This window comes from Lampris incognitus, chromosome 10 (genome assembly GCF_029633865.1).
Source record: "Lampris incognitus isolate fLamInc1 chromosome 10, fLamInc1.hap2, whole genome shotgun sequence".
NCBI lineage: Eukaryota > Metazoa > Chordata > Actinopteri > Lampriformes > Lampridae > Lampris > Lampris incognitus.
Genome location: NC_079220.1, coordinates 8,144,096 through 8,216,184, shown reverse-complemented (window position 1 = coordinate 8,216,184; position 72,089 = coordinate 8,144,096). Strand labels below are relative to the sequence as shown.

The following is a 72,089-nucleotide window of genomic DNA, read 5'->3' as shown; positions in this document are numbered from 1 at the left end:
CCCAGCATTAGTTAAGCCATAAAGACATTATCCCCAATAATAGGTTTGTTTGTTATAGCTGCAGTCTTAGGTTTCTGCTGCTGTTGGTTAATTGAAAAAAGAAAACAGTCCTTCCCCCTTTCATTTTGCTTTGTTCTGTTTGGATCTTGTGTTGCTCCCCACCGGCCCTGGGCTAACAATAGAGGTAATACTTCCTACCCTGCAAAGGAAAAGTGCAGGAATAAAGTGTAGGCTCTGAAATGCACCCAGAGAATCAAATGTTCAGGACTGACATTGAAAATGCTGCATTCATCTCATATTGTGTTGCTGTGACGCCAACAAGCAGTCAGACAACTTTTCTTGCACCATTTCCTGTCAAATCAAAGTTGAATCAGTTCATCTGGACACTGATTTTTCTTACCTGCATAATTGAGCATACGTTAAGACATTTTCTGTCAAAGATCGGATGAGCCAACCAGACTGTGGGGTTTGGTTTGGACCAACTCGGGTGTGTAATTTATTTTTAAGAAAACTCCCTTGACGATAAATATATCGACCCCTATTTTGTTGTCTTTGACGTTTCAGCCAGAACCAACTGGTGTACTTTCCTTGTCGACCCTGTGGTGCAGACAGCGGTTATGAATATTTATGACCAGCGTCTTTGCAGATAAAGAAATGTCCTTGCAGTGTGGCATGCAGAACTACGTACCAAACCACCTTTGGTTGGACTGTGCATCTTAAATGGTCCCCAAACCGCTGAACTCTGTCAATACAATATGAACTCTATTTATTGAATGAAGCAATGAACTTTATTTGCACAGTGCAACGTTCACAAAGCACTTTACAGAACATTAGAGTTACAGAGATGAAGCAGAAAAGAAGCTCTAACTGAAAGCTCCACCAAAACGGTACTTAAGTTTGAAACAAAGGCCTGTTTCAGTGCTCTGTCCACCACTGTACCATTTCATCTAAAGTATGAAGGAGGCAATGAGGGTGAATGGGGTTTCCAGCACATCTTCCATACCGCCTTCATCTGACGGTCTTCATCTGGCAACCTCATGTCACCGCGAAGGTGTGGAGGCCCAAAAGGTCAACCTTCTGTGACGTCCTTGCAAAACATTTCCGCCCCCCCTTTGACCAACCGTACGCCGCCTTGTGCCGCAAAAAGAAGTCATAATGCATTAATTCAGCTAATTAAATCTAGGATTTTTGGATGTGGTCTGGACATTCAATCAGGCTATTCTGCCGGAGGACGACGCCAGGATATTGGAGTGCAGATCAAATCGCCCTGCTGCGAACTGTAGACGTGGCGCGATAGGGAATGTTTTATGGACTTCAGGCCAAAATTACAAATTAATGAATTTGAAAGTAGCACTGAAACACAGCAAAGGGCCAAAAATTACAAAAAAAATGGTTAATTACTTTTCAGTAGTGACTGATGACGGTTCTTAATGGAGTCCTCAAAATTTTATTAAAAAAGAAAAAAAGAAAAGCATTACAGCAAAGTTGCTGGTCCCATAATACACATTGTATAGTATATAAGATATTCTGCTTCTTGTTCACCCAATAGTTGCATGTACTGAAGACTACTTTAAAGGACAAGGCTCAGCAAAGGCGACCCTAAATAACAATACTTATCTCAATTTGCAAATGCTGTTACCTAGCGGGGACAATATGTAAACGTCCTGAATTCTACTAAAATCTGAACTGTCAAACCCCCCCCCCCCCATGTTTTAATAATGGGTCCAAGCTAACATTAAAATTTTTTAAGATTTTATTTTGCACCATTGTCTCGTGTTTACATCCAGCAGGCTGTGCTAATTGCGCATTCATTAGACTTGCCAATAAATCACCTTGTGTTTCGGGGGCCCTTGGCAACAAGTCAGCCCAGAGTTTAACCTCGAGAAAGAGAATAAAGTGCCACTGAATGATGAAAGGGTCCTCCTGTCTGACTGATGGTGAATACTAATATGATGTAAGTCATAAAGTGCTGCAGAAACGGCCATTTTGACAATGATGTAAATGGAAGAAATGCGCGCACTAAGTATTCAATACCATAGAATACGTGACTGTGAAACGGAATCTAATTGGTCCCTATGCAAAACTATCAGAGTACTGAATTGAATAAAAAACGTGAGAAATAAAAACTATGAAATAAACTAAAAAAAAAGATTAGTCAATATCTAAAACTATTACATAGCACTGAATTGAATTAGGTCATACAAGTCTGTTTTGTCGTTGGGAACAGTGCTGTAAGTAACGCATTGTGTTTTCATACATTCTTAAGTTCATTTTGCAGCCTGCAGAGGGCGCTGTAACCTCATTTTAAAGCCCAGAGTGCTCAGCGGAAGGATTTAACATTTTTTGATGACCATAGGAGCGAACTGATGGTATAATGTTTGCCACGATGCATCTGACTTGGAAACGGATGATCCGCTGTGGCGACCCCTAACGGGAGCAGCCGAAAGTAGTAGTAGACGATGCATCTGACTATTAATCTATACAGTACTAAAATGTGAACTGACAATATGTTGAGCCATACAGATGGATAAAAAAAATACAATCATCATCCTAAGACAACTCCCTTTTTCCATTTTGTTAAGAGCCAAACCATTATGACCACCTCCCTGATAAGCTGTTGGTCCTCTGCGTGGCGCCAAAGCAGCTCTGACCCATAGGGGCATGGACTCCACAAGACCCCTGAAGATGTCTTCTGGTATCTGGCACCAAGAATTTCGCAGCAGATCCTTCAAGTCCTGTAAGTTGCGAGGTGGGGCCTCCGTGGATGGGACTTGCTGGTCCGGCATATCCCACAGATGCGCGATCGGATTGAGATCTGGAGAATTAGGAGGCCAGGGCGACACCTTGAACTCTTTGTCACGTTCCTCAAACTATTCCTGAACAATGTGCGCAGTGTGGCAGGACAAATGATCCTGCTGAGAGAGGCCGCTGCCGTCAGGGAATACCGTTGCCATGAAGGGATGTACCTGGTCTGCAACCATGTTTAGGTAGGTGGCATGTGTCAAAGTAACATGCACATGAATGCCAGGGCCCAAAGTTTCCCAGTAGAACATTGTCCAGAGCATCACACTGCCTCTGCTGGCTTACCTTCTTCCCATCTGGTGCCATCTCTTCCCCAGGTAAATGATGCACATGCACCCGACTGCCCACATGATGTAAAAGCAAATATGATTCATCAGACCGTGCCACTTTCTTCTATTGCTCCACGGTCCAGTTCCGACACTCCATTGTAGGCGCCTTCGGCGGTGGACAGGGGTCATCATGGGCCTTCTGACCGGTCTGCAGCTATGCAGCCTCATACACAGCAAGCTGTGGTGCACTGTGTATACTGACACATTCCCCCCTAACCATCATTAATATTTTCTGTGACTTGTGCCCAGTGCTTAATTTGTATATCAGGAGGCCCCAGAGCACAGAGAGGGTGAGATTCTGAGGGGTCAGGGGGAGAGAAAAAGTCCCGGAACGCATCAAAAAACATACAACACATTGGACAACACGCTAGCTGTTAAAACTAATCAAAACAGACCAGAACTGCCATCACAAATGTAACCCTGTCTTTCAGGCGGTGAGCCTCAGTACCGGGGCCAGGAAGACAGACAGGGAACAGGACTCCAGGTGGCAGTTGAAGCAGAACAGATTGCTCTCATTTATTTTCTTTAAAACACCAAACAAAACTAATCAGTTTCCAAAGCACTTATTGGCCCATGAATGAAATACAAAATACTGATTAGCCAGCCAACCCCCCCCCCCCTTTAGCCTTTTTAGCGATGTCCAGATAAGCTAGCTCGCCCATCCATCCATTATCCAAACCGCTTATCCTGCTGTCAGGGTCGCAGGGATGCTGGAGACTATCCCAGCAGTCACTGAGCGGCAGGCAGGGGAGACACCCTGGACGGGCCAGTAGGCCATTACAAGGCATATGCAAACATATATGTGAACAATAGCAACTTATACACTGTAAAACAGTACACCATGTGTAATATGCAAGGTACGGTCAGGTGGGTCACTAGATCAAGTCAGCCTAATCATAAGTCAGAGGGCTCAGTGGTGGTCTATGGAGGTCAAGGAGTCGGTCCTAGTCAGTCCTTATGCGGGGGACGGGGTCAAGGAGCTGGTCCTAACCAGTCCTTGTGTGTAGGGGACAGGGGGTCAAGGAGTCGGTCCTAGTCAGTCCTTATGCGGGGGTCAGGGGGTCAAGGAGCTGGTCCTAACCAGTCCTTGTGTGTAGGGGACAGGGGGTCAAGGAGCCGGTCCTAGTCAGTCCTTATGCAGGAGGCGGAGTTTGCGGACCAAAATACAACTATAAATATAATAATGTGCACACTAGAAGAATGTTTGCCCTTACAGTGGTTACACGTGTAATTGAAATCAGTAGTTAAAGCAAAAACGAAAATAATAAATAAGTGTAACCGGTTATTTTCTTGCAGGATTCGATACGGGGTGTATTGCACCACAAAGAGACATCGCTAACCGCTCGGCTAAAGGTTCAGACCCGTTAGCTAGGGGGCTAACGTGTCTTATTAGTAGTTTACATAAGTAAAACTACGTTAGGCCACTCACTCAACGCAGTCCTTCCACAAAAATACACAAGAATATACCAAATAACTATTTAATACCATGTAAACTACTAATAAGACATGTTAGCCCCTAGCTAACGGGGTCTGACCCTTTAGCCGAGCGGTTAGTGATGTCGCCTTGTGGGGCAGTACACGCCATATCGAATCCCGCACCGGGTAAGAAAATAAGCGGTTACAGCACAAACATCTTTTCCAACATTAAATTTACTAAAATGGTTCCATCCTGCACATAATCCCCTCTAGAACAGGCGTGCTGCACAAGGCTATAACATAGACAGTGATATTAACGATTTAAACTGAGTGTTTTCAGTCGTACAGTGCTCAGGGTACCGGCTTACCTCAAAAACGCCCAACAAAACTAATCTACGGTGGCTGCGGAGGACCAATCCCCCTCCCCAAACAAAAACAAAAACAAACAAAAAACAAAAACAAAACTCAAGACTACGGCAGAGCATAACAGAAACATAAAAAACAAAAACAAAACAAACACACACACGATCGCCATCTAGTGGCAAAGATATAACTCACTCCTTTACAAACAGCATTATTTATTTACCAGAGCATTCACAGTAATTACTCAAAATCAGCTGCTGGTGGTGGTGGGGAAGGGGTGGGGGCATTGAAACAGCTGTTTGCGGTTAGCATCTTTCGTTTTACCTCCTTGTCTTTTCCCTTCTGTCTGTGGATTGCTGCAATGGTGGGGGGTGAGGGGTGGAATTAGGGCCAAAAGTTCTATTACAACCACGAAAAGCAAGCAGGCTAGAAACTAAACTAGGTGACATGTTCTGTCTGTCTGTCTGCCTGTCTGTCTGTCTGTCTGTCTGTCCCCTCTGCTCCATTTCAGTACCATCGACAGCCCTATTATGTCCACCCTGTTTGTTGATCTGCCGAAACAACTTGGGCCTGTTCAGGCTGCGACTGACCTACTGGCTCTGAAGAAATTCAACAAATTCGATTCTTTTTGACATTTTACCAGTTTCCTCCTTGTTGCTGAGGAAATCCTAAATCAAATGGCAGTACCGTTAGCTTAGGTGAGGCACACAAAACCCAACACCCTCCAGGCGTCACTGAATGACCTGACGCCCCCCCCCCCGTTTTTTAAATAAGATTTAAAATACATCCAAAATTGACAAACAAGTGATCTATGAGTAACTTGAATGGGAAAGAAAAGAATGTCAAAACAGATAACATGTAATATTACACTAAATTATTTACAGATTTTGATAGTGACAAAGGAGTGGAGGTGATGAAGGCGTATGAGTTTAAATACTTGGGGTCAACTGTTTAAAGTAACAGGGAGTGCAGGAGAGGTGAAGAAGAGAGTGTAGGCAGGGTGGAGTGGGTGGAGAAGAGTGTCAGGAGTGATTTGTGACAGAAGGGTACCAGCAAGAGTTAAAGGGAAGGTTTACAAGATGGTAGTGAGACCAGCTATGTTATATGGTTTGGAGACAGTGGCACCGATGAAAAGACAGGAGGCGGAGCTGGAGGTGGCAGAGTTGAAGATGCTGAGATTTTCACTGGGAGTGATGAAGAAGGACAGGATTAGGAACGAGTATATTAGAGGGACAGCTCAGGTTGGACGGTTTGAAGACAAAGCCATCTGAGTGGTCTGAATGGTTCATATTGTAGCAGAAGATCAGAAATAAACGCGGCCCTAAACCATTCGGTGATTTATAAACCAAGAGCAGAGTTTTAAAATCAATTCTCTGATGGACAGGAAGCCAGCGTAGCGACCTCAGGACTGGAGTGATGTGATCCACTCTTGGGTCTTAGTAAGGACTCGAGCAGCAGCCTCCTGAATCAGCTGCAGCTGTTATCAAATTATCACTTCTATCATTAGATTCAGGGCGGGCGGCACAGTGGTTAGCACAGTTGCCTCACAGCAAGAAGGTCCTGGGTTCGAGCTCCGGGGGAGTCCAACCTTGGGGGTCGTCCCGGGTCGTCCTCTGTGTGTAGTTTGCATGTTCTTCCCGTGTCTGCGTGGGTTTCCGCCAGGGGCTCCAGTTTCCTTCCACAGTCCAAAGACATGTAGGTCAGGTGAATCAGCCATACTAAATTGTCCCTAGGTGTGTGTGTGTGTCGGCCCTGTGTGTGTGTGTGTGTGTGTGTGGGCCCTGTGATGGCTTGGTGGCCTGTCCAGGGTGTCTCCCCGCCTGCCGCCCAGTGACTGCTGGGATAGGCTCCAGCATCCCCGCGACCCTGAGTAAGGATAAGCGGTTTGGATAATGGATGGATGGATGGATCATTAAATTCACTTTGGAGGCACAGTGTGAGGACTATGGGAGAACCCCCTTACAAAAAAGTAGTTTATTCAAGTGTGCTATTAGTATACTTATTTTAAACTAAAAAAATCAGTGGGTATACTTTCAGTTTACTTTTTAAGTACTTATCAGTGATACCCTAAACAAAAGTATACTTACAAGCATACTACTACTAGTACTTATACTTGAACTTTACTTGAAGTTTATTTAACAAAATAAACCTCAACCACCATTCAGATCAGCTCCCCGGAAGTTGTTTTCACTGTTTCCGGGCACCGAACGTCCTGAGAAATACAGGGCTTGTTTTACGGCAAACATGTGAGTATAGCAATTCGACCCTCACCCCATGTGTGAACATCGCTCCTAGCTTTCACGGTAGACTTTTGAATTACGCTTGTAAAAAAGATAAATAAAATAAAATAAAATAAATGAAAACGCAAGTATCTGTTACGACGACGTGAAGAAACTGCGACAGCTGCCGTAAAGCGATGCTGCCGAAAACCAAAACACGAGCCGGTGCCGAGTTAAAGGAGATTGGCGGAACAGACTTTCCCGTGGCATCGTTCCTGCCACCACGACTGACGGCGACGCGTTCAAATCCCGTCTCAGAACCCATCTCTGCTCTTATGCACGTGAGTCCGTCTGATTTGCCTATGTGTGTGTGTGCAGGTGTGCGTGTTTGTGTTTGTGTGTTTGTTGGTGTGCATGCTGTGTCTCCGCCGGCCTGCTGCTTTATACCTGGTACCTCTGGCACGTTTCGAACTCCACTTTGCAATTTGTGCAATTTGTGCATTTTTTCGGTATTGCGCAACGCTTGAGTCAATTTTGGTTGCTTTGAAATTTGCTTAATACGTAAACTTACTCGACTCGTGATAGGCCTGCAACTTTATGGCCGGATTCCTCTGAAATCTGTTCAGCATCACAACCCCCCCCCAAAAAAAACCCAAAGACACATTGCACATTTTACAACATATAAACATAACCATCAAGCCGCTTTTATGCCTGTTCGGTATATTGCCTCATTTGGCCTCCTGCAACGCTGCCTGTGGAGAGGGGGTCTGTCTGCGGACTGCGAGAGAGGGGCGTAACTGGGCGACTAGTCGGCCGTGGTGCGGGAGACCCGGGTTCGCGTCCCGGCTGCGGCAGTTCCCGGCTGCCCCCCCCCCCCGAATTCACCACAATATCATGCGACAAACCTAATTTCGATGACTCCTACTACGGTGGTTTTGTGTCAACTCTTTTTTTTTTTAGATAAGACCGGACTATACTACTTTACAATATATGTTAGAACTAATTTGTTTGAATCACTAAACTTCACGAAAGCCAATGACAAGAACCGCGGGCGGCCATTTTGTTTATCGACATCTCGTGTGATCTGGACAACTTCAAGCCACGCCCACACCAGCCTCTAAGTTACGCCCCCCTCTTGCAGTCCGCAGACGGATACTGTTGCCTGTAGGTGGCGCTGTCGCTCTGAGGGTTGTTTCACGTTGGGCCTTTTCAGCAGAGGGATGATGGGTAGCAACGCTTGGTGTTCATGGGATATTGCAGGTGGAGAACCTCTTCTTCAAGTCGGTGTAAACAGGGACGACATGACCTGACGTCACAGTCCACGCCAAGCACTGTGCAGGAGATGTGGTTGTAGCTTTGTTAGGAGGGGGAGGGGGAGGGGGTGCAGAAAGAGGGAAAGACATGAAAACAGAGGCAGCCAATTGCTTTTCCAGAAGAAATCTAAGCCCAGTTGTCAGAAAGTGTCCTCTCTTTTTTTTTCCCCTCTGCTTTCATTTGCAGTTCAGTGAGCGCTGGTTTTCCAGAGTGAGTTATTATCGCTACTCTGTGGGGAGGTTTCTTGTATTGGCGCCGCACGAGCGACGATGGAGCGCCTTTTCTGAGCACTTCATACCTCCTGCCGGTTCATTTCTCATCGGCGTACAGCTTGATGGTGCAAAACCCGATGGATTTAGGTTGACATGTGGATATCAGTATCTTATCGTTCATTCTGAGATAAACCGCGTGTTGTTTGGATGTGGCCGGGAGGGTTTTCATCGAAACGTGTGAAGGAAATCTTTAATGCGGATGTGCACCCAGAGACTAGAATGTGAGGAGAATCCGAATCATCCAACAAAACGGGTGTAGAAGAACAAATGAAGCTTTTCCATACGCTAATTTGTTGAAATGATGACTACGTGTTATTCAGTCTAACGAACAAAGCCTGCGCCATCTCAAGCCTTGCTTCGACTATATGCATCTGTTGGTCTTATCTTTTATCACATATGAGCTCTGACTGCAGACCAGATCAGCCTCCTCTGCCAAAACTGACCAAAGATAAAAAGAAAAGACACACAAATCCAGAAAGAAACAGACTTACCAGATCTAAGAAAGAGATAAAGCTGTATATATATATATATATATATATATATATATATATATATATATATATCAACACGGATACAGGAAAAAAGATCCTGTATCCGTGTATCCATATTGATATTCCGCTCCTCATTAGTCGAGCACTCAACACCATTGACGGTTTTGGAAAAAAACCCGCTATATATATATATATATATATATGTATATATATATATATAATGTGGGGTTGCAGATCCAGTACATGTCCAGACAAATGTCCACTTTTACTTGCAAATGCAGACAATGAAGTTTTGAAACTGAAACTAAAATACATTTCATTGTTCCCGTGATGCCGTGTTGCCGCCTACACAGTACAAAACAACACGTTGCACACACAATAGTAAAACATAGAAACACAGAAACAACATCACATAATGCACTTATTGTACAAGCAACAATACTTCTGGCACCCTAGTACACAAGCCATCGTACCTTGGAGCTGTTCTACAACCTCAGTGGCCTCAAACAGATTTGTTTGGAGATTTTTTTTTAACTGACGTGACCGCAGATGGGGTTTTTTTTTTAAAGCGATCAAGTTTACAATGGTGGAATCTGCATCATCTGCCAGAGGGTCAAAGCTCCCAGTGTGGCATATGAGATGGGTCTGACACAATCTTCTGCGCTTGCCCGAGGAGAGACCGCATGTGCTTCTGTAGTTTATTATTCATTTTCTTGTGTGCAGCTCGTCTGTTGTGTCCAGGGTGTCTGCAGTCTGCATGTTTGACACCTTTAAGACCTTTCCAACGTAATTTCAATGGCAAACAGAATTCACCGCCAAATGTGCAGTGATGATGTACCCAAAGCAAAGCCCTTTGGGGGAAAAAACAAAACAGTTGTGGAGGAGGGAGGTTTTGTGGGAGTTTTATCTGTGCTTGGTGGTTTGTGCTTCGCCCCCGAGCTCCCGATTTGCACCTGCATAAACATTTGATAAGTAGGCAAAGGATTTCCCACGAACTGACAGAATGGGAATTGATTGTTCTCCAGTCCTGTTGGTTTCAAGTCAGCCGAGCTACAAACTGCATCTCTGTATTTATATCCATCCATTACCCAAACCGCTTATCCTGCTCTCAGGGTCGCGGGGATGCTGGAGCCTATCCCAGCAGTCACCGGGCGGCAGGCGGGGAGACACCCTGGACAGGCCGCCCGGCCGTCACAGAGCCGACGCATTCACGCCTAGGGACAATTTAGTAAGGGTGATTCACCTGACCTACATGTCTTTGGACTGTGGCAGGAAACCGGAGCCCCGGAGGAAACCCACGCAGACACGGGGAGAACATGCAAACTCCACACAGAGGACGACCCGGGACGACCCCCAAGGTTGGACTACCCCGGGGCTCGAACCCAGGACCTTCTTGCTGTGAGGCGACCGCGCTAACCACTGTTTTACCGTGCCGCATAAATTGATATCACGTGGCTTAAACATTTAAGATTTGCAAAATCAGATTTAAGACAGTTTAGTACATATTAAGATCTGTTATTTTTTTTTAGTAAGAATTTAATTTAAGACAAGTGAAGACTTTTTAAGGGCCGCTGGCACCTTGGTATTTTACTCAGCGATGACTCACACTGGTATCTGACTGTTCCTTCACCATCTTTTCTCCCTCTCTACTTACATAGACCCCCCACCAGACTTCTGATATCCTGGCTGGCTCTCCACCAGGACAGGCTTCCGAAGGGAGCCAGCCTTACCTCAGAACCACTGTCTACACACACACACACACACAAACACAAACACAAACCGGCGTGGAGCTTTGCCCCGTACACCTCCGTCTCCAGACGGGATTTCCTGTGTCTGAGGGCGGGGTGGTGTCTCTGGTAGATGGGACTGGTACGGAGGAGACCTGGGATAGCCATGACCGGTCTCTCTCTCTCACTGTCTTGGTGGGCCCATCTCACATGGTCACCGCTATGTTGTTTCCTGCCCTCATTGTTCAAGACGAGGAGGAAGGAACACCATCATCTTCCTGTCGTCATTCGGCCTCAGCATGGCTTGTATGAGGTGGCACCTCGCTGAAAAGGAATATTCCATTGCCATTAGGTCGCATTAGAAAGGGAAGGATAAGGATAAAAACATTGTCGTTGCGACTCTGCCGGGGGCAAAAAATAAATTCCAGTTCTATTCTAGTTCTAATGCCCCCTAAAACACGAGTTCAACTTTACTGTCCTACTAGGAATTGTTTTGGTGAGTTGGTCTAAGTACACAACATAGCAGCTGACATGACAAATGACATTCGCCGTTGACGAAGAGGTGATGAAGGCAAATTCAAATTCAAAATGAAAGGCAATATGAAAATGGCAAGACTTAGAAATAAATAACAGGCATAAATACAGTATACAGGTGAATAAGTTGGCATCCATCATACGTACACATGTTCAGATGTATATAACTAACATGTTTGAGGGTGTGCAAGGGAGTGCACAATGAGGTGTCTAATGGAGTGCACTGGCCTCCGAGGCAGCCATTTGCGGCGCCATCTTGTGTCATCTGTTTTCGCCCCGAGAGTGGAGAACAACAGGTTTACTGCTTCCGGTGTGGGAAGACGGCGGCACGAACTCACGTTTGCGGCGGCCTTGCCCAGCACCGACTATGTAGTGTCTTTGTCCACGTCTGCGTTTAAGTTTATGTCATCGTACGAAGTTTGTATTTTGATCGTCGATTTTTTTTTTCTCTTCCGTTTAATGGCCGGGAGAGCTGGCGCTGCATCGGCTCAGAGAGCTTGGTCTGCTGCGTCCTGTGGGCCCAGGGACCACGGCCCTGCCCGGAACTTGGCCCGAGACGAAACACCGGGGGCGGTCTGGCAGCGGCCTTGCCTAGCGTCGACTGTGTAGTGTCTGTGTTTGTGTTGTCGTGTGGAGTGCGGGGAGGTGTGTCGAAGGTGTCTGGCTGGGAGAGCTGGCGTTGGATCGGCTGAGGGAGCCTGGTCTGCTGCATCTGGTGGGCCCAGGGACCACGGCCCTGCCCGGAGCTGTACCTGAAGAGGAAACACCAAGGGCGGTCTGACAGGACGCGGAAGTGGGGCAGGCTAAGCTAACTGCTAGCCCACGTAGAACGGCAGTTCCGACAGTCATCCTGGCTGGCGTTCGTTCTCTGGACAGTGGTATTTTTGGACTGTGTTGCACTGAATGGACCGCGTTGTTGACTGTGGTTTTTTGTTGTAGCTTTGTTTCTCTGTTTTTATATGTTTTTGGTGGTGTTGTTATAGGAAATTTTGGACATGTGTTTTTATGTTTTGTGTTGCACTGCTGTGGCCTGGGAGAAACGACATTTTGTTTCTTTTGTGTACGCAAGTACATGATTGAAATGACAATAAATTGTTCCTGATTAATTATTACATCAATAGTGTATCTCTTCTAAACAAAGAGATCAAAGGTCAATTTCTGCCTCAACTGGACCAGGTATTACACAGGACAACCTGATGAAAACTAAGTCCTTAATGAGGGGTATTTTTCTACTTTTTTGACAAATTGGTCTAATGAAACAAACAAGGTCCAGGAAACAAGATTTTAAACATGGGCAGACTGGTAGAATGAGAGTTAATGTTCATCAGGCAGGCGTCTCCGTGGACTATGATGTTCACAGATAACATTGTGATCTGTAGGGAGCAGGTTGAGGAGAGCCTGGAGAGGTGGAGGTATGCACTGGAGAGAAGAGGAATGAAAGTCAGTAGGAGCAAGACGGAATACCTATGTGTGAATGAGAGGGAGGACAGTGGAATGGTGAGGATGTAAGGAGTGGAGGTGGCAAAAGTGTATGAGTTTAAATACTTGGGGTCAACTGTCCAAAGTAACGGGGAGTGCAGTAGAGGTGAAGAATAGAGTGCAGGCAGGGTGGAGCGGGTGGAGAAGAGTCTCAGGAGTGATTTGCTACAGAAGGGTACCAGCAAGAGTTAAAGGGGAAGGTTTACAAGATGGTTGTGAGACCAGCTATGTAATATGGTTTGGAGACAGTGGCATTGATGAAAAGACAGGAGGTGGAGCTGGAGGTGGCAGAGTTGAAGATGCTAAGATTTTCACTGGGAGTGATGAAGAAGAACAGGATGAGGAACGAGTTTATTAGAGGGACAGCTCAGGTTGGACAGGTTGGAGACAAAGCAAGAGAGGCAAGATTGAGAGGGTTTGGACATGTGTGGAGGAGAGATGCTGGGTATATTGGGAGAAGGATGCTGAATATGGAGCTGCCAGGGAAGAGGAGAAGAGGAAGGCCAAAGAGGAGGTTTATGGATGTGGTGAGGGAGGACATGCAGGTGGCTGGCGTGGCAGAGGAAGATGCAGAGGACAGGAAGAAATGGTAACGGATGATCCATTATGGCGACCCCTAACAGGAATAGCCGAAAGTAGTAGTAGATTAGCAGTAGCAATAGCATTAGCATGGTACGCTAGCATTAGCTAACTGTTGAATCATTTCAGCTTGCTGTAATATGCATATTAACGGTAATCACTGCCAGTTGTAAGAAATACCATCAAAAAATACAGTTTAACTCCAAGATAATTTATTGAAATATTCTTGGGTTACCAAGTTTGTCTGTTTTCATCCATCTGTTATCACCTTTATGCAGCATTTCCTGGGCTGTCAAACCGGAAATGGAAGAGTCTAAAGTCATTAGTAGAGGGGGGACTCAGCATGTATCCTATGTAAGTCAGTACAGAGGGGTGTTTCTATTCGTACTGCAGAAATGCTCTTTTAGGGGCCCTAAATAAGTATGCAGTCATGATATTTCTGTCAGGATAGACTGAGTGATGGGTTGCTGTGCATACAAGTTTTTTGTACATAAATATTGATTAGGCTGGTTGATTGATTTCAATTAACTGTGGTTTGTCTCATAGAAGGGGCTTCCAGTATAAAGCCAGGGTCCCACTAGAGCCCCTTTAGTCAGGGGCTTATTGTTGGTCGTTTTTCTTGTTTGTTTGATATGTTTCCTTATGATAATTTGAAGAGTTAATTTATTCTTTTAATATATTTTCACCCCCCCCCCATAATTCACATTTGCACAACTGCACTTGGCATTTGACTGGTGACAGTAATAAAACAAAGCTCCCTGGTGAAGATTTTGAGTCCAGGTCTCCTTCTTCCACCACTGGGCCAATTGCTACAGCAGGGAATGGGAAGGACAATGTACATGAATATTGAAATCTACTAAAGATATTAAAATGTCTCTCTCGCTCTTCTTTAAGCTCTGCTGGAAACAATTATAGTCTCTGGAAGAGTTCCTCACTTCAAACAATAGAAGCGGGGTTTTTTTTTTAATAGAAGTCTATTGTTGTTTTCCATTACAGATCTCGCTGCCTAGCTGAGCCCCTCCCGATAAATATAATCTCTGGTGGGGAAAAAGGGACTTCAAGGACATACTTAAGAATTAGCAAAATTCCACAGTGTGGTCTCACTGGATTGCTTGTGGGTCAGCATTGTGACTCGGACTGGTGATAATGCAAAGCTGCTGGCTCATTTCCTGAGCACCTCTTAAAAGGCTCCCCCACCTTTTCAATAGATAACCATGGCTGGCTCTGGGAGACAAAACCAGAGCAATTTTCCTTTTGTCCAATGGGCTACTGACATTGGGTAAACTGTGCTTTGGCTCTGAAGGAAACGTAAATCCTCCTTGATTCAAGCCCAGGAGGGGGATAATAGCTCAGTGGTGCAGACCCCTCCAGAGGTGACTCATGGGGGAGATAGCATCAGACTGTATTCATTAGATCTAAAGGAAGAAATTCCAGTGGGGTGTAAAACTTCCAAATGGTGCTGGAAAACGTTTCAGTGTCTCTCTGGCCTTTAAGTGTGCAGTCAGAGCTTTGAACCTAATCCACCGCATAAGAAACACTGAAAGGAAAATGAGTCACACCAAATTGCTGATGTAAATGACATTTTGTGCAGTGTTAGTGTGAGGGGAAGAATTTGCTTTTGGCAATACGTCTCACGTTGGATTGTTCCAATTAGGGTGGTAGGACTAGAAGAGATGGTGGAGCTGGGAATCCCGTGTCAACTGTTTTAGTCATACATGCCAGTTCAGTCTATCTATCTGTCTATCTGTCTGTCCATCTATTGTCTTTGTTTGTGCGCTTGTTAGATTGTATTCTGTCAACTGTCTTATCATCCTGTTTTGCCTATACTTTACAGTGAATGTTTTGTTGTTGTTTTTAATCAAAAGGAAAGAGCTCACCATCCCAGTTTTAGAAGAGAACATGAACAAAAATGCTGTTAAGATGTTCTGCTCAGATATCCTGAAAGAAACTATGGCGCCCAAATCACCCTGACACACAGATTTATTTTATTTTTATTTCTATTTAACCAGGAAAACACTAATTGAGATTTTTTTTTAAAAAACCCTCTTTTACAGGATTGTCCTGGCCAAGACAGACAGCAGCACAACTGACAGAGTTGCAGACATACAAACATGCAACAATTTACAGTAAAGAAAAAAAAATTACGGAATCATAAAATATCGGAATATTCATACAAGTCAGCAGCATCAGGGATCATACAGGGGCAATGTAAACCAGTCAAAACATCTGCAGCCAGATGTGCCTGCCTCCAAATCAGTAAGGATTAGTTTAAATGCGTCCAATGAGACCAACTCCCGAACAGTCAAGTCATTTTACGACTGATTCCAAGCAGAGGGCGCAGCAAACTTAAACGCCCCTCCCAGCTCAGCACGGGCTTTAGGGATAGATAATAAGAATAAGTCCTGGGAGCAGAGACAATAACTTCTCATGCTTTTCTGAAGGATGTAGATCCGTAGATAAGATGGAAGCAAACCAAGAATAGACTTACAAATAAAATATGCAAATGGTTAAGTCTACAGGTGTACAAGGCAGACGATCCAACCCGAGCATGCAAGGAGAAATTGTGAGTAAAATGTAATAAACAGTGCTCCATGGTAGACAGTATCCAGCGAATGTTGGCATTGTGAAGATGCATGCATGTATTTAACATCACCATAGTCCAGCACAGACATAAAAATGGCAACAAGTGTCTTTTTGGCCTCGAAGGAAAAGCAAGACTTGTTTCTAAAATAAAAACCCAATTTCAACATCAGTTTATTCATTATTTGCTGAATGTATGCCTTTAAAGAGAGGATTATTAATTATGATTCCTAGGTACAAACTCAGTCTCAGAGCCCTGAAAAGTGGTGATAGAGTGACGGTTCAGTGGCTTTGTCTTTACATTTGAAAACATCGTGAGTTTTGTTTTGTCAACATTCAAAACAAGTTTTAAATCATACAGGGTGAGTTGTACAGTATTAAAAGCAAGTTTTAGCTGACAAAGCCTGGTTAGGTGAAGACACAGAGCAGTTTATCACAGTGTCATCGGCATAAGAGTGGAAATTTGTGTTGGAAACATTTTGATCGGGACAGTTGATATATATATATATATATATATATATATATATATATATATATATATATATATATATATATATATATATATATATATATATATATATATATATATATATATATATATATATATATATATATATATATATATATATATATATATAGTGAATAGGAGTGGTCCCAGGACAGATCCCTGGGGCATGCCCTTGGATACACTAAGTGAGCTAGAAGTTATGCCTTCAGCCTGCATACTAACAGACAGTTTGTTCTGGTAGTCCTACACTGAATAGTCTTGGCTTCAATAGTTCATGATCCACAGTATCAAAAGCCTCAGATAAGTCAACGATTTAGGTATACTCTAGCTAAATCACTACAAAATTGGATGAAAACACAAAGAGATAGACAGACAGATAGACAAAGAAGCAATACAGACAATAGTTCTTTGCTGGTCCGCTTACTGAAAAACACAAGTCAAATACAGACTCTCAAACCTCCACTGAGAATGCATGGTACTGCGGCAGTACATCAAAAGAGGTTGTGTAAAGCAAAGCTATAGACAGCCATGAATATGTTTCCCAAGCGGAATTGCTTCACAAAATCCTTGTGGGTGAACTGGAACAAACAAGCAGCATTTGATAAATTCTAACTATGTATGGGATAAAGCCACAAGTTGCTGTTACCAAAACTCCATGTGTGTGGGGTTAACCGAGAGAAGGTTTATTTCTGACACCGCTAAGCTCTGCAGTCAGCACCAAACCAGGATGTGAAACGCACGTCAAACAACAACCATTACTGCATAGCAACAAACAAGCACCATGTGCAAATTCAGTGTGCAACCATGCCCATTATAGGTGTCCATATAAGAAGCATGTGCTGTCTAAGACTGGGTTTTATCCTTCACCGAATGTATCTCAGTATTTACCAGTCTGAATTTCAGACTCTTACCGTTTCACTACAGTGGAGCCCCCACAGGGGACTTTGAGATGGAGCTACCAAGCAGCAGGGTGTTTGGTCTCTTTGGTGTTATCAAGGAGAGGGTTGGTACTCACAAGTCCAGTTTGGAGTTGCTATTAGTATTAATAATAATAATATTGTCATTATTATCATTTTCAACTTTATTTTAATTGCACAAAGTGTACACAAATGACAAAACATAGAATTGTATACACTCGGGAAAGGTGCAAATTTTGATCTTGTTTGTGAAAAACAGGTGCAAGGAGGCATTGTGCTACTTATTGCTAATAATACTATAGTGATATAGTTGACATATCATGTTATTTGCATGGTGCAAGTAGAGCAGGAGTTGAGGGCCCTGGTGGTTGCAGACGATGCCTTCATGCCCCCAGCAGCAGTCCATAGAGGAGTGTGTCTTCACAGGAGGCCCAGAGGAGTCCTGTTTGGAGGTGTCTGTGTTCTGTGACTGTAGTTGATTCTCTCGCAACTGTGACCACTGATTTGTGTCAAAACTGTCACTCATAAAGGCAGAGAAGTGCCCCAACTGTAATCTCTTACAATGTAAACTTTATTTTCCCCGACACCTTTTATATCTCTGCTCATATAACTGAATTTGCATGGTTTCTACACTTATGCATGTGCACATACTATACATGAGCACATGCTTTAGGATATGTGTGTGTGTGGGAGGGGGTGCGGAGCGGTTGTCTGTATGCACTATGTCCTTATGTATATTTTCTCCATTGTGATATGCAGTTTACAGCTGATTTGTGCTGCTTTTATTTTTTTACTACTTTTACTAATCCCTGTGGGGAAATTCTTTCTCTGCATTTAACTCATCCGGGCTGTGTAGCTAGGTGGGCAGCCGCCGTGCAGCACCCGGGGACCAACTCCAGTTTGTCTCGCCGTGCCTCGGTCAGGGGCACAGACAGGGGTATTAACCCTAACATGCATGTCTTTCTTGATGGCGGGGGAAACCGGAGCACCCGGAGAAAACCCACCGCAGACACAGGGGAGAACATGCAAACTCCACACGGAGGATGACCTGGGATGACCCCCCAAGGCTGGACAAATCCCGGGGTTCGAACCCAGGACCTTCTTGCTGTGAGGTGACGGTGCTAACCAGTGGGCCCTCGTGCCGCCCCCTTTTGTTCGTTCGTTGCTTTTAGCCGTTCTTGGGTAAAGCTCGTTTAACTTTTGCTGTAGTTTTTACACATCTTATGCATGAAATGTGCTTTGCAAGACAAGCCCAACTCAACTCGATACCAGACCTGACCTGACTTAGATGATTTGGTTTTTGTGACTTTTGCATGACAGTACGAAAGTTGTCTAACTGAGAAATAGCCCCGTATAAAGTCACCACTGTGAGCAATTGCAAGTCGAGTCTGAAAGATCAATTCATATTGAAACCGAAGGACCGGGTGGAAAACCCACAACACTCAGCAGCTTCTGACATGTGTAAGCGTTTAATGTATGCTTAGCTGTGTGCGTTTAACGGGTTCACCGGAGTGTGCAGCGTGTTGAAATTGCGTTTCTTTCCGTTTTTAACAGCGCACATAAAACCGTGTTTTTCAACACGGGCCTCGGGGGCATAAGGGGCTGAGCTGTGGCGTGTGTGAGAGGGAGGACCCGTGGTGGAAAGTGCCAGTCTAGTGGAAACCACAAAGCTGCTATAAACAGCAGCTGATGTGGCAGCCCAGTAAAGCGTGCCCGGCCCGGGGGGACACACCCATGCTTCCCTGCCGCCGCTCCACCCGTGTGCGGATTCTTCTTCTTCTGTGGGCCTCCGGCTGAACGTCTAATTCACACATTAAGCCTTTTTATTGGCCCTTATTAACCCGCGCCGTCGGGAGCGTTCTAACATCTGCGCCAGGGCGCACCATACCGGAGGGGGTGCACCCGTGAACGAGTAACCAGGCACTCGCTTTTCCAAAGTCAGAATGACTATTTATTCAAAAATACTGAGCGATATAAATATAACATATTGGAATACTCTTTGTTGTCAATATGCGAAGACTGAACAGTTACCCCGGCATTAAAGGTAGAGAAACACAGAAATTGACAAGACATCGAACAAGAAAACTCCTCCAGTATGAATGAATACATGTCAGTATGACACTATACAGGTGTAATGTTATACAAATGAGAATACAAGCCGTTGTATTGATGAAGATTCCAGGGGGAAACGACTCTTTTCAGGGCGCTTTCAGACCCAAAAGGCTTCTTCGATATGGGCTCAAACTACAAGCAGTAAGCCGGGCTCACAGACCACACAGCTACTGTATATTTGTGAATTTAAGTAGCCTCAAAACACCTGAAACGTACAGTTAACAGAAGTACAGAAAGTTTTAGAACTGTGTTATTATACTACGTCTGTAGCCGTTGTAGTACCCTGTAGACATCATCCATGCATCCTGCATCAGTGCTGCACTGGCTGCTGCAGTCTAGTCCTTCTCAAATCCACGAAAACGTGTGTTTCTGGCAAAATCTAAATCAAACAAACTGCTCCAAGTTTTGGACATATCCACAAGCATGAAAACAACCAGCGGATTTCCACATTGTGTTGCACATTTTCGTTCTTTACAATGTCACCCGGGGGTGCATATCGCCCAGGCATGTCAATATTTCTGCTGTCTGGAGAGTCCCGTCCCTGCTCAGAGGCATTAAGCATTACACGTCATCTGTCCACTGGAGCTGAAAGACCAGCACAGTCACACGAGTAGGTGAGAACCACATTAGGTGGATCTGGATGAACACATTTTAACTCAAGATTTGCATCTCAGAATCCATCCATCCATCCATTATCCAGGCCCCTTGTCCTAAACCAGGGTCGCAGAGATGCCGGAGCCTATCCCAGCAGTCATTGGGCGGCAGGCGGGGAGACACCCTGGACAGGCCGCAGGGCCATCACAGGGCCCACACACACACACATTCACACCTAGGGACAATTTAGTACGGCCGATTCACCTGACCTACATGTCTTTGGACTGTGGGAGGAAACTGGAGCCCCCGGAGGAAACCCGGAGCCTATTCCAGCCGTCATTGGGCGACAAGCGGGCAGACACTCTGGACAGGCCGCCAGGCCATCACAGGGCCAATATATATATATATATGTGTGTGTGTGTGTGTGTGTGTGTGTGTGTGTGTGTGTGTGTGTGTGTGTGTGTATGTATATATATATATATATAGCATCTCAAAATAATCAAAAATAATCTTGTGGCGGGCTTGATAGTGCAGAAATTAATTTTTGCATGAGGATATGAAGTAAAAACCTGAAATCTATGATAGGAAGGTCCCTTTTTTTGTGCTACAGGCCTCAATTAAAATGTTCCCCTGCTGTGATATACTTTAGGTGTAAGACAGTTTTGAAATACCCATGATAATAGTTAACACGAATACAAAAATAATTCTGAAATAAGTCCAGATAGATGTAGGACTGAACTGTTAACTGTTTGTATGGCTGTATGTGATGATGGTATAGTCTGTAATGATGCATGTATAACTCGTATATAGTTTAGTGATGTACATTTTGTATTGATGCATGTATATTTTGTATTTTTTGGTACGCGTGTTTTTATTTTGGTGCAGCAGTGCAACGTGGTTTTGACCCTCAGACCAAATCCTGTATACTTGCTTTTGACGCCAGAGGCCTAAGGACATTGAAATAGTTTGCCTGCAAATAACAACTGTCCATTACGAAAGGCGGTGATTTTCTTCATTGCCAAACCCATCGTTTTAGTACGGAGAACTACTTTTTTCCAGTCCAACAGGAAGTCAGGACAACAAACAAAGGACTTAGTTCTGCAAACTTGTTTCAACCCTCTGCTGTCCAACAAATCCCAACAGTCAGTATTTTGGCATGAGATGGCGTTCACAGTGGTGCATGAGATAAGACGTGAGCAGGAGGAACGTCAGTCTTGTGTCTTTGGTGGTTCGCTTGGATTAAAAGTCAATTTTTTTCACAACATGAGACTTAAATGAGACATGGGAGGTCATCAGACATGTCCGCGTTTTTTTTTTCTTTGGTGGTAAAACACGTCCCCGTGAAAACTGCTAATGTAGAGCCGCATCCAGATGGGTTAGGACAGGGAGGACGACTCCGGTCGTGTCTCATTCAGGGTGTCCAGTTGCAGTCGATGAGTCACGGAGCGCTCCGCCCTCAGCATTTAGTGGTGACGGAGACTTTGCTTGTTGTTCCCGAGTCAATCTTGGCAACCAGCAGTCTGAGGGAGTCTTCAGATGACCGAATGAGCTCTCTGCCACTATGAAGAACAGACAGAGAGAGAGAGAGAGAGAGAGAGAGAGAGAGAGAGAATGTGAATGAGAGAGAGAAAGAGAGAGAGCATGAGCGAGACCGCAAGAGAGAGAAAGCGAACGAGAGAAAGGGAGGGAGAGAAAGAGTGAGCGAGAGAGAGCAAGATAGAGCATGAGTGAGAGCGAGAGAGAAAGAGAATGTGAGCAAGAGAGAGCGTGAGCGAGAGAAAGTGAGAGAATGAGCGAGAGAGTGTGAAAGAGTGAGAGAGAGCAAGAGAGAGAGAGAGACAGTGAGAGAGCAAGAGAGAGACAGTGAGAGAGCGAGAGAGAGTGAGAGCAAGAGAGAGAGAGAGACAGTGAGAGAGCAAGAGACAGAGTGAGAGAGCAAGAGAGAGAGACAGTGAGAGAGCGAGAGACAGAGTGAGAGAGAGAGAGAGAGAGACAGTGAGAGAGCGAGAGACAGAGTGAGAGAGAGAGAGAGAGACAGTGAGAGAGCGAGAGACAGAGTGAGAGAGCAAGAGAGAGAGACAGTGAGAGAGCGAGAGACAGAGAGAGAGCAAGAGAGAGAGACAGTGAGAGAGCGAGAGACAGAGAGAGAGCAAGAGAGAGAGCGAGACAGAGTGAGAGAGCAAGAGAGAGAGAGACACAGTGAGAGAGCAAGAGAAAGAGAGAGAGACAGAGTGAGAGAGAAAGCGAGAGAGACAGAGTGAGAGAGCAAGAGAGAGAGCGAGCGAGAGAGAGACAGAGAGTGAGAGAGCAAAAGAGAGAGAGAGAGAGACGCACATAAAACAGGATAAAGGGATAATTGAGTTTTTATACAACCTGGGTCTTTATCTCCGTAGTTTTAAGCATCATGCATGTCAGTCATGACATCATTTTACTACCCGGCTTCATTTTCAAGGTTTTGGGACCAGTGCAGGACTCCCCTTTACAAGGGCGTCTTATGGGACAAGTGAACACGAGCATCAGACATGTTCCCACAAGTCCAATTCAATCCAATTATCTAAGCCACATTGTTTTGGAAGTGAAATCGATGGTGAAACTTCAGCGAAACGTCCATCCCAACTGTCCACCGCGCCGCTGAGCTACTTCCTGGATGTACTTGCAGGAATGACCCATCGTAACGTCCCGTCGCTAATGGGAAGTCATGTACACAGTCTAACACTAGGGTTTTTGTTTTGTTTTTTTGTGTGGTTGTTGTTGTCGCCGTCTAAAGGACAGGTTTAAGACCCGTGTTCATTTGTCCCATAAGACGCTGTTGTAAAGTCCACAAAGAAGCCAGCGAGTAAAATGACCTCACACGACCGATGTTCACAATGGCAAAAACTGTGAAAATAAGGAAGTGTCCTTTAACAGGTCGATTTAGAGAGGAAATTTAGCGAGCGTGACCTTTCTTTATGTGTTGTAGGGGTGATGGAAAAAAACAAGAGTAATGGTGTGTTTTCTGGCATCTTGGGGCCCGGTACTTACATGTGGTAGTCCATGCCAACTAGACTGATGCCGTTGACAGCCAGGATGCGATCGCCCAGACTCAGTTTCTGACACAGGGCGGCTGGCGAGTTGGGCACCACCGACTTCACGTAGATCCCGCTCATTTTCAGGGGTGTTTTCTGCTCCAAGAGTCCGAAGGAAAACGGGAAGGAGCGTGAGGAAATGGTCTTAACACTCGGCTGTACTTCCTGTTAGCCTACAGAGGGCACTGTGTCTAGCCAAATAACACAACCTCCAGCCATCCATTATCCGAACCGCTTATCCTGCTGTCAGGGCTGCGGGGATGCTGGAGCCTATCCCAGCAGTCATTGGGCGGCAGGCGGGGAGACACCCTGGACAGGCCGCCAGGTCATCACACAGGGCCAACATATACACACACACACATTCATACCTAGGGACAATTTAGTATGGCCGATTCACCTGACCTACGTGACTCTGGACTGTGGGAGGAGACCCACGCAGACATGGGGAGAACATGTAAACTCCACACAGAGGACGACCCGGGACGACCCCCGAGTTTGGACCACCCCGGGGCTCGAACCCAGGACCTTCTTGCTGTGAGGTGATCGCGCGTTCCACTACGCCACCGTGCCGCCTAGTAAAACCTCACCACTACCAAATCATCCAGGACAGAAAGCACCGAGACGTACTTGCACAAGTTGTCTAAAGAACCACAAGAAGCAGATATAAAAGATAGCCAGGAGCATTACAGGTGATCATTTAATGCTAGCACATTTTCATTTCTGTAAATTCCCTATGATACTGAGACATACGAGTATTTTCATATTCATAGTATTGTGACATAATGCATAATGCAGGCTAATTAAGCAGTTATAAACTAATACTAAACTAAGAATACATGCCTTATGCCTTACTAAGTTAAGTTTATTATTTAGGTTTATTAATTGAGCATTAGAGCGGGGGCGGGAAATTATAATATTTGTCGGATGTAATATTGTAGCGAATCCGGGGGGCAGCCGGGAACTGGAGCAGCCAGGACGCGAATCCAGGTCTCCCACACCACGGGCGACTATGTTAACCAGTCAACTAGAGGGACCGACCCGTTAGCCCCGCGTACTAGCTCCCTCACGCCTCTGGGCACACATACTTCTCACGGTCTCACCGTCCAACTCCTGACACCAGTGTAGTGAATTCAGGGGGCGGCCCGGGAACCGCCACGGCTGGGATGCGAACCCGGGTCTCCCGCACCACAGGCGACTACATTAACCAGTCGACTAAAGGGTCCCATCCGTTAACCAACCGGCCAGCAGGTCTACAAATCCGTGGTCGTTACAATATAATACTAATATTTGTTGGATTCTCTATTGGGAATTCTTGTTGAATTCTTCTGGTTTTGTTTTTATCGTTGTTTTTTTGTTGCTTTATTTATGCTTGGCCATTTTGTCTTTTATTTTGCATGTCTGAAATAAAGACATTTGATTTGATTTGACTAATTAATGATTATGAATATCAACTGCTGACTTTGGTAGTTGACTAATTGTACAGTGAAACTATTAACGAATTTAATTTACACTACTCCGCAAATAGTTCTGAACTACAATCAAAACTACAAACGCATGTGGAGTGTATTCATTTACGCTTCACGATCAGTATGATACTTTGTAGCCAGTTAGCAAAGACTCACGGTTACATTCCCTGTTACTTTCTTCTCGTTTGGATCATTTATAGTTAAAACTTATTATCTGCTCATTATGACGTCGCAATGCTCCTGAAAACATTTCTCCGCCACCCTGGCGCCCGGCCCGGCGCGGCGGGTCCGAACTCGCCGTAAGAACATTTATTCTGACTGAATAGGTAGCGTGTCTTAAATCTGCCACGTTTTAAACCCTCCAGTTTAGAGTTTAATCCGATTAGCTTCCTACCGCCAGATCTAAGCGGCCATTCAACTGTTCTTTTTTTTTCCTGCGCTTACTTTTCCCGCTTAAATCCAACCACCGAAAAAGAAAAAGAAAAGCCTCGTGTCCTGCGCTCTGCTCACGCTGCAGGTTGTCAAATCCAGTCTTGCAGTTCTCATACCCACCCATACTTTTAATAGAGGACATACAGGAGTAGATTTTTCCCCCCTTTTCTCCCCAGTTGTAACCGCCCAATCACCCCGCTCTTCCGAGCCGCTCGCTGCTCCGCCCCCTCTGCCGATCCGGGGAGGGCTGCAGACTACCACATGCCTCCTCCCATACATGTGGAGTCGCCAGCCGCTTCTTTTCACCTGACAGTGAGGAGTTTCACCAGGGGGACGTACCGCGTGGGAGGATCACGCCATCACCCCCGGTTCCCCCCCCGAACAGGCGCCCCGACCGACCAGAGGAGGCGCTAGTGCAGCGACCAGGACACATACCCACATCCGGCTTCCCACCCGCAGACACGGCCCAATTGTGTCTGTAGGGACGCCCGACCAAGCCGGAGGTAACGCGGGGATTCGAACCGACGATCCCCGTGTTGGTAGGCAACGGAACAGACCGCCACGCCACCCCGACGCCCCCTATAAATGAGTAGATTTATGAAAGACGAGTGTAAGGATGGGGGGATGTCATACCATTCCATCCACGAGTGCCAGGCCGAGACCATGCGGCCCTCTCCGAAGCTCGACCGTGAACACGTCCTCTCCGTCTTCCTCGATGGCGTCCGCCGAACTCCTCCCGTCGCCGCATCCGCCTGCTAGACAAACGCAAACACACGTATGACGTCCGGAGTGATAAATGCAACCGGTGCCAAGCAACTTCGAGGACAAACATGAAGCTGCATCGGGGAGGAGGACGGTTGTTCAGTGAACGCCAGCCCGCCTGGATGATCCGAAGGTGTCCAGGGGACACCCGGGTTAAGAAGAAAGACAGCCGCTTTATTTCTGTCATCGTATGGTTACAAGAAAATGTGTTGTCTGCATGTAACCCATCCTGTTGTACAGCAGCAGTGGGCAGCTGCAGCGCCCGGGGACCAACTCCAGTTCTTCTTTCCACTGCCTTGCTCAGGGGCACAGGCAGGCATATGAACCCTAACACGCATGTCTTTTTGATGGTGGGAGGAAACCCACGCAGACGCGGGGAGAGCATGCAAACTCCACACAGGAAGGACCTGGGACGGCCTGGGGTTCGAACCCAGGACCTTCTTGCTGTGAGGCAACAGTGCTAACCACTGGGCCGTCGAGTTAAGCCGGAATCAAACAGGCGCCCCAACTGACCACAGGAGGCGCTGGTGCAGCGACCAGGACACATACCCACATCCGGCTTCCCACCCTCAGACACGGCCAATTGTGTCTGTAGGGACGCCCGACCAAGCCGGAGGTAACACAGGGATTCGAACCGGGATCCCTGTGTTGGTAGGCAATGGGGTAGACCGCCACACTACCCGGACACCCTGTTATTATGTTCCTACTGGGTTTTAACATGGCGGCATAGTGACGCAGTGGTTGGCGCGGTCGCCTCACAGCAAGAAGGTCCTGGGTTCGAACCCCGGGGTAGTCCGACCTTGGGGGTCGTCCCGGGTCGTCCTCTGTGTGGAGTTTGCATGTTCTCCCCGTGTCTGTGTGGGTTTCCTCCGGGGGCTCCGGTTTCCTCCCACAGTCCAAAGACATGTAGGTCAGGTGAGTCGGCCGTACTAAGTTGTCCCTAGGTGTGTGTGTGTCTGTGTGTGTGTGTGTGTGTGTCGGCCCTGTGATGGCCCGGCGGCCTGTCCAGGGTGTTTCCCCGCCTGCCGCCCAATGACTGCTGGGATAGGCTCCAGCATCCCCACGACCGTGAGTAAGGATAAGCGGTTTAGATAATGGATGGAATGGGTGGGTTTTAACACACACCCACCCACCCACACACACACACACCCCCACACACACACACACACACACTAAAACCTAAGTCCTAACCCTAAAATGACCCCTTGAAGAAGTGAGAACAGGCCCAATTATCCCCACTTAGCCCAAAGAAGCTCACTTTGGGTCTGTGAAAATATAGGAATGCAAACCCCCACACACACACACATGCATGCACACACACTCTCTCTCTCTCTCTCTCTCTCTCTCTCTCTCTCTACTGAGTATAATCTGATTATAAGCAAACAAAAAGTGCGACGGTCTGTGGTATAAAACGGCTGCACAACAGACAAAAACAGCATCGTCGCACATTTAGTTCGAGCGTCACAATAACCCTGTTTTTTTTTTTGTGCAAAAATCCACACCGAAAGCTGCGAAAAAATGCTGCAAAATGCACTGAAGACCTCCTGCACAGCGCCGCCCCCCCCCCCCCCCCCCCCACCGGGGCCCGGGGACGGTGGTCACCGCGGGTCCCGGCCTGTCACAACAATCGCACGGCAACAGTCGCATTCCACACAAAATGTACCCGGCCCTCTTTCTCCTCTTTCCGTCTGCTCTCTCGCCCTCCTCCCTTTACCGACATGCAGCCGGTCTGCCCCCCACGCAGGACCTGCACAGAACAATGCCGACCCCGATTAAGATTCCACGCAACAACCCAACTGTAAATTCCCATGACGGGTCAGCCACTGCTCTTTTCTCTCCTGACATCACCACCTCTCTGTAATTCTTGGGGCCAGATTAAAGGATTAGCAAAGCTTCCAAAATACTGTTATCCCGCTAGCAGCTGAAACCACTGTGGTAGGTGCGGGGAGGCCAAGGTGAGGCTCCGAGCGGTGAGCCGCTGTCAGCCGTCATCAGCATGGGGGGAGATCGGGGGGGGGGGGGGTGGGGGGGTGACGGAGCAGGCAGCGGATTTCACCGTTGTCCACGTTTTTTGGCGGTTATTTTGCGGATCCGGTGTTGATTTCTCGTGAAATGTCGATAAAATGGTTTTGTCCCCCGCCCACTGCCGCCCCCCAACCCCCCCGAATTGGGAACAAAGTCTCACCAGTTGTGGAGGAGGGAGGTTTTGCTGGAGTTTTATCTGTGCTTGGTGGTTTGTGCTTTGCCCCGAGCCCCCGATTTGCACCTGCGTAAACATTCGGTAAGTGTGCAAAGGATTTCCCACCAACTGAAAAAAAGGGGAAGTGATTGTTTTCCAGTCCCGTTGGTTCCAGTTCAGCTGAGCTACAGGTTGCATCGCTGTATTTATATCCATCTATCCATCCATTATCCATCCATCCATCAATCCATTATCCATCCATCCATCCATTATCCATCTATCTATCCATCCATCCATCCATCCATCCATTATCCATCCATCCATCCAGCCATTATCCATCTATCCATCCATTATCCATCCATCCAGCCATTATCCATCCATCCATCCATCCATTATCCATCCATCCATCCATCCATTATCCATCCATCCATCCATCCATTATCCATCTATCTATCCATCCATTATCCATCCATCCATCCATTATCCATCTATCTATCCATCCATCCATCCATTATCCATTATCCATCCATCCATTATCCATCCATCCATCCATTATCCATCCATCCATCCATTATCCATTATCCATCCATTATCCATCCATCCATTATCCATCCATCCATCCATTATCCATCCATCCATCCATTATCCATTATCCATCCATCCATCCAGCCATTATCCGAACCGTTTATCCTGCTCTCAGGGTCGCGGGAATGCTGGAGCCTATCCCAGCAGTCATGGGGCGGCAGGCGGGGAGACACCCTGGACAGGCCGCCAGGCCATCACACAGGGCCGACATGCACACACATTCATACCTAGGGGCAATTTAGTACAGCTGATTCACCTGACCTACATGTGTTTGGACTGTGGGAGGAAACCGGAGCCCCCGGAGGAAACCCACACAGACACGGGGAGAACATGCAAACTCCGCACAGAGGACGACCCCCAAGGTTGGACTATCCCGGGGCTCGAACCCAGGACCTTCTTGCTGTGAGGCGACCGTGCTAACCACTGCGCCACCGTGCCGCCCCTATTTATATCCATGAATGTATAGCTTGAATGTGTAGTCTTGTTGGACTTTCATTCTTTAAGAGACGAGGCTGAGCAACAACACCGCTGTCCATATCTGCACACAACAGGCCTGCACCCCTCTGAAATGTGGATTTCCCAATGAATGCATGCAGAATAAGAGAAAATCGGCAAACGCTGCAAGATTTCTTAAAGGGTGCATGTGCACGTTTTATGTGCAGAGCCGTGTGTTGTTATGTGAGGCCCAACGTCCCTTAATTCTCTCTCAAATACTCAAAACCAACTTGACTTTCTCTGAAAGGAAGTGACAATCTCAACACCGTGGCAGATTTTGTTACTTAATCCCCCAGTGATCGAATAATTGTTGGTGATAGAATAATGTGGCATTAAAAAGGGTCACATTTCTGCAGCAATAAGCGGGAAATAAACACAGAAAATGGAGTGCACTACAGGCGGGACCGATGACAGATGAGCGGGCTGATTAAGATAAAACAAAATGGGCCCTTAATCTTTAAACCTTCCTGTAATCACTCACAACCTCAGAGGGGGTCTAGTCAGGCAGCTTAAAGGATCATTGTGGGTTTTTTTTTTTTTTTTACAACCTGGGTCTTATTTTTGTCGTTTTCAGCCATTGTGCAAATTGTGCACCTTTAGGGAAACGGGACCATCGTTGGACTCCGCTTTAGAACGGTGTCTGATGGGGCAACAGAACACGAGTGTCAGACATGTTTCAGCAAGTCCTGTTAAACCCAATTCTCCTCTTAATAGCTAGCCATAATATTCAGCCATTGCAGCAGCTATGCTAGGATTTGGATTTTATGTGATAACTATGAACAAAAGTGCACGCACACAAGGACACTTCTTGTAAGTATTGGCTGGTGATTCCAACCAAGAAGTAGCTTAGCATCGTGGTCGACCGTTGATGCCATTGCACATTTTGAGTAATAACTTTTAACTTTCACTGTCATGTTCTCTTCCACATGTGTGGTTTGGATAATTGGGTTGAACTGGACTTGTTGAAACATGGCTGACACTCGTGCTCAGTTGTTCCGTACGATGCCGTTGGAAAGCTGAGGCCAATGGTGGGCCTGGGTCCAACATCTCTGCAATAAAACTAGTGAGTAAAGCGATATATATCTGCTATGCAAAATGGTGAAAACTAAAAAATTGTAAAATTATCTGGAATTGTCCTTTAATGGAAACTCTTAAACACAACTGGCATCACAGTGTTGGCACGGAGTGTTTATGAAGGTCCAGTTGAGAAGATATGACAAGGAAGAGAGCTTAGGAAGAGCGCTCCTCACTCGTCGTGAGGAGTGCGGGGAGGTGTGTCGAGGGTGTCTGGCCGGGAGAGCTGGTGCTGGATCGGCCAGGAGCGCTTGGTCTGCTTCGTCCGGTGGCCCCGGGGACCACGGCCCCTGCCTGGAGCTGCCAGGTCTGACAGGACGTGGAAGCGGGGCGGGCTAAGCTAACTCCTAACCCATGCAGACCGGCGGTTCCGACAGTCATTCTGGCTGGCGTTCGTTCCCTTGGACAGTGATTTTTTTTTGTTGCTTAGTTTGGATCATATGTCCAAAGTGTTAGTTTGGATATGTGTGTTCTTGTAGTTTTTGGATGTGTTTTTGTTTGTGTTGTACTGCTGTGGGCCGGGGGACACGGCATTTCGTTTCATGTACGCAAGTGCATGGAGTGAAATGACAAAGTGTTCTTGAAGTGTTCCTGATTCTTGATGAGAGAGAGAGAGAGAGAGAGAGCGGGAGAGAGAGAGCGAGAGAGCGGGGGAGAGAGAGAGAGAGCGGGAGAGAGGAAGAAAACCCACTCCCATCGACTCCCTCTGTACTTCTTGGAGGTGACCTCATGACTGAGACTTCCAAACACAATAGGCGGCTCAGGAGGAAACGGCCTTTCCTTGGCACAGGGAATCCACCCTACGGCCTTTCACTTCAAATGCCTCGCATCCAGAAAGGAGGGAAGGTACTCCACCTCCTTTTATGTGCTGCACCTCTATGTGGACCCAGGACTGCTAAACGCAAATATGCAGCAGGTCCGCGGGGTCAAGTCACTGAAATTCTTTCCTTAATGGACTCCATCAATCATAGCTGGGATAATTAGGTCAGGAAGAATGACTGCCGGCGACCTTTCTGCACAAACAGGGAGCAAGGGCCGAGATTTGAGCTGAGGTAGCCACATTCCCCGCGAAGGGAGTTTATATCACTTTTAATAAAAACCCGCTGGCTCCAAACGGGTCCTTTGAGTGGCTGTCATTTTGTCCTTTGTCCACGGTGGCAGTGCAGGTTGTCTTTTCAATGGCTTCTAGGTTTACTTATAAAGGCTCTCGTGCCAAACATATTTTACCGTCGCTGCCTTTTGGTGAACACCTTTAAGCTAGCTAGGGTTGTAGTACTTAAGTTCAGCCTTGGTTTCGAGTCCGCATTTTGAAGGTCTCCGTCTTGTACTCGGGTCCCATACAGTATGGACCCCCAATCGTTTTTCAAGGTCAGTCGAGTACTTCTTCAATTAACCTTTTTTTTAAATTTATCAAAATTTTGTTTTAATATTATTATTAATTTGTGTCTGAAAGAATACATTAGGATCTGAAAAAAAGGAAAATAAAGCCTAAATAAATACTACAGGGTAGTGAAATTATGTCTTTTACTACGACGGTATACTACTACAGTTACAGTCATGGTGTTTAATTGGACTTGCACCGTTCTGGTGTCAGTCTTTTTATAAATTTTTGGCCCATGGTTCTCGAGTTGAACTCGCTGCCTCAAAGTCTTGGACTTGACGCCTTCTTGTAAAACTTTGATCTCAGACTTGACACGGACTCCATAAACACTTGCCGTGGACTTGGGCTCGCCTTGGGTGGTCTTGACTACAAGGCCTCTGTCAGCCGTTCCTGAGACTCTATGAGATCGTCTCAATTGTCAGTCTCACGTTGCACCTGCGTGATGAACTTGCCAAAGTCACACTGTTTATGTGAAATAGCTGACTTACCTTTTTTATGCTGCCGAGCTCGCTCCTGCAGGTCCGCCTCCAGCTGGGCCAGCTCCATGCCCTGAGGAGTGTTGGGTGGTGTGAGCAAGCAAGACGGGTCCAGAGCCAGGCTCTTATGGCAGACCAAGTCGGCCTGGCCCAGGAGGGTGTTCTGCAGCTCCAGGTTCTTCAGCTTCTGGGTCAGCACCGCCTCACAGTCGCTAAGGTCGACGGCTCGGGCCTGGAACGGCGGTGCGGGGCACTCGGTATCCATTTCTGCCCTCGGAGAGGGGCAGGTAACTGGGTCAGAGACCACGTCTTGGGTAGCATCCTGGAAAACCATGATGGAAGGTGAAGTCGTCACATCAGGAGTCTGCAGTCAGGGGTGACCAGATACAAACAGTTCAAACTGCAGGATAAACAGTAGGATTCTGTGGGACAGATTTATAATGTCCACACTTTTACAGTTTACCAATGCAGAATTAATGATGAAATCAATTAAATTAATGAAACACTTATATCCCGCCTGCAGCTACGCTTCTGCCAGCTAGTCAGGACATGACGGTATATAATACGCCTGAATGAAAGATGAGAAGATAAATTACAGTAAATACTGAGATAGTCTTCTATGTACTATGAGATAGTACATAGTCTTCAACTATGTACCTTGTTTGTGCCCCCCCCCCCCCCAATTGTACTTGGCCAATTACCCCACTCTTCTGAGCTGTTCCAGTCGCTGCTCCACCCCCTCTGCCATCCGGGGAGGGCTGCAGACTACCACATGCCTCCTCCCATACATGTGGAGTCACCAGCCGCTTCCTTTCACCTGACAGTGAGGAGTTTCACCAGTGGGACATAGCGCGTGGGAGGATCACGCTATTCCCCCCAGTTCTCTCCCCCCCCCCCCCCAAACAGGCGCCCCGACTGATCAGAGGAGGCGCTAGTGCGGCGACCAGGACACATACCCACATCCGGCTTCCCACCCACAGACAAGACCAATTGTGTCTGTAGGGACGCCCGACTAAGCCGGAGGTAACATGGGGGTTTCGAACCAACGATCCCCGTGTTGGTAGGCAATGGAATAGACCGCTACACTACCCGGACGCCCGTTTGTGTTTTTTGACCGAACTGCACGATAATTTAACACCGATCAATCTCCGAAATATGAGAGGGCCGAGACGTCTAAACAGAGACTGCCAGAGATTATTATTGGTCATTCCACGGTAACGAAGAATACTGGCTTCTGATTGGCTGGAGGGTGTGCATTATAACCATGTAATGCACATGTAGTCCGGCTCAGGTTTTTAATCACTGATCCAACTTCATACGCTGGGCCCGGTTGCCTCCGCATCACGTGTTAAAATCCTTGAACACACTCCTTGTTGGATTACCCCCTTACATAATAACCGAAACCAATCGTTTAATGTTTAAATCCAGAGGACTTGAGTTATTTTGCTTCATACTGCAGAACTGTGTCTCGGTATGCGGGGTGTGGGACAAGGCGTTTGAATGCTCTGCAGTGCAGCGTAAGGGACGGATGCCCCGTTGCCCTCTCCGCAGGCGGGCAAAGGGAGGATATGAAGTCAATCAATGACAGATGGAAAACCATCAAAGAGAAAAGCTTCGCTTCCTGAACATAACCGGGACTGCCACTGGCTTCCCATTTTGTCAGCGAGCTCCGGGGGTCGACGGGTCAGAGAGCCATTACCTGTTGTGCCAGATCTGGTTCAGTCTGGGTTTCACTGCGGGGAAGAAGGCGTATGAACTCCTGCAGATGACCGAGCTGTTCGAACAGAGCGGGCTCAGTGATGGGTTTGCCCAGCTCCAGGTGGAAAGTGTTGCTGGGCAGGATGAGAGGCGGGTGGTTGTCGAAACTCTCCAGGATGTCAGCTGCAGGGACGGAAAGAGAGGCAAAACGGGACATCAGCCATCACAAATGTCACTCCATCACAAAAACAATGTTCAGCCCCGTGACTGAAAGTAAGTCTTCTTTCTCTTTTTTCCCCTCCCCTTTTCTCCCCAATTGTATCCATCCGGCCAATTACCCCGCTCTTCCGAGCTGCCCGGTCGCTGCTCCACCCCCTCTGCTGATCTGGGGAGGGCTGCAGACTACCACATGCTTCCCCCGACACATGTGGAGTCACCAGCCGCTTCTTTTCACCTGACAGTGAGGAGTTTCCCCAGGGGGACGTAGCACATGGGAGGATCACGCTATTCCCCCCAGTTCCCCCTCCCCCCTGAACAAGCGCCCCGACCGACCAGAGGAGGCGCTAGTGCAGTGACCAGGACACATACCCACATCTGGCTTCCCACCCGCAGACACGGCCAATTGTGTCTGTAGGGACGCCCGGCCAAGCCGGTGGCAACACGAGGATTTGAACCGAAGATCCCCGTGTTGGTAGGCAACAGACTAGACCGCCACGCTACTCGGACGCCCATAAGTCTTCTATCTTGGGTTAATGCTGAATTAACTGCAGTACATTAAATAGACAAGTACATTAAAAGCTGCAATAGCTGCAGTCTCGATTTAATTTTTCATGCCTCTATATGACCAATATAATCAAATGTGACCGCCAGAGAGAGGATTTGATATCGCTGTGTAATGATTTCAAACGCTGGTCTTCAGGTTGAATTCCCCCTCGAAATCCGATGCAACGATTTACGGCACACCGATGGGATACATAGACACCATTGGAGATCCCGAATCTCATCACCGTATGTCTTACGAACAGCTGTTTTTCCCCAAAATATCGCCGCATCTCTGACTCCTCTTCTCAAAACTAACACACTAGCTACCAGAGAATGTATGAGTAAGAGGCAACTCCTGTGTGAAATGAATTACATCAACAATGTAAAAGGTGTAATTCCGTATTTCTTTTTTTCTAGAGCTCAGCTTCTCTCAGCCATTTTTTCTGATACTCATGATGTCATCATGCATTGGCACACAGCCAATCAGATCAGGTCATCGATATATAAAACCCCACCCACCTTTACTACCAACCCTTGCTTGTGCTTGTCACTCAAAGGTCATTGCATGAATATTAATGAGGACTAGACCACCACCTCACTTAGAACAGTTATAAATAATAGGTTAAACCCCTCCCCCCAATGTTCATCACTTACAAATTAGAAGGTTTTCAGTGATGAAAAGTTAAATCTGATTACGGATTTCGGACCGACTTTAAGGACAGCCCTGGAGCCACGTCTCCCGGATCAGGGGCCGGGGGGCTTTAACCAGCAGGGTGCTGTCAGTTTGTGTAAAGTGATCGAGGGAAAAGCGGTGGGAGACAGGTGCCGGCCGCCCCGCTGGGAGAGGTGGATTTGAGAGGTGACCCGAGACTGAAGCCGATTGCTGGAGGCAGACTGATGGGACTACTGGGATTTGTAGGTCAAGGTTAATTCTTGGTTGTGTTGGGGTAGAAGGAGAGAGAGAGAAAAAAAAGGATGTCTGTGCCACTTACCGGTCCTGGTGGCGTCCTCTGCATCCTCAGGTGGAGGTCTCCAGCCAGATGGGCAGGCTTTGCCGGCGTTGTATTCCCTCAGCATATGGTGCAGCTGGGCAGCGTTCAGGGCGGCAAACTCAACCCTCAGAGAGGTCCATGAAGCCTGCAACACATTACATTAGACATGCTAACGAGGGGGACGCTTGAAGCTAAACTCCTATACGAGAAGCTGGTTCACTCTGGTGCCGTCTTTGAAACGCTGCAGAGCAGTAAGTTCTTGACCAAGACCCCATCTTTTACAATGGGGAGTTGTCTGTAGATCAAATTCTGAGACACGTGTTAATCATTTGTAGCCGTTTTTGCAGAAAAACATTGTCTTTTGGGCACCCGGGTGGCATGGCGGTCTATTCCATTGCCTACCAACACGGGGATCGCCGGTTCAAATCCCCGTGTTACCTCCGGCTTGGTCGGGCGTCCCTACAGAAACAATTGGCCGTGTCTGCGGGTGGGAAGCCGGATGTGGGTATGTGTCCTGGTCGCTGCGCTAGCGCCTCCTCTGGTCAGCCGGGGTGCCTGTTCATGAAGGGGGAACTGGAGGGGAGTAGTGTGATCCTCCCACACGCTACGCCCCCCCTGGTGAAATCCCTCACTGTCAGGTGAAAAGAAGCGGCTGGCGACTCCACATGTATGGGAGGAGGCATGTGGTAGTCTGCAGCCCTCCCCGGATCGGCAAAGGGGGCGGAGCAGCTACCGGGACGGCTCGGAAGAGTGGGGTAATTGGCCGGATACAACTGGGGAGAAAAAAGGGGGAAAAACAGAAAAGCTGTGTGCAATCTGATGTAAAGCAACTGTGAATCTGAACGTGTGATTGGAGGATTTTCTGTATGATATGCTGACGAAGGTGCTTCGATTGGCCAGTTTCGCTGACAGTATGATGTCACATGGTCTGGCACCATCAGTGCCTCCATTTTAGCCTTTCAAATTGTCCTACTGTAAACTGATAGAGCGGACTGTCTCCACTATAATTTAAACTCTCGTCTTGAAGCTTCAATATATATCTCGCCATGTTTCGCCATAACTCGCAGTATATAACGATTTACTGCCTCATTGAGTGGTTACTGTAAATGTGTTACTGCTCAACTATTCTGCCCACCCGGCACCTACATGTCCATCTGTCCTGGAAGCGGGACCCCTCTTCCAGAAGATTCTACTGTAACCTACTAAAAGACTCACTGGCCGATAACCAGGGGGTCGGCCCCCTTTATTTGAGCGGTTAGCGATGTCGCCTTGTGGAGCAGTACACCCCGGATCGAATCCCGCAGCTGGCGGAAAATATGCTCAGTTACATTGGTGGCAGCGGTGGGATGCGGAAGCGTGCAGATCCTCGTAAGTCTCTTCGGAGCGCGGGAATCCGGGAGAGGGTGACTACTGTAACCGACTAAAAGACTCACTGGCCGATCACCAGGGGGTCGGCCCCCTTTAGTCGAGCGGTTAGCGATGTCGCCTTGTGGAGCAGTACACCCCGATCGAATCCCGCAGCTGGCGGAAAATATGCTCAGTTACATTGGTGGCAGCGGTGGGATGCGGAAGCGTGCAGATCCTCGTAAGTCTCTTCGGAGCGCGGGAATCCGGGAGAGGGTGACTACTGTAACCGACTAAAAGACTCACTGGCCGATCACCAGGGGGTCGGCCCCCTTTAGTCCAAGGGTTAGCGATGTCGCCTTGTGGAGCAGTACACCCGGGATCGAATCCCGCAGCTGGAGGAAAATATGCTCGGCCACACTACCATTTGTTTTTTTTTTTACCAGATAAGGTTTGTTTTGTCAGCATAGTTGGGCACTCGTTCTCATTATATGATAAAAAAAAAGCAAACTCGTTCTGAAAGTGTTCTCTGATGTGAAATCTGGATTTGTAAAAGCCGGCCAGGCAGTTAGACTTAACAAGAAGCCACAGAACACTTTGTTGTCGTCATGAGAATAACAGGGTAGAGGAAGAGCTTTAATTTTTTTTTACATTTCCCATAATGTTTTATATCCACATTCAATTTTACTCTGTCATTTGTATTTACAATGTTTTAAACCATGTCTGTAATCTCGTGATTGTTCTTTTTCGATCAACCCGGCATCGTAACGTTGCGTTTGTCATGCAAAGTGGCACTACTGACTATTGCTTTTCTGTGTCAATAAAACCCATTCTCCCGAGCCCTTCTGGCGTTTCCTCATTACTCTGTTTATCACAGGGAGTTGAATCGGTTCATCTGGACACAACATTTACTGACAGAAACGCTTCATCGCTCCTCTAAGGGACCTCTTCAGTCTCACCTGGCTGCAGGTACCCCCACCCTTACAAACAATACAGTGGCATAACGACCCAAACCAACCATCGGTTTCATATGCAAATATGGGCGTGGCCATTAACTAGAGTTACACTGGCCATGTGTACTATTCACAGAGGACTGGGGGATGTTTTCAATCACAGCATTGTAAGGGTCCTGACACACGGGCCATCGGTGAGCGTCTCTGACCCTAGTTTTTGGCGTTGTGTCCCACACTGTCGGCACTACTCGGACCCCCGTCGGCAGCTTTTCAGCTGATTCAGCATGTTGAATTGGCGGAGCCCGTCGGTGAGAGAGATCGCTCTGATTGGCTGTTCGAATCAGCGCTAAGCTAGTGAATCAGGGCCGTCAGCTGTAGTCTTTGCAGTGAGTTCAAGTACTTTTTGGCCCAGACGGCAAGCGACGTGAGGCGACGCAACAGTCGGGCTTCGTCGCCGCTAGTCGGTTTGGTGTGTCTGGGCCCTAAGATGGTGATATATGTACTCTTAGGCTCTCCCCCCGGTTCAGGGATGGTCGTTCCCTCCTCACATAGATGGCCTCTTTGACTCCCCGCTCAAGCCAGCATTCCTCCCTATCAAGGATGTGCACATCCTCATCCCTGAAAGAGTGGCCACTGGCCTGTAGATGGTGTAGACTGCGGAGTCCTGGTCTGACGTGTTAGCTCTCCTGTGTTGTGCCATCCTCTTGGCCAGCATCTGTTTGGTTTCCATGATGTACAAGTAACGACAATCCTCCTGGCAGTTAACAGCGCACACTATATTAGTGTGTTTGTGCAACTATTCCCCAACCCTCTGTGAGTAGTACACATGGCCACTGTAACTCTAGTTAATGGTCACGGGAATTTGCATATGAAACCGATTGTTGGTTTGGGTCGTTATGCCACTGTATTGTTTATAAGGGTGGGGACACCTGCAGCCAGTTGAGACTGAAGAGGTCACTTAGATGAGTGATGAAACGCTTCTCTCAGTAAACGTTGTGACCGGATGAACTGATTCAACTTCCTGTGACACGGCTAATTGTGTCTGTAGGGACTCCCGACCAAGCCGGTGGTAACGCAGGGATTCCAACTGGCGAGCCCCGTGTTGGTAGGCAACGGAATAGAATAGGTATGTCTTTTTGATGGCGTGGGAAACCGGAGAAAACCCACTGCGGACACGGGGAGAGCATGCAAACTTCACACAGAAGATGACCTGGGATAACCCTCCCCCCAACGCTGGGCAACCCCGGGGTTCGAACCCATGGACCTCCTTGCTGTGAGGCGACAGTGCTAACCGCTGCACCACCGTGCCCCACTTACCCAGATTATTGAGCGTGCATAAAGACACTCTGGCTATGTTGGCTCTTAATGTGTACGCAGCGGAGTGTTCCCCCCTCTTAATGTGTTCATGTGGCCTCTCAGATTTCCCTGAAAGTTCACAACATCAGATTTCCCTTATTGCTCACAACAGCTCGTATTCAGGCCCAATTACAAAAGCCACAATCCCAACTCGCTATAACTCAGTAAGACAGATGAGTCAGACTCGACAATGATATCACTGACATCTGGGTGAGTATTTATACATAGACATCACTGCGAGGGAAATGTTAGACGCATGTTTTTCAGTTACTTCATTCCCCCTCATTTTAGTTGGGGTGGGGGGGGGGGGATTAAAACATTGTCGAGACATGCCAAAGCAGAGGTGGAAACACGAGCTGGATGTTGTTGGGTTCCTGTTCCTTAAGATTTGATTACAGAGAGAAACGTAAAAACAAAAACAATCCTGTAAATGTCTGTTTATTCTGGCTGAGATCAAACGCTCGACAGCCTCGTAGGTCTGTTGTTGTACTATCCATAATGGCGGGCAAGTGGGGACAAAACGCAACCGCGCCACATCGCTATAATGTAATTTCGTGAGCGTGCCGGCAAAGGCTGCTCTGTTTCTTACAGCCCCGGCACTCCAGATGGAAAACTGAAAATGGGCCCAGGGTGTGTGCTGTGTTTTGCCAGCCACAAAGTGACCTCATGGCACGGGAGTTACACTTAAAACCGCCCTCTTCCTTAGCAACCGTCCAATCCAATCCCGCCGTCGGAGGAGACGGAGGCGTTCGGCAGCCCGGTCCCGGGCGGAGCGGTGCCGTCCCGGGGCGGGAGACGTCTCAGACCGGTCGTCACACACTGAAAACAGGTGTTCGCCTCCATCTAATAAAATGTATGCCTTGGGCTTAACCCAGCTCCTCCCAGTTAGGGCTGAGCGGCATTTAACAAAATCCACATTGTGATGTTTTTGTTGCAGTGTTAGAGAATTAAAAGGATCTACAGAAGTTCACCAGATATACCACGTGGCTTTTACCTTTCAGGGCTCTGTTTACATACAGAGACCCACTTCAGCACCGATAATGGTCATTTTAGAGGAGGAAATGAGGCGGTTACTCAAGAGGTCATTAAATCTGAATTGTATTATTTATCTGATGGGCTGGCATGCTTTTCCCCAAGAGCACTCCTAATCAGAATCAGAAATCAGACTCAGAAACACTTTATTGTCGTTCCATTTCATGCACTTGTGCACGTGAAATGGAACGAAACATGGTTTCCCCCCAGCCCACAGCAGTGCAACACAAAGACAACAACACATATCCAAGAACTACAAGAACACATATATCCAAACTAACACATATACCTAAACTAAAGAAAGAAAAAAAAAATCACTGTACTGGAGAACGAACACCAGCCAGAATGACTGTCGGAGCTGCCGGTCTGCATGCGCTAGCGGTTAGCTTAGCCTGCCCCGCTTCTGCATCCGGTCAGACCGCCCTCGGTGTTACCTCTTTGGGCACCGCTCCAGGCAGGGCCGTGGTCCCTGGGCCCACAGACCAGGCTCTCCCAGCTGATCCAGCGCCAGCTCTCCGAGCCATCAATTGAAGACAAACTTAGACGCAGATGTGGACAAAGACACTGCATGGACGGTACCGGGTGAGGCCGCCACAAACGTGAACTCGCACCGCCGTCTCCCCACACCGGTACTGGGCGAGACCGCTGCAAATGTGAATTTGCGCCGCCATCTTCCCACACTGGAAGCGGGGGCGGGGGAAGCAGTCCCGGCTAGATTTCAATCTCTAACGAGCAATATGAGTTTCAGCCTAACGTGACTGATGGGCCCAATTTGCCTCAAACTGCATCCTTTGTATTGATGATTTTGCATATGTGCATGTTGCAATATTGTTTTTGAAATTATATATTGTTCAGCAAGATCACACCAAGGCTCACCAACTCTAATACATTCTGAAGGTCTCACCAACCTCGATATATCCAGTTAAGTGCTCTTAAAGGACAATGAAAAAAAACCTCCAACTTCTCGGAGCGAAAGGATTTCTAAGCCCTTCCCGTATGCTCCCATTTATAGGATGAGACGGGGAATTAGCACGCCGAGCTAAGGCAAAGCCATTTTCTGCAACCGCTCCGCTTTGTCTATGAAAGATTCCCATGAAACATTTGCAGCACCACAAACGCTGCGACAATTTGAAGTCTTATATCCGAATGAAACGGGACCGTCGGTTGGGACTGCTGAGAGAGGCGGGAAATTTATTTGACAGCCAATCACAGCTTATATTTAGAAGAACAAAGATGCCAATATGCAACTGCCTAGTTTCAATTGGGTGCTGGTCTCCGCCTTTTTCTCCCCAATTGTATCCGGCCAACTACGCCACTCTTCCGAGCCGTCCCAGTCGCTGCTCCACCTCTGCCGATCCGGAAAGGGCTGCAGACTACCACGTGTCTTCTCCGATAAATGTGGCGTCGCCAGCCGCTTCTAGGAGTTTCACCGGGGGACGTAGCACATGGGAGGATCATGCTATTCCCCCCAGGTCCCCCTCTCCCCAAACAGGTGCTCTGACTGACCAGAGGAGGCGCTAGTGCAGTGACCAGTACACATACCCAGCTTCCCACCCACAGGCCCGGCCAACTGTGTCTGTAGGGACACCCAACTAAGCTGGAGGTAACGCGAGGATTCGAACCGGCGATCCCCGTGTTGGCAGACAACGGAATAGACCGCTACGCTACCTGGAGGCCCCAGGTGCTGGAAGACTTTTGTTAGTGTATGTCTGCAAGTGTGGGGTCGATGTCGCCAGAAACTTATTGCATGCCAGGATGAGAAAAACATTCTCACCGACACACAAAAATAACACAAAATGTTTTTCTGTGAATTTCTAGAGCCTAGTGTTAAACAGATGCAAATAAAATCCAGGTAGAAAAGGTGACATCTCATGGGTGCTTTAAGTGTACTGTGGGGGCAGGGGGTGTACCAACACGCCTTGTGTTTAGTGTGGTAGTCCACGTTCGAATAAGAAGACACTATAAACAGTGGCACATGACTACAATCTTGGTAAAGCCATCTATCTACCTTTTATGAGGTGCCCATGACCACACAAGTTCCTTGTTAATATTTCTCCAAGTCTCATAAACCAGAGAACGAAACACGATGTGTTTGTGTGACCATTGTTACATCTCTGCCGTACCTGGCCGGTTTATAACGCAGTTTCTTTTTGTGGCCCCGGATACCTCAATGGGTTTTACTGCTAGCCAAGCGAAGAGCTCAACTTCCCTCTGGGAAACAAAGAATAAACAAGCTCTTCTTCCAATGGGAAACTTAAGAGAATAGTGTGCTTAAGGAGGGATTAAACATTAAGTAGGAAAGCTACCACTACAGTGCACAAGCTGGGCACTCTTAATATCCAATATAAACCTGTGTGTCTTGCTTTGTGATGGATGCATTAAATATAGGTTGGGTGCCATTTTCCTCATCTCAGCTTAAGAGATGTAAACTCGCACAGAGGGCACAGGGCGGTTAATGATATACACTCTTTATGTCCTCGCTTTTGTTTTGATAAACCGCATGAGGTCACATGAGCGGCTGAGCACACATTTTACAAGGCTGACATCAGTTTAAATAGGATTTCAGCTTTGTCACCATGAATACACTTCATATCTACAGTACTTGATGCCAAATTCCTTTGAAAAGTAGGACAGATAAGGACGGTGTGATGGGCTTGTCACTTGCCCGCAAGCGTTGAAAAAATAAAGGTGCCCTATATTTTGCATTTTCCGGCACGAGTACGTTCGGCAAACGAAATGGGACTTGTTGCACAAAAGGTCTTTAAGACAATGCCATGCTGCCCCAACCATCCATGGTAGGACAAACAGGAAAGCAGAAGAGAATGTCCTCTGACCTGCAAGAGGGTTTCTTTGGGTGTGGCCAGCAGGTTGACGGCAGCAGAGAGCTTCTGGAAGAACTCGGTGGCCAGGTCACCCAGACCAATGCTCTGAATCCAGTCCATCAGCAGGTCAAGGTTGGCCCTGATCTGGACCCCCTTGGACCACATGTAGAAGCCACCGCCAGACCCTAACCGAAAGAAAAGCAATAAATTGCATTAATTCCCATACATACAGTACATATTCACTCTCGCTGAGTTTGCCTATTCAGTGGCGAGGTAGCTGCTTCACATTACATCCTCACTAATGCTCTCAAACAGAAACTGTAGAGATGAGCTTTGTTTTTTTAATTTCCCCTCTTTTTCTCCCCAATTGTATTTGGCCAATTACCCCACTCTTCCAAGCCATCCCGGTCGCTGCTCCACCCCATCTGCCGATCCGGGGAGGGCTGCAGACTACCACATGCCTCCTCCGATACATGTGGAGCCGCCAGCCACTTCTTTTCACCTGACAGTGAGGAGTTTCACCAGGGGGACGTAGCGCGTGGGAGCATCACGATATTCCCCCCCAGTTACCCCTCCCCCCTGAACAGGTGCCCTGACCGACCAGAGGAGGCGCTAGTGCAGCAACCAGGATACATACCCACATCCGGCTTCCCACCTGCAGCCACGGCCAATTGTGTCTGTAGGGATGCCTGACCAAGCCGGAGATAACACGGGGATTCGAACCGGAGATCCCTGTGTTGGTAGGCAACGCAATAGACCGCTACGCTACCCGGACACCAAGAAGAGTTTGTAATATACAGAGTTCATATACTTTTTTACTAATGGTTTTCAATGGATTTTCCATGACTTTGCAGGCCATATTTTGTACTCGGCCGTTTGAAGCCACTGACTGGTGAAACTGCACTTGCCCGGTATACTGTTGACAAGCTAGCTAGCTAACTGATAGGAAGGCTAGCCAGCAAGAGGCACATGTTAGCTACTGGGACATGTTGCATGCACACAAAAACACAACATACATTTTCTTTTTTTCAATTTCCCCCCTTTTTCTCCCCAATTGTATCTGGCCAATTACCTCGCTCTTTTTGAGCAGCCCTGGTCGCTGCTCCACCCCCTCTTTGCCGGTCCGGGGGGGGGGCGGGGCACCCCGACTGACCAGAGGAGGCGCCAGTGCAGCGACCAGGACAAATACCCACATCCGACTTCCCACCCGCAGACACGGCCAATTGTGTCTGTAGGGATGCCCGACCAAGCCGGAGGTAACACGGGGATTCGACCCGGCGATCCCCGTGTTGGTAGGCAACGGAACAGACCGCCACGCTACCCGGACGCCCAACATACATTTTCAAAACTCGTTGCAACGGTTCCACCGTCTGTTACTTTTTATCTTTAATGACTTTTCCAAAACTTTCCCAACATTCTTATTTTCCATGACCTTTCCAGGACCTTGAAATTGTACTTGCAAATTTGTCAACTTTTCCACGTTTTTCATGACCATGTGAGCCCCAAAATATTTTCAAATTAGTCGGTGCTTTATTTTTTTTACTCTCTCTTTTAGGGACTGTGCATTCTGGACCCCCCAGGCCGCCGTCTCTGTGCATTGTGGACCCCCCAGGCCGCCGTCTCACCTCTCTCCATGAGGGCATTGAAGAGCGACGCGTTGGTGAAGAAGAACAGGTAGGCACACAGCTGCAAGGAGATGTCTGGGTGCACCTGAAAGGCGTTCAGGAGTTTCAAAGCCTCCTTCAGCACCTCCAGGATGCCGGTGACCCCGTCAGGCACTCGCAGCTGACCGCTCTCCGAGAACGGGTTCCCGTCCAGCAGGCCCGGCAGCGCCGAATACATGCTCTGCAGAAAGAGGGGGATTTTAGTTAAGCTGCTTCAAGGGCTGCTGACCGGGATGAATTGAGACGTGCTGTAAAGATGGAGACGATCTGTGAAGCAGTAAGAACACCACTGATAAGGAGTTTTTATCAGCACTCCTCTCATTGCTCTAAAACAATGGCACAATGAGAGGCACATGCCTATGCTTATCTGCTTCACAAACAACACATTTATTTCCATGTGAGATTGGGCTACGGGGGAAAAAAAATCATTCAAGGGGGCAGTCTATGAGCCTTTAGACTCTCTGGACTTGGAAAACGTCCAACGCTGATAACGCCGTCGATAAGGATAATCTCTGTTTGATTTTATAGCACTTTTGACAATAGCTGCTCAGGCTCCTCAGGCAAATTATTTGATATGCGGTTATGTCATAGCAAAACATAGTGCAGATGTGTGCAACATTGGAAAAAGAAATATCATAATATATATATATATATATATATATATTTATATGCACCATTTCTGTTGAGCAACTGTCGAATGGTCACGCTGTGAGGCGACGCAAGTTTCTTTTTTCTTTTTTTTAAATTTCTCCTCTTTTTCTCCCCAATTGTATTTGGCCAATTACCCCACTCTTCTGAGCCGTCCCGGTCACTGCTCCGCCCCCTCTGCTGATCCGGGGAGGGCTGCAGACTACCACATGCCTCCTCTCATACATGTGGAGTCGCCAGCTGCTTCTTTTCACCTGACAGTGAGGAGTTTCACCAGGGGGACGTAGCGCGTGGGAGGATCACACTATCCCCCCCCTTATCCCCCTGAACAGGCGCCCCGCCCGACCAGAGGAGGCGCTAGTGCAGTGACCAGGACACATACCCACATCCAGCTTCCCACCCGCAGACACGGCCAGTTGTGTCTGTAGGGACGCCCGACCAAGCCGGAGGCAACACGGGGATTCGAACCGGAGATCCCTGTGTTGGTAGGCAACGGATTAGACCACCACGCCACCCGGACGCCCCAAGTTTATCTTAAATGAGAATCACGGCTGGTATGAGGAGTCACTACTTATTGATACACATGAAATACTCACAGGCACGAGTTTGCTAAATGACAATGAAATGCTAACAACAAGTACTACTACTGCTACCAAACACAAGTACTTTGGATCCTTTGTGTCGCAGAGATAAACGGTAGTTAGGTCTTAAACGTGAATATAAGGTGAATATTTGAATGTCCTGCTGAGTAACATAAACATAGTGAACCACAATGCAGTATAGTATTGTATAGTGTAGCATATTTGTGTAATAGCAGTAAAGTATGAGTATTACTATATTATTAGTAGTATGATAGTGGTATAGTACATTAGTATAATACTTTAGCATATTAGCATAATTTATAAGTATAATTAAAATTTAGGTATAATAATCATAATAATAGGAGTGCTTTTTAGTATATTATTGTATAATTGACCTGGCTACTACGTTCTCTTTGGGAAAATAAAGTTATTTTATCCAGTGGTGACTGGCCAGTACAGGGCGCCGCCCTTCAAATATCAAGAGATGAAAATCTACTTAAACATGTTACATATAATTTAGTTGTATAATGCAAATAATTATGACATAAAGGTGTTTTTCAGTCTGTGAGCGCCTGTCAGCCGCCAGTAAATATTGGTTCCAGGTGGCGTTTGGTTGGTTCCTGTCTGAATACATATACTTCCTGGGTGAGGGGCGCCGGCCGAACGACACCTTATATAAGCCCTCGAACTTGTGGCGAGCCAGGCGACCCGAGGCTGCCGTCTGATCGGTTTCTTCAGATTTTCCCCAGACGCTCCCACTTCTATTGGCAGCGAGTTGGTATTGCTCTAATGCGTTTTGATCTAATGTGATTGGACAATTCTTGCGGCTGTCAATCATGTCCACACCCACCACCACGACTGTCAATCATCCCCCGTCTACGAACCCCGATAAAATCTGTAGGCTACATTTGTGACTGTGTGGACATTAAAGCGGCTGTCGGGTGTGCTGCGCCAAGGTAAACTGGGCCCCCCCCCCCAAATTTTTTAGCACCAGCCGCCACTGATTTTATCCCATCTTTTCCCCCCCTTACGTCTCCTGACTGCACAAAATGCATGCACGCTACGCCCGGCGCTAAGCGCACAAGAATGCCGCTCGGACGCCCGCGAAACTCCGAACGGACCGTTGCGGCTGAACATCCTGTCGCCCTTAAACAAGGACTTCCTGAAGCGACAAAGGGCAGGAATCTCTAAAAGACAAAAAGCCACAAAAGGCGCATGACATCTAATTCTTTGGGCTCTAAGCACTTTTTTTTACTGAAACACCTCATCGTCAGTTCTCACACAGCTCCTGTTCTTATCACTTAGCCTTACACAGCTCTCCCATTGTTTCACGGCCATGACATCACCCGGTAGGTAAACACACACACACACACACACAACCACACACCGTGACTAAGGGAATGACCTCAGATATTCTGGGGGAGAGAGAGCGACCATAAAAACCTGGCTGTTAAATCACAATAACCTTGCATTCCTCTCGCCACGGCTCACTTGACAGATTGCTGGTCGGGCTCGGCGGAACTGCAGGTGCCGGCCGAGTTACCCGGGACGATTTGGGGGAGGGGGGAAAGACGCCGGAGACGGGCGAAACGAGTCACTCTGGACTCGGCCTCTCGGAAGAAGAGGACCTCGCGGGCGCGACGGAGGGGGCGCTCGAGCATGGGAGAAATTCACGTGTTTATCACAGGAAACCGGGAGAATGACATCTTTACCTCCCGCTTCCCTTTTTTCTCTCGGGTGTGTCTCTGGTGACAGCTTCCTCTGCTGCAGGAAACAGACTGCTGATCAGATCTGCTATTGGTCACTGGCTCTGTGCCAGACTAGAGATACCCCCCCTCCCCCCCCCATAACACTCTTACCAACCCTTGACCTATATAATACACCATCTGTATCTATCTATCTATGTGGAAGGGATGACAACGGTCTTCTGTGTGTCTGAAACGCAGTCGTAATGCACCGGCGGACAGTCTGTGTATGTGAAACGCTGACTTCCTGCTTTTCCAATAGGCTTCATCATGCGTACGAAAAATGCGAATGATAATTCTCGATACAGCTGTGCACCGAAGCGTTGTTATTTGCGTTTTCTTACACCGCTGTGAGTGGCAGGCGATAGTCGCACGCTGTCTGCTGCTGACGTCGAACCCGGACGCTTCTCGACGGTGTTTCAGAGACGTGCAGAAGACTGCTCAGCACTATGGCCGCCAACGGAGTGTTGTTTATACAGAGGGAAAATGTTGAAAGTTGTGATTCCCCCCCCCCCTTTAAACAGAAATGAGTCGCAGATGAAATGGTACCGCTGTATCACCATCATCGGTGGTCACTCGGGGTCAAGTATGACCGTCCTCCCTCTGGGTCCTCAGGTGGGCGTTGAGGTCGATCCTGGAGCCGCATAATGGGAGGACGCCTGCTTTTTACATGGAGCGGCTGATGCGCCTGCAGCCACCACACGGTCCTTGGAATTTATTTTAGGATTTTATTTACGGCTGTAAATAAAGCTGGGACGAGACCCTTGATCAGCGTCATCAGTTTTGAGTGTCATGGCGTGAGACAGACGCGCAGAATGAGCCATTGAGGGTTTTATTTTCTTCCTCTAAGCAGGGCTGGGCACTAATTCAATATTACCGCTTATCGTTTTTCATAAATGATTGTATTGGGATCAGATTCGGATACTGTAATATGACGGCACAAACCATTTTTGTCGTCTGAATTAACGACAATGACAATTTCTTACATAAAGTTTCTCACAAAATGGGGTCTGAAATCAAACAATACTCCCTGTATTATTTGAAAACTAGTTTTGGTTTGATATTTCATTTTATATTAACAAGTAGTTGAATGTGATGAACCGCAGTTGGATTCTTAAATGGGGTATTTTTTATATCTGTGCAGATATGATATATATAGTATATATATATATATATATCAATTTTATGTAAAATTCCCTTTGATCATCATGATAATAATAATAATAATTATCGCGATATTGACATTTTCCATGTTGCCCAGCACTAGTTTGAGGATCTTCTTATAACACTAAGGTCCAATCTCAGGCTCAGGGGACAAAATATTGTTTCGGCGAGGACTCATAACAATATAGACCTACTTCCTTCTTCCTTCCCTCACTTCCTCTAACTGTTAGCTGTGGTGTGACGGTGAACAAGCCCCGGTGAAGCCTTATAACCTCTAACAAGTGCGTAGCATAGGAAACTGCCGTACTTCTAGACCGGGATCGTCTTAACCGGGCTTATTAAAATGGTTATATAGGGATCATTTTGTGATGTGCATGTGCACCACTTTCCCAGTGTGTGTGAAACCCACATGGCTGCAATTAAGCAATTATTATTAAAAAAAAAAGCCTTGCACAGATCTGATTCCTGGTGTTTCTCATCAAATCAAAGATTCTGCTGTTGTTACTGGACAGAAACAGCTGCACTCTTGGGCGGCAAGATTTGTTCTGTTTGTATTCCAGTGGAAAACACGGCCCGCTCGCTATCTCGCAGGCCTTTCCTGAATGGGAGTTTCCATCGGGTTATTGTTTTTCCTCTCTTGTCTGCAGTGTGCTTACTGAAAACAGAAACTAGGGTTCACGCAGCCACCGTGTCCTGGTTCACATGTTGTCCAAATGACAATTTTTTGGGGGGGGGGGATTTTCCCCCCTTTTTCCCCCCAGTTGTACTTGGCCCATTACCCTTTTTTCCCCCCCAAGCCGTCCCGGTCGCTTCTCCACCCCCCTCTGCCGATCCGGGGAGGGCTGCAGACTACCACATGCCTCCTCCAATAAATGTGGAGTCGCCAATTGTGTCTGTAGGGACGCCTGACCAAGCCGGAAGTAACACAGGGATTCGAACCGGCGAGCCCCTTGTTGGTAGGCACTGGAAATAGACTGCTACGCCACCCGGATGCCCCCAAAAGATGAATTTTTGCCTTTAAACCAACATGATCGACCTCCAAAATGACCAAACAGACAGTTTGGAACAGTCGAACAGCCGATTGGGTCTGCAGGAAATGACCCATAATGCTCACTGGCTCATAGGTTGTAAAGGGAGCGGTCATTTCCCCTCATTAACTGTCATGGTGGATGACTATTAAGGAGTGGCAAGTGTAGCTACAGAAATTAAGTGTACGGTCAAGGTTAAGTGGTGATTAAGTTCAGTATCAAGATTAGGAAGTTAAGGGTTTGATAGTGGCTAAGTTTAGGGTTAGGGTTAGGTAATGTTGGCTCAGTCGGTCTAATCATGTGGTTTCTGAGAGAATGTCTCTGGAGTAGATGTCAGTTTCACGTTTGCCCAGCAGAACACTTCCTTCTTTAACCAGTAGGAGTGCTCAAGCATTGGAAACGCTATTTTTCAGCTGCTTTCGGAGACCTGCAAAGTCGAGCTGACCTGCACAAAGCTTGTGCACATTAGTGTACGTGAGGTATCTTGACGTGTGTGTGTGTGTGTGTGTGTGTGTGTTGAGTGTATATGCAATGTGTGTGTTAAAAAAAAGGCCATTCTACTGAGCCAACCTTGGTCAGGTAGTAGACGGACTGCTGGAAAGCAAACATGATGACTTCCTCTAGGACCGTCATGGCTTCCTCACAGGCTGTCCGGGTGGAGAGCATCTCGGAGTCCAACAGGCCTACCAGACAACACAGAAAACACACGTATAAACTACACCCCGAAATGTCCGTACTAAAAATAGACATAAAAACCATTACAGCATTTTCTGATGGTTTTAATGGTTCTACTGAGAATCGTAATGGTCGTTGATGGTATGTAATGGTCTGTATTGGTATTTCTAATGGAAACCATCAGCGCATGTTGTGCTGCATAGGGGACCATCAGGATCAGGTTAATGGTTTCTCATGAAAACCATTAAAACCACTGGATCCTTGTCCCAAAAACATACTAAACCCTGATGTTTTTGATGGTGTCCTCTATTGGAAACCATCAATATTCTTCTAATGGTTCCTGATCTTTTCTTCAGCCGGTGGGTCATATGCTACCAGTAGATACCAGGGAGTTCAGTTCATTCGGTATCTTCAAACGACGGCTTAAAACACATCTTTTTAAACGTTTGCTTTTTTTTTTACTACAGCTTTTCATCGTTTTACCTTCGCACTAGATTACTTTAAACTTTGTAAATATTGTACGCATCCCAATTTCTCCTTCGGGAATCAAACTCATGGAGTTGCAGACTCAGTTTTGATTTTGCGCTTGTTTTAATCCATCTGCTTCTTTCTAATGTAAAGCAAAGCAAGGCAAGTTCATCTTTATAGCACGTTTATGTTCGTTATCATCATCATTATGATGTGAGACAGGAGCCTACCTTCCCTGTCCTGGTCCTGTCTCCACGGTAACAGCTGAGGCACCTCATGTTGGATGAAGTGCAGCAGTTCAATGGCGTTGGCCATCCACAGCACCAGCGGCTGCAGACCGGGGATCAGCTCCTCCATGCTGAGCAGGTGAAGCTGCTCGGCCTCCGGCGGCTGTCCATCACCGGGGCTCCTACAGATTGGGGACAATTATGGCTGGGCCAACAATCGATTTTATCTCAAGATATGGATTTTTTTTCCCATATTGACAATTTTGTGCAATATCCCACGGCTACGGGCATTGTTGGCCCATGCAACTGGCCTCTCGTGTGTTAATGCTTAATTAAACCACTGCATGCACACTGTTGTTTTGGGCCAGATGTCTCATTTCAGATCAAGAAATACAAAATTTATGAGATTTTTTTTTGTCTTGAATAATTTCAGCCTATGTGACATGCCATGCAAAGCATCCAAATGCTTTGCACCGTATGCTAGCTATATGGTAAAGCAGTTATCTCAGCCCCGCGGGATGAAACCCAACATGTTTCCTCAACAAACCTTCTACATTGATGAAATATAGTACATAGAAAAACCACACTCCCTTATAAACATATTTTGTAACGACAAAAATAAATGATCTAATCAAATTCCTTGTATGCATAAGCACACTTGGCCGATAAAGTTGATTCTGATTCTATGTATTTTTTTGTAAATGATGATGCCGAAAATATATAATAGAGGACCTCTGCAGCACAATGGGATCATTTCCACCTCGTTTTCCCAGCGCCAATAATGAAATGATTGCCAATAATGATAATAAAAATAGAATAAAACATAATAAAATAACAATAAAAATAATAACGATAATAATTAATATAGTAAAATATAATAATAAATAAAATATAATAAAAATAATGCCAATACTGACAATTACAATTTAATCTATAAATTATAATTTAATTATATTACAATATTTAATTTATAATTAAATTATAATGAATTTAATTTTAATTACATTATAATTAATTCTAATCAATTTTAATTAAGTTATAATTTAATTTATAAATTATAATTTGACTATAATAATTGTTTATTACATTATGACGACGTCTGAATTTCATCCCGATACAATACTATTGAAAGACAATAAAAAGGAAAATATTATCGCCCAGCCCTACTTAACACTTGTGTTGTCCACACATTCTGTATACCGCCCTTGACTTAAGGGTCATTTATGACCCGCCTTCATTAAACCTCTAAATTTAAGCAACTTAATTTAATTTTAACCCCCAAATCTATTTTGCACGAAGGAACAACCTGTCATTCATCACAAACTGTGTGACTACCTGGGTTTTCCCTCTTCACAGTGCAGATAGACTGCATTTAATCAGTGGACACCCCTCATTTTTATTACAACACACCTGTCATACTTGTTTTCTTTACTAAAGTAGATGTTTATTATTACTATTATTGCTTAAGGTACTGCATAGGTGTAAAAATTAACTTTTTAGCAAGAGACATCACTTGTTTAGCCTAAGAAAGCAGTAGAAATGTGCAGAAAGCAGTTTTTGTCTTAGGGTCAGTAACCCTAGTGGTGTACAGCTTTCACGGAAATATGAACAAACACAATTGTTCCCTTTTTCTAATGTTGGGGTCACTCTAGGAAAAGTTATCAAATTCCGGGTTGAAAAAAAGATCATTTCGAGTCTTTTCCTCCGCTGCGAAACCCTGTTATGGGTCAGTTTTTGACCCAGACACACCAGAAGGGCTAACCATTTATTTCCATTATTCATGAATCCCCATTTACAGCTAATCGTTATAAATCACGACCAAAATGTGAAAGCACACACTGGTATATTGTGCTGTATACTCTATCTCATGAGGTCTACCGCGCCAGGAGCTGCGTTTTAAACATTTCAGTCGACACCTTTTGGTGAGAAGCACTGAGACGCACAGTCATGTGCATCATCCCATGTGAGAGGAAGGAAAAGACCAAAAAAAACAACATCTGGTGATAATTCACCCATCCGTCGACCCATCTGACTTCTCCTCAAAGCTCCGAAGGTCCACAAAGGTTCATGTGGGTTTTTTCTACCGTTTAATGCAGACTTCTAAAAAGAAGAAAATGCTTTGATTGTGCGACCGTGTGCGAGGGCTCCGAGTCGCAGCTCATTCCACTTTAATAACTTTACGCAACGCGAAACTCTTATCCCGTTATACTGTATTTTCCTCCGGTTACATTCATTCTAATTGGATAACCAACTTTGAAGTGGGTACTGTGATCTCGACTCTTTCCCCGCCGGTTTTCTTTCTTTGTTCATGTCCTGCAGACATGCTGTGTGTGGGCAATCTCAATCTCAACATGTCAGTACGGCTGGTTCTGTTTTCCCACCGGGTCGGGCAGAACGTGGAAGTGAAATCGAGCCTTGTCGCGTTTAGACGGCAGAGCCGGCGGTGTCAGGTGTCATATGTAATCAGTGGCTCGTTGGTTTTTCACAGATAATTGTCGTGCGTTTGTGGGACGTGCTGAAAACGGCTGCGGTCGGAGAGGCTGTACTCACATTTCTGGCTGGAGAGCGGCGAGTGCTTTTGTCTTCTCCTGCAGGGGAGGACACAGATAAGGAAAATATCCATTTCAGACCCGGCAAACCTCGGCCTCCCTACACGAATGAAATTCAGCTCCGATGACACCTTCGATTACATTCCTTTCTGTTTGGGGATTATGATGTCGAGCACACGGATAACCACCTGGTTTATTCGAGATCCCCCGGCACAAAAGATGACCCTTACGGTCTTCCGGGCTCATGCGTGAACCCGGGCCGGGGTCAACATTCCTGGAAAAGTTGTATCAGAAATTAATCGGCTCGGTGTCCGGGTAGCGCGGCATTCTATTCCGTTGCCTACCAACACGGGGATCGCCGGTTCGAATCCCCGTGTTACCTCCGGCTTGGTCGGGCGTCCCTACAGACACAATTAGCCGTGTCTGTGGGTGTGTGTCCTGGTCGCTGCACCAGCGCCTCCTCTGGTCGGTCGGGGCGCCTGTTCGAGGGGAGGGGGAACTGGGGGGAATAGCGTGAGCCTTCCATGCGCTACGTCCCCCTGGAGAAACTCCTCACTGTCAGGTGAAAAGAAGTGGCTGGCGACGCCACATGTTTCGGAGGAGGCATGTGGTAGTCTGCAGCCCTTCCTGGATCGGCAGAGGGGGCGGAGCAGCGACCAACACGGCTCGGAAAAGTGGGGTAATTGACTGGGTACAATTGGGGAGAAAAAAAGGGGGGAAATCCAAAAAAAAAAAAAGAAAAAGAAAGAGACACTGTTATGTTATATGTGAACAAATCTCTTCTCATCTCATCTCATCAGCCGCTTCTCCGGGGTCGGGTCGCGGTGGCAGCAAGCTAAGTAGGGCACTCCAGACGTCCCTCTCCTCAGCAACGCCCTCCAGCTCCTCCTGGGGGATCCCAAGGCGGTTCCCAGGCCAGATCGGACGTGTAGTCCCTCCAGCGAGTTCTGGGTCTACCCCGGGGTCTCCTCCCAGTTGGCCGTGCCCGGGAAGCCTCCAAAGGGAGGCGCCCAGGAGGCATCCTAATCAGATGCCCAAACCACCTCAACTGGCTCCTTTCGACATGAAGGAGCAGCGGCTCTACTCCGAGCTCCCTCCAGATGTCCGAGCTCCTCACCCTATCTCCAAGGCTGAGCCCAGACACCCTACAGAGGAAACTCATTTCAGCCGCTTGTATCTACGATCTCACCCTTTCGGTCACTACCCCAGAGCTCATGACCATATCGGTGGTATGTGAACAAGTGATATCCAGTAATCTTGTGGACTGAAGCTGTTAAATGCGAAGAGGGAAAACTAGAAACGGTGCCGAGAGAGTCCTTTCTGCAATGTTAGAAATGCATCACACGTCAAGTATAACAAAATCATACGCATTTTAATGCAAAGGATTAGTTAGACTCATTGTGTTGTAATTGTTTTTCTCCTCCCACGGTTTTACATATGCTGTCTTTGTAATTTGGTTGTTGTGTGCTCTTTGATTCACCTGCCCAGGGCCTAGGATGAGAATTGGGCTATCTAGCAACTGTACATCTCTGCACGATGCACCAGACTTCTTGGGAGTCTATTTTTTTGTTAAGGCTGCACAATACTGAAATTTTGCCAATATCCATCCATCCATATATCCATCCTTCCAGTAAGCTGACCAATATATTGTGCAGCCCCAGCTTTTACTGTACGTGGTCCCAGTTAAATAAACTTGGAAATAAATGCATGAATAAATGTGAAAAGAGGAGATACTCACCCACATGATGAGCTGGATCTGGTTGGCTATTTGGAGCAGCAGCTTTCTGAAGTGTGCCAGCTGGAAGGCGGAGGCTGAGTGCTGGATGCAGAGGCTGAGCAGGAAAGCGGGTGTCAACTTGGGTTCATTCCCGCTTGGGTCCAACAGGACCAGGATCTCCTGCAGGACCTGCTCCTCCTGCTCCAGCTCATAGCTAAGTAAGGCCTCAGAGCCTTCCAGGTCCCTCCAACGGGGCGGGGTGGGCTTTCTGGGGACCCTTTTCACGGATAGGGCGGTGCCACATGACAGACAGGAGGACGGCACCTTGGCATCATGGCTTGGGCAAAGCCTGGCCATCCACGGTGGGGTCTGCGGGGTCCCTGGCATGCTGGTAGGGTCTTTGAACATGAACAAGTAGTGTTTTCCCAAGCCCACTAAGTCCCCCGGACACAGTTCGACTTCCTCCTTCAAGAGGAAGCCATTTCTGGTGACCGGAGCACCGTGGAGAGGCTTCAGCATCGTCAGTGTCTGTTTGGCCTCCCCCGTGGAAGTGAGGTTGGTAGAGTCTAGACGTCGGACGCAGCAGTGTTGAGGCAACACATCGGGAGCGAAGAGGAGGATGTCGACCTTTAGTCTCTCCTCGTCCTCTCCGTTGCAGTGCTCCCGGCAGCAGCCAAAGATGGTGGTGGTCCCGCTCATTAAGTAAATGACAAAATCCTGCAGGGGACAGAGATCGGGTGTGGTCACGACGTGGGAGGAGAGGAACACAGTGATGTTTGTCAATCTTAATTTCATTTACAAGGATGGCTCATTTTTCTGCTCCTTGCTGTAGTAGAAACCAGTTGCTAGTATCATTATCTTCAGTAAGATGTCGCTGTGCTTAAAGCTCACATCTGGAATTTTTCTCCATTAATAGTGAATTTATCCACCTGGATCGTGGCGTTAGGCTACCTAACACTAACTAACCATGGCTGAAGACACTCTGCATATTATGCTGTTGAAATTCTTGACTGGGTAGGACGAACACGGGTGCAACGGCAAACCTGTTCCTACTCAAACAGGGAGAAGGATCGAAATGGGATTAGCTGTTGGACAGCTAATCTACCATTCCTACAGTCAACACCACTGTAGAACAGTGTTCCCATATAGTCTGATGCAGTTTGCAATACATTAGACCGCCCGTGTTTTGGTCCGAGGGTCCACTTTTACAAGGGCGGGAACTGTTTACTGCCGAGCTGATGGCACACCAGCCGCAATGGCTGCTACACCTGGTTTGTAGTTTTTGCCGCCAGAGGGAGGGACAGACTGGGGGAAATCACAGAGTTCAGCTTTAACTTTAACGTTGCCGTGACTCCCACGTTAAGTACCCTCTCGGGCAATCATTTAAGTTTCAACCGATCCGCAGCCGCTTTAACCGGGAGCGGTTTATCATCCCCAAGTATTTTATTTTTGTTTCCAGCCTTCCATCCAGCTGCCTGCATTTGTTTTAACGTCAGTCAGCTTGCAGCGTGTAGGATGCAACCGGGCTCTTCTTATGTAATGCTTTGGAGATGAGCGCGCAGTATCTCCGAGGTATTTCGGGGGCAGCCAACGCCCGGGATCAGTCGGCACCGGCACAACCTGTGCCAGCAGTGTGAGAGACAGGAATGGAAGGGCTTAAGCATGTGTGTCTGTGACCTTTATAAACATTACCTTAAGACTATTAGTCGGGTCATGATACAGGATCATCTCTGTAGTTAATCAGATAGCCAGCGAGCCTGGGACGCCCGTGAGAGGCCGTTTGAGGGTAGTGCGACAGGTAACAGTGCAAAGGTGTGCAAAGAGTACTGCATTCTGGGTTATCCCACACGAAATGACCGGGCTGGACGGTCTCCGAAACCACTGCTGGTCATGTCTAACAGTCCACATTAGGGATTACCTCTAATACCCACTCGTATGGTGCTGCAGCAACGTCATCAGCAAATGCTAGCAAACAGCACAACAGGAAATGTGCTTTCAACTCATCTGAAATTAGCCACGAGTCAAACTGGGCTTCAGATATCATGGTCTTAGTTAAGGCTTTGAGCCAGATTTTTGTTTTATTTGTTTATTTTATTAATTGGTAATAAGGTCGATAGCCTACCCGGCCTTAAACATCTTTTAAAGGGATGCAGTGTTTTTAGATGCATTCAGCGAACACTGAAGCCATGTGGGCATTTCTTCCCCCCCACGTATGGACACTTTAAAACTCGAGATGATCGTCATTTTGCATTTTCGCCGTTCAGTTAGTTCCTCATTTCTAGATTTTTACCCTAAAATTTGCATAAATTCTCCGAGACAATTTCATTGCAAAAAATTATACGGCAAATAACTGTCAGAATTATGGCCGATAAAAAAAAGTGGTACGTTTTGAGCGTGTGTGATTAAAAGTATGAAACGCACATCTATAATTTCCTTTTTTTTTTTTTTTTTAAATCTCAAGAAAGGAAACCTGACCGAATTAGTTTTGGAATCTTTTTGCGCCACAAAAAAAAATACAGAAGAGTAATAAAGGCTGGACAACTCCACCATATAGCCAGCGTGGCCTGCGTACATGTCTGCTAATGATCTGACGATGTTCGAATATTGACATGAACCAACAAATGCCGCCACACTAACACGGCCAAGCGTCAGCTCTTCGCCGCACAGATCCGAAGATAGGAAGAGCTCATGTGGAAAAACAACCAAGACGCGACACAACTCTTATCCGAAACGACAACAAAAGCCCTCTCGGGTCTTGTTACACGGCCGTTGTTGCACCGTGTGACCGTCGTGTTTGTTTGGCTTGGCTTCGAGTTTACCTATTGTTAGAAGTGAAGCGGCCAAGTAAGGCCAGCTACAGTACTTCAACCCGCAGCATCCTGCACACTCAGCAGTCCCCCCATGACCGGGTGGTGGAGGGGGGGGGTGGGGGCGAGAGAGAGAGAGAGAGCAAGAGAGAGAGAGAGGAAGAGAGAATCGGTGTTTCCTGTTCTCGAGAACAGGGCTGGGCTCCGGCCGGCTGCAGGCTGGTTTAACGCGGGAGAAGAAGAAGAAGAAGAAGAAGAAGCAGCAGCAGCTCTGTATGTAAACAAGCTGTTCGTGCGGCAGTTCAAACCCCACAGCGAGTGACACACACCGCTGGAGAACGAGGCGTGGCGCATCCCATCACAAGGCGCCGTCGCTCCCGTCGGCGCAGTAAACGGCGTGATTACAGTGCCACGTCTGCGCGAGTTCCCGCCGGGTTTGTTTACGCTCTAAGAATAGGCCCCCCGAGTCGTCCGTCGTCGCCCGGCAGTAAATCCTCCGTCACTGCGTGCCTTTAATCAGCGTATTGTCCCCTTTTTTTGCCCGCGAGCTCTGAGACGCCCGCCCTCCGACTACAAACGGCGGGCGGACTCGTCCTCGTCCTCTCATCGGGACGTGCTGAGAGACGGCTCGTCCCTGTGAGAAGTCTGAGCTTTCTTTTGCAAACCCTTAACACCCCGGGTCGGCCTCTCTCAACATGGGGGCAGCGGAGGAGGGTCGCCTGTTACCGCCACGGCGCCCCAGTTCTCCAGAGGACCCCTTCATAGTGAATGAGAGATGAATTGCCCCCCCCCCCTTTTTCTCCCCAACTGTACTTGGCCAATTACCCCACTCTTCCGAGCCGTCCCGGTCGCTGCTCCACCCCCCTCTGCCGATCCAGGGAGGGCTGCAGACTACCACATGCCTCCTCCCATACACGTGGAGTCGCCAGCCGCTTCTTTTCACCTGACAGTGAGGGTAGCATGTGGGAGGATCACGCTATTCCCCCCAGTTCCCCCCCCCCCCCCAACAGGCGCCCCCGACCGACCAGAGGAGGCGCTAGTGCAGCAACCAGGACACATACCCACATCCGGCTTCCCACCCGCAGACACGGCCAGTTGTGTCTGTAGGGACGCCCGACCAAGCCGGAGGCAACACGGGGATTCGAACCGGCGAGTCCCGTGTTGGTAGGCAACGGCATAGACCGCTACGCTACCCGGACGCCCCCCCCCCCAAACTCACCAGTTTTTAATAACAGAATGCACGAACTGCATAATTTATTGCCACAGAAAACGGCACAGGAATGCGCAAAGAAGAAGTGTGGGCAAAACCACGGGGGTAGTTAATAGTTCGGGCACGGTCCCAAGATTTCTCAAACCGTGTTTCTCGGGAGCTTTTTCCCCGGTAGTTCTCACCCTGATCAGCTTCCTGATAACACACACACACACACACACACACAGGGCCTGTTACAGCATCGGGGACCGGGGCCGAGGAGGGCTGACTGTGGGATTTTCTCCTGCAGGCTCTTAAGCAGATCAGTCAGTCAAACACTCTCCTGGGTGATGAAATGTACTTATGTCCTGGCGTCTCTGATAAGCTTGTTTTTACCTCCTGCTCGCAGCCCCGCCAAGACACACTTCCAGGCCCCTGTCAGCGGACCTGACAGCCAAACCAGTTACAGCAGCCTTTCTGGACGAGAGGCCGTTTCACAACCGAACACAACTCGAAAGAATCCCGCTATAACTTCAGACACACACGTAAAGGGAAACGACACTAATTTTACTACATGATCCGTCCATCCGTCTGATATCTGTATAGGTTGTAGGGAGGAGACTCCATCGGCGGCCGTAATGCTGATTAGTCTTCCGAGCGTCTCTGAAACGCCGCTTAAATGGTGTTGGCCGGCGACATCACAGGCGCACAATGCACGCATGTGAAAACTAGAATCCGAACTACTTCACTTCCTTGTTTGCTGCTAACTTCGGTGGGCTGCTTTACATAAGAAAACAGCTGTTGCAGCGAACGCCACCGACTACTAAAGACGACGATTCACAGGTTGTCCGCCAATGACGTCACGACTCGGGTGGCGTTTCGGAGAGCTTTGGGGACGCACGAATGACACTAGTTTAATTGATAACCCCCCCCCAAAAACCAGCAAACACAACGGGGCCGGGTGGTTTCCGACTGACCTGTCTGTGGCTGTAGCCCTGCAGCAGCAGGAAGTACGGGAAGTCGAACGGCGGGTGGATGGAGTACTGGGTGGTGTTGTCATCGCTGCTCTCCGTCTCCTCCTTCTCCATGCCCAGGCGGAGGACCTCCTTGTCGGCCTCGGCCTCGGGGTCCTCCCGCAGCAGGCTCTGCTGGACCCGGACGGCCTCTTTGCTCATGGCCGACAGGTCCATCTCGCTCAGGCTCCTCCACACCCCCAGCCCGTCCGTGTCCTCGCCGCCGTCATCCACAAACAGCGAGGTCACTCTGGAGCGGTTCTTCTGCAGCTTGCGCGCCTGGGCATTGATGCCTGGACGGAAAAAGAGACAGAAAGAGAGAGAGAGAGAGAGAGAGAGAGGGAGAGAGAGAGAGAGAGAGGGAATGGAGAGCTGTTGGTAAGGATGCATCGGAGCAGAACAAGGCTTATTTTAATTGACGGGTATCGGCCGTGTTACAGCTGATCAACACGTCAACAACAACACACAGCGAGCGGCTAAGACGTCCGCGGTGGTGAATGTCTTTAAGCCAGAAAAGAAAAGCATTGTAATATTATCATCGTTATCATCGTTTTGTTTTGCTTTTTTTTGTCCCGTTTGGGTTTATTTTTATCCTGCTTTTGTATTGCTGGGACCTTTATTTTGTGGATCACATTATCTTTCTTTTTTTTTTTTGTTGATGTGATAGTTTATAGTTTATTTTATTCAGATTCTCTGTCTCAATTCAATTCAATTCAGTTCAGTGATGCTTTATTAGCATGACTGCATTAATTACAATGTTGCCAAAGCAGGTGACAGGGGAGCAGGTCAACAGAGCCCCAAACAAACAAACAAAAAGGAAATTAAAATAAATGGAAAAAGGAATAAAAAAAGGAAAAGGTCTCTCTCCGTCTCTCTTTCTCTGTCTCTCGCTCCCTCCGTCTGTGTGTGTGTGTGTGTGTGTGTGTCTGTCTGTCTCACTCTGTCTGCCTCTGTGTGTGTGTGTCTCGGTCTCTCTCTGTCTGTTTGTTTCTCTGTCAGTCTCTCTCTCTCTCTCTCTGTCAGTCTGTCTGTTTCTCTCGGTCTGTCTGTCTGTCTGTTTCTCTCTCTCTGTCTGTCTGTCTGTTTCTCTCTCTCTGTCTGTCTGTCTGTCTCTCTCTGTCTGTCTGTTTCTCTCTCTCTGTCTGTCTGTCTGTTTCTCTCTGTCTGTCTCTCTCTCTCTGTCTGTCTCTCTCTGTCTGTCTGTCTGTTTCTCTCGGTCTGTCTGTCTGTCTGTTTCTCTCTCTCTGTCTGTCTGTCTGTCTCTCTCTGTCTGTCTGTTTCTCTCTCTCTGTCTGTCTGTCTGTTTCTCTCTGTCTGTCTCTCTCTCTCTGTCTGTTTCTCTCTGTCTGTCTGTCTGTCTGTCTGTCTGTTTCTCTCTGTCTGTCTCTCTCTCTCTGTCTGTTTCTCTCTGTCTGTCTGTCTTTGTCTGTCCGTCTGTCTGTCTGTCTATCTCTCTCTGTCTGTCTGTCTGTCTGTCTGTCTCTCTCTGTCTGTTTCTCTCTCTCTCTCTCTCTGTCTGTCTGTCTGTCTGTCTGTCTCTCTGTCTGTCTGTCTCTCTCTCTCTGTCTGTCTGTCTGTCTCTCTCTGTCTCTCTGTCTGTCTGTCTCTCTCTCTCTGTCTGTCTCTCTCTCTCTCTCTATCTGTCTGTCTGTCTCTCTCTGTGTCTCAGCGGACTGCGGCGGCGACGTGTGGTTTCAGGTTTTGTATCTTAACAATAGACGCTGTTTTGAGTGTGGCCGCTTTACAGCGACAGAAAAGGAAAACAAACTTTTAACAGGAAGAGTCTCGGGTAGCATCAAGTCCAGGCCTCTTTAACAGCAAGCGGGAAATCCTTTCCAAACTCGACAGACCGATTACTGAAGATGGAGAGACGGAGTCTGTGGCGCGCAAACGGTGCAGAACGCTTTCAGAATAAAATGTCTGGTGGAGGCAGGGGGTGGCGTATGTTGTCTTATACACGGGGCTGGGCCAGATTGTCAGTACCGACTATCACAATATTTTGGACTGAATACCTCGATAGCAACAATGTGCTGATATTATTGAGGATGCCCGTTTGTGCTTTCATGAGACATCTGCACACAAGAAAGTGTTGATAAATGATCATGAGCGGCGTGGAGGCGACGACCGAGCAGGTGGAGACATCCACCGCTGCTCCCACTCAGCTAAAACAGTCAAGTAAGCCCAGAAAATTGTCTCGCTTGACTTTAACTCCAGCTTTTAAGGCCAAGCAACACAGCGTTTACGCTACACCGCCATATCACCACGACCAGAATCCCACCCCACATGCAGTCTCGCATCACAAGGTCGATATCAAATCCAATCAGAATCACCCAACACAAGAAAAACACGGGGTCCAAACACCCAGCGGAGCCTCCCAACATAACGGTCCACCGCATTGGCGCGGACTCAAACCCAACACGGCCACAGGAAGGGGAGGAAATGTGGAGGGAAAGTGAGGGGCGGTCGCCCCTATCGGGTATCAACAGCCGCTCCGTCTGGCTGACGTAACGCAAACACCGTCCGCCTCATTTGGAGGCCGCTAAGCGCCGTGGAACGGCCAGAGACCCGGGCTTCGCACGTCCGGCCCTCTGCAGCCCCTTATCAACAGCGGGTACGGGGCGTTCTTTAGTGTTGTTGTTGGCTTAACTGTGACATGGTGGGGGGGGGGGGTGGAGCTACAGGGCGGCTCACTTCCCTCCTCTCGTCAACCAAACCGCCCCGGCCCCCCCCCCCCCCCCCCCGGTCAGAGAGCGGCAAGAGGTGCGAGGGATGGAGCAGAAACGGGAGAGGGAGCCCATGGGAACCGCAGCAAACGTGCACCAAAGTCAACAGGAGCCAAACAGTGGCCCTTTTGAGCAGGAAGCCGGGCCCGGCAGAAAGGAAAACAAAGACCAGCGAGACGCAGGGCCCTCTGAAAAGCCATCACCATCATTTTTTCCCCACATTCCCAGTTTTTTCGGTTCTTTTTAACCCATTTTGCCCTGTATAAAAGTGTGTGTCATCAACAACGATGACAAGAGCAACAGCGAAACGGCATTTTGAGTTCCTTATAACCAAAGTGCTTTTGCCTCAACGACAACCTGAAACAGCGCTCCGGCCTTTTTTCTTTTTTTTGCTTCCCTAGTGTGACCCTTTTCCAAGCACAACAGGATACAGAGACGGGGGCGACGCGTAGGGAGGGATGTGCTCCGATTGGCCGGCGCGAAACACTTGATGTTACTGGTTGGAATGCGGCTCGGACTGTCGTTTGGACGCGATGATGCAATCGCGAAAACTTGGCCGTTTCAGAGGAAGGTGTGGCGAGCTAAAAGTGATGCAAAATAAGCAACAAAAAAAAAAAAAACTGGAATTTTTGCGAGTTTTTTTTTTTGGCCCAAGTTGTTGAATAGGTGCAGGACACGACTGAGGAAATGAGCTAACGGGGTAAAAAAAAGTCCATTTTCATTTCACTTTGGTGTGAAGAGATTTAGATTTAAAGTGCCTTGTCACGTCCTGTCGATGGTTTGCTGGCAACACCTGCAGAACAGCCGTTGTGCTGACTCGTAAAAGTCGACCGAATGATGTTCTGTACTGAATTTAGACATTAATGCTGCATTTATGAGGTTTTACTGACGTGTGCACGCTGTGAGCCACACACTTCACGTGCACAAAGACACAAAAGCACGGCAGGGTTGCTATGAGGGAGCGCAACAGAGGAACTCAGGACAATTAAACTCCTACTGTATTCACACTTTTTGTAAAAATCTCCCCCCAAATCTCCCTAAATCTTGCATACTCTGTTGCACAGTTCCATTGACTGGTGGACTGACATCGATCAGGCCCGATGGAGAAGAGCTGGCCAGCGCCTGGATGCTTCTCCGGGTCCTGACGGGGACCTCGCAGCCGAGCAAAGATAAGAGAAGTGTCGGCTCTGACCTCCTTCATCCCTCCCCGCAGCTTTTGTTTCCTCGTCACCTTTCTTGGGGCCTTTCGGTCTCCCCTCCTCTGGCTGATGATAAGCTGAACAATGAGGGCTATTACCCTACCATAACAGACAAAGATAAAAGTGGCCGAACAACAGGGACCGAATGACTGATTGTCCAGGCGTAAATATTTTAGGGGTGCCAACTCGCATCTGTTCTTGCATGACGTCCATTTCGAGGGTCAGATGGGTGCACGTGAAAAGACGGTGGACTCCTGCATCGTCAACTTAAAGGAATAGTTGTGACTCGCAGCTCGTGCCGTACCATAGGTAGGTTTCATTTTCACCGTGAACCATCCTTGGCATTGTACGGGACACAGAGCTCCAGCTTGTCATCTACAGTCCAACACAGTCGGTGGAGGACAAATCCACTCCGACCTAACTGAGCCAGCATGATGCAACAGCAGTCCATCACAGTCGAGTGGTCAGTTCAAACATTAACAGTAGCTTTCATCGCTAAATTCCCTCTCAGCTAGAGTGAGCTTTGCTACGCCGTGGTGAGGTGACTCCTGCTGGTGCTGCAGGAAGTCAAACGGCAGGAAAGACCCCGTAACCGACTGCAGAAAAGCTGCAAATTTCAAAAATGACCCCTCGCATTTGCTATGATAACCTGCTGTAGCACCACGCTAGCTTCGGCGGAACCCTGGAGTGCTTTTTTTTCCCTTCTCCTTTTTGAATTCTTCCACCCTTTTCTCCCCAGTTGTATTCTGAGCTGCCCCGGTCGCTGCTCCACCCCCCTCTGCCCATCCGGGGAGGTGCTGCAGACCACCACATGCCTCCTCCGGTACATGTGGAGTCGCCAGCCGCTTCTTTTCACCTGACAGTGAGGAGTTTCACCAGGGGGACGTAGCGCGTGGGAGGATCACGCTATTCCCCCCAGTTCCTCTTCCCCCAACTGACCAGAGGAGGCGCTAGTGCAGCGACCAGGACACATACCCACACCCGGCTTCCCACCCGCAGACACGGCCATCTGTGTCAGTAGGGACGCCTGACCAAGCCGGGAGTGACACGGGGATTCGAACAGGGATCCTCGAGTTGGTAGGCAACGTAATAGACCACTATACTACCCGGACACCTGGAGTGCTCCCCCCCCCCCCACACTAAACGAGGATTGTGGGAACTTGTCCTCCATAAACTGCATTGACCTGTAGACGACAAGCTGGAGCTCCGTGTCCAGTACAACGCAAAAGGATGGTTCACAGTGAAAATGAGACCTGCCTATGGACTACCTGCGAGGTGAGCATAAAATAAAGATAGACTTCAAAAACATTCAAACTACTACTTTTAACATCCCTCTACCAAAGGGGGAACCCTCCTGAGGCCCAGTAACAGATATTCAGACATATCAGCTCAGCTGCACCAGCATACCTGCTGTGATTGTGTCCGCGTCCTTGGCACTTTGCTCCTCTATACTGGCTCTCCTCTGGATTTCAAAACGCCGGGAAAAGCCCTCCTTCGGTTTCCAGAGGGACTGCAAAACCAGAGGCTTTTCGTTGTCGCCCACCACCCGGAAACACTCCCTTTTCCACTGGTGGTCCGCGCCAATCTGACCGATCACATCGCACAGGACATAGTTGTCGGAGTCTTCTTTTTCCAGACAGTACCTGTGCAACAACATTAGAGATTAGACTCAGTCAAGGGGACAGAATAAAATAATAAACACCAGCAAAAAAACAACACAAGTAAATATCAAATTAGAGCTGGGCATTAGCGTTTATTGTCACTTAAAGAGACTGTGTTGGGGGGGAAATTTGGATAGCGTCATATCGTGATGCACAATGTTGTCATCCTTGTTAATGATATCAGGAATCTATTCCCGAAACATTTCTCACAAAATGAGGTCTGAAATATCTGAGGGAGTGTTATGTGAAAACTAGTTTTGGATTGATATTATACTTTACATTACCAAAAAGTTCAGCTAAGCTGGATTCTTTAACACGGTATTTTTGTGTATGTAACCACATATTGGGATATATATAACGTCGATATCATGCAAAGTTCCCTCTAGTGATCATGCTAATATTTCCATATCATCCACCGCTATATATAGCAAGTGCTGGTGAATAGGGAGGCTTCCTCACGGATAAATCTCATGTTTCATCTGCAAAGTGCACAAATCCAAAGGACACACCAACCTCTCCAGGGCTTCCTTCACCAGCTCCTTGGCGCTGGACCGAGAGGTGGCCAGGACGCTCTTGTAGTTGGTCCCATGGCAGATGTCACTGCCAAATATCTTGAGGATGCCGGGGGCAGACATTTGACTGGACAGTTCGGCGGGGTCGTCTCTCGCCTGGAGGTCCCCCGCCATGTATCTATCACTGGGGCCGTGGTGTCCCCCGTCCCGCAGGTTGGGGCTGCGGTTGAAAACGGTAGATAATCGGTTGTTGTGTCGGCGGATTTTGCTCTTGGCTGGCTGCCTGACACCCACGCTCTCTGCTGAACGGATGGTGTTGTCTGAGTTGTTGGACCTGCCAGAGGGCAAGAGAGAGGGAATAAATCAGAGGAGGGGCTGTGCCAGCAAACCTTACAGAAGCCTGCACGTACTATCATGATGCAGACGGAGACAAAAAAGATCGTACATAAAAGATAGATAGATAGACAGAGACAGATAGAGATAGATAGATAGATAGATAGAGACAGATAGATAGATAGATAGATATTTTTAAAATTTTGATAGACAGTTGACAGACACATGCATGAACCTATAGAAAGTCTGACAAACACATGAATAAATGGACAAATAGATGGATGGACAGAGACAGACAGACAGATAGAGCGAGAGATAGAGATAGAGACACATAGAGACATACTTTTAAATTTTGAGACAGTTGACAGACATGCATGAACCTATAGGACGTCTAACAAACACATGAATAAATGGACAAATAGATGGACAGACAGATAGAGAGATAGAGACAGATATAGTTTTTTTTTTAATTTTGATAGACAGTTATGCATGAACCTATAGAAAGTCTGACAAACACGTGAGTAAATGGACAAGTAGATGGATGGACAGACAGAGATAGAGAGAGAGAGATAGAGATACATAGAGACAGATATATTTTTAAAATTTTGATAGATAGTTGACAGACACATGCATGAACCTATAGAAAGTCTGACAAACACGTGAATAAATGGACAAATAGATGGACGGACAGACAGACGAGATGGATAGATAGATAGATAGATAGATAGATAGATAGATAGATAGATAGATAGATAGATAGATAGATAGATAGATAGATAGACAGATATAGATAGACAGACAGATAGATAGATAGATAGATATAGATAGACAGATGGATAGACAGACAGACAGATAGATAGATAGATATAGATAGACAGATGGATAGACAGACAGACAGATAGATAGATAGATATAGATAGACAGATGGATAGACAGACAGACAGATAGAGAGATAGACAGACAGACAGACAGACAGACAGACAGATAGTGGTAGAACTAGGATGACTTACTGTAGCGAACCATTGCTGGGTTTCCTCCCCAGCTTGGCGAGCCGTTTTTTGGGGGAGCGGATCAGCAAACCCACGGGGAAGTTCAGGGCTTGTTTCGGCGCGTGACCGCTTCTCTCTTCTGAAATCATCGCGAGGGACTTTTTGTTTTTATTGGGGGGGGGGAAGAGAAAACCACCGGGGACCCGAGCGGACGACCACGGGAGTCACTCCATGGTCTTTATTCCTCGCGGCTGTCGCGCGCAGGGGCAACTGGCTCTCTGACGCGTCTCTGTCGAACCGACAAAGGCGCGCGAGACCTCCAAACTTTATTCCCAAGGAAAACTCGGAGCGCCCGCCCGGTGCAGCCTGTGCACTCGCGGTCCGGCCCCGGCTGAGTCCTACCGAGTCCGCGTCCTCATCCGCGCGTGGAGAAGTTAAGGAGGAGGCGACACGTGAAGGACTACATGGTGCAGGATCCAAGCAGCCGAGGGAAAGTGAAGGGAACTCCGGACCGGCGCTTCAGGTTAAACTTCCAGACTTCCAGCTCCCTGGAAAACCACATCCACGCCGCGCTGCAAACAAACGCCACCGACACCCATCGCGACCGTCGCCTCTCCGTCCGTCACGCAAGGCTCTCCCAAGTGGACTGGAGGAGGAGTCCGGTCCATAACAACCCGCCGGCCCCCGGAGTACACGTCCCTCTCCGGAATGCTGCCGACGCAAATGAAGGCGGCCGCTCGCGCCGAGCGGGGCTACTACTACGGTGACGTCACTCGCCGCTGTGCCCGCGCATGCGCCGTGTCTGTGTGTGTGTGGGGGGGGGGGACGGAGAGGCGAGAGACCAATTTCACTCAAGTCACGGTCGGTTTTATTTGTGTAGCCCAACATCACACGTTATGAATTTGCCTCAAGCGGCTTTACAGCAACACAACATCCTGTCCCGAGACCCTCGCATGGAGTAAGGAACGACTCCCTAATACCCCTTTAACAGGGAGGAAAACTAGGAAGAAAGCTCAGGGAGAGCAACGGAGGAGGGATCCCCCCCCTCCCCAAGACGCACAACGTGCAATAATGGATGTTGTGTGTACACAATCTACCCCAGTGGTTCTCAACCTTTTCGGGGTCCTGGACCCCCTGCGTATTTTTAATCTACCCTGAGGACCCCTCCACCTGATCTTGGGGGAGGGGGGTTGCAATTTGATAGAAACAGTAGAAACTTTAAATTGCATTATAGCATTTATTCACTCTTTGGGGCAAAAATAAGAGCTTTCAGTTGTAACTTAGATATAGTTAACAAAACAGAATATGTATTCAGTAACTTTCAGATATATGTAACAACACAGAATTCTTATGCAGTAACTTTCAGATATATGTAACAACACAGAATATGTATTCAGTAACTTTCAGATATATGTAACAAAACAGAATATGTATTCAGTAACTTTCAGATATATGTAACAAAACAGAATATGTATTCAGTAACTTTCAGATATATGTAACAAAACAGAATATGTATTCAGTAACTTTCAGATATATGTAACAACACAGAATTCTTATGCAGTAACTTTCAGATATATGTAACAACACAGAATATGTATTCAGTAACTTTCAGATATATGTAACAACACAGAATTCTTATGCAGTAACTTTCAGATATATGTAACAGAACAGAATATGTATTCAGTAACTTTCAGATATATGTAACAAAACAGAATATGTATTCAGTAACTTTCAGATATATGTAACAAAACAGAATATGTATTCAGTAACTTTCAGATATATGTAACAAAACAGAATATGTATTCAGTAACTTTCAGATATATGTAACAACACAGAATATGTATTCAGTAACTTTCAGATATATGTAACAAAACAGAATATGTATTCAGTAACTTTCAGATATATGTAACAAAACAGAATATGTATTCAGTAACTTTCAGATATATGTAACAAAACAGAATATGTATTCAGTAACTTTCAGATATATGTAACAAAACAGAATATGTATTCAGTAACTTTCAGATATATGTAACAACAGAATTTTTATGCAGTAACTTTTAACAATGCAAACGGGAGCGAGATCTCTTATTAAAATACAACAAATTACACTTGTGAAACAGATGTAATTAGAGAAAAAAGTCCTGTTACCCTTTATAGTTTAGGTAGATGAAGGTCTCAGTCACATTTGAGTAAAATAATCCTATTTCTATAAATGTCACAGGATCTTTTTTTTAAAAGATATTTTATTTTTACGGACCCCTTGCAATTACACCACGGACCACTAGGGGTCCGCGGACCCCCGGTTGAGAAACACTGATCTACACAACACAACGCTGAAAGAGGGTAAACAGAATTATAGTTGAATTATAAAATGTATGAAGAATGTGATGAGGGGGATGCCAAGCAGCTCCCAGCTGTGTTCTCATTTTACTGAAACTCTCCACGAAACTTTATAAGGTGGGTGGTACAAATTGGGGAAGGCCTGGTTGCTTAATTACCTTACAGGTTCTCTGTCCCAAACGAAGCCAGAGAAACTGACGACCACATCTCCAAATCCGGGGGAATTGGTGACTGTTGATCTGGAGTGACGTCATGTCAGCTTTATTCCTGTGTGTAGCCCACCAGTATCACAACTAACACGTGTGTCTCAGGGGGCTTCACAGCAACACAACAGCCCGTCCTCTCTCACCTTTTATTTTGTGTGCAAACGTTTCCAAGATTTTTGCAATATATATTTTTTTTAAATACTGCGATAACAGAACATTTTGGTTTATATTTGAACAGATTTTATTTTGAAAAAAAATTTTTTTTTCATTGCAAAATTTTTACACACAAGTGTACATTTTGAAGAATTTTACTTTTCTTTTTAAGTCACCAAAACCTCCCGATAGTAACAAGTGCGCCTCCCTGTGAGGTATTTTGCCGAAACTTCTTCGTGCCAGTTAACATTTTATCCTGTTCTTCTTCCTGTCGTGGCTTCATTTTCTTCTTCCCCATTCGGCTGTGCTTGTTTAAAGGAAGTGATGCGTCTGACTTGTTAGATTTGTTCCTTTCCATTGTAACAGAGAAGAGCACATATAAAAAGTCAGACACGCAAAAATAAAAAAATAAAAAATGAGGGGCTGAGGTGAGTGGTGTTACAACACTATCCAAGGCTGTCAGACGCCGAAAGTAATGGATTACAACTACTCTCGTTACAATACTTGAGTCAAATTTACCCTGTAACGATACTTTGAGTATAGTAAAATCACTGTACTTCTACTTTGAGTTGATTTATAATACAGTATTTCACTTTACTTTTTCCCCCCTTTTAATAATAATTGTAGAGTAAATAAACGTGACTTAAGAGGTGACTGCTGGCTAAATGAACGTTTGTTTGAGTAACTCCCAGGTGTTCGTGGCGTTTTAGGAGATGTACAGCGCCAAATCAAAGCTGATTGGTTGATCCAGGTGGTTTCCGGTGCTATAAGCTTCGTCAACTAAAGACTATTTCCATATGTTTACAGCTACACCTGAGTTTGTTTGCAGACATGGAAAACACCAAGGCGCCTGGCAACGTGATTTTTTTTTTCGACGAGAAACCCGTTAACTCTCGCGTGAGTACGTTTCTCTTGATCAATATCTCTACTTGTACTCGAGTAAGTGATCACACTAAAGTAGAAATACTTTTCCTGCAGGAGTACTCTTCAGTGCTCTTTCCACCTCTGGGGGCTATAAACGGCACGGGGAAGATGAAAAACTCCCCCAACTAAACGACCAGGAAACTGCGTCCTCTCCTTTATCGTCGCTCTCCATCGTTTCTATTTCGCTCCAAACTGGCACGAACGGTGGCGCGCACGCGGCGGGTAACCTTAAACCGAGTAGACGAGGTGCGGCTATTTCAGGAGACGCGGTCTGTAATTTGGCCGCAGAGCCCTAAACCCTCCGTTTCCACACCGCCCCCAACGCCACACGTGCGTCTGTATGTCAAGAGCGCCATCTGGTGGTCATAAAGTGGAAGGTCGCGCTGTCAGTCACTGTTATCTTGTCATACCTGCGTTAGACCTTTAAAAAAAGGGCCAGGAGATGCCAGAGGTCACCCCCTCCC

At 47.2% G+C, this 72,089-nt stretch overlaps 1 protein-coding gene across 4 annotated transcripts; it reads right to left on the bottom strand.

The window, feature by feature from the left end:
• Nucleotides 1-20,697: 20,697 nt before the first annotated feature.
• radil2a (Ras association and DIL domains 2a) lies at nt 20,698-68,761 on the bottom strand. Of its 4 annotated transcripts, none has more exons than XM_056287573.1 (16): nt 68,024-68,759; nt 66,682-67,014; nt 65,915-66,150; nt 60,550-60,878; nt 55,598-56,293; nt 53,861-53,898; nt 51,314-51,492; nt 50,511-50,623; nt 44,736-44,955; nt 43,123-43,295; nt 35,604-35,748; nt 33,851-34,032; nt 32,164-32,515; nt 25,833-25,954; nt 23,258-23,397; nt 20,698-21,795 (listed from the first exon to the last, which is right to left on the bottom strand). In XM_056287573.1, exons 1-16 carry the CDS (start codon nt 68,149-68,151, stop codon nt 21,693-21,695), a joined length of 3,489 nt encoding a protein of 1,162 aa, XP_056143548.1. In that variant the 5' UTR covers nt 68,152-68,759; the 3' UTR covers nt 20,698-21,692. The 4 variants fall into 4 exon arrangements, with proteins under 4 accessions (XP_056143548.1, XP_056143549.1, XP_056143550.1 ...); XM_056287574.1 differs by having other exon boundaries at nt 25,833-25,951; XM_056287575.1 differs by lacking the exon at nt 23,258-23,397 and having other exon boundaries at nt 68,024-68,761.
• Nucleotides 68,762-72,089: the final 3,328 nt, after the last annotated feature.

Coding starts and splice junctions, on each gene's coding strand:
- radil2a (XM_056287573.1), bottom strand. CDS start 68,151: ATGATTTCAGAAGAGAGAAGCGGTCACGCGCCGAAACAAGCCCTGAAC. Junction 60,879..65,914: donor CGCGGACACAATCACAGCAG/GTATGCTGGTGC, acceptor TTTTCCGTCCAG/GCATCAATGCCCAGGCGCGC. Junction 23,398..25,832: donor TGGCACTCGTGGATGGAATG/GTATGACATCCC, acceptor CTCTTGGAGCAG/AAAACACCCCTGAAAATGAG.